The 72,089-nt window shown below is 37.6% G+C and overlaps 3 protein-coding genes, 1 long non-coding RNA gene and 1 pseudogene across 4 annotated transcripts in view; all 5 read left to right on the top strand.

Moving 5' to 3' along the window:
- Positions 1-1,026, top strand: part of LOC145156841 (WD40 repeat-containing protein HOS15-like) — a 3,258-nt gene extending 2,232 nt beyond the window's left edge. Inside the window, exons 8-12 of the mRNA XM_079076068.1 lie at positions 42-116; positions 214-267; positions 342-415; positions 490-564; positions 639-1,026. Coding sequence (XP_078932194.1) covers positions 42-116; positions 214-267; positions 342-415; positions 490-564; positions 639-858 — 498 coding nt within the window. The 3' untranslated portion in view covers positions 859-1,026. The remainder of the gene's footprint in view (positions 1-41; positions 117-213; positions 268-341; positions 416-489; positions 565-638) is intronic.
- Positions 1,027-9,215: 8,189 nt separating this feature from the next.
- Positions 9,216-9,731, top strand: LOC145156840 (uncharacterized). The gene is made up of 3 exons (XR_013736939.1): positions 9,216-9,276; positions 9,421-9,488; positions 9,651-9,731. It is a non-coding gene; the product is annotated as an uncharacterized LOC145156840 (long non-coding RNA).
- A 24,606-nt stretch (positions 9,732-34,337) lies between these two features.
- On the top strand, positions 34,338-35,924 carry LOC145160311 (xyloglucan galactosyltransferase XLT2 pseudogene; annotated as a pseudogene).
- Positions 35,925-36,635: 711 nt separating this feature from the next.
- On the top strand, positions 36,636-41,698 carry LOC145158254 (uncharacterized). The gene is made up of 4 exons (XM_079077177.1): positions 36,636-36,639; positions 36,723-37,924; positions 41,047-41,516; positions 41,593-41,698. The coding sequence occupies exons 1-4, from the start codon at positions 36,636-36,638 to the stop codon at positions 41,696-41,698; spliced, it is 1,782 nt and encodes a 593-aa protein (XP_078933303.1).
- A 20,065-nt stretch (positions 41,699-61,763) lies between these two features.
- Positions 61,764-65,740, top strand: LOC145160310 (uncharacterized). Its single transcript, XM_079079452.1, has 3 exons — positions 61,764-61,968; positions 62,057-62,178; positions 65,491-65,740. The coding sequence occupies exons 1-3, from the start codon at positions 61,793-61,795 to the stop codon at positions 65,496-65,498; spliced, it is 306 nt and encodes a 101-aa protein (XP_078935578.1). The 5' UTR covers positions 61,764-61,792; the 3' UTR covers positions 65,499-65,740.
- The last annotated feature ends 6,349 nt before the right edge of the window (positions 65,741-72,089 follow it).

Here is a 72,089-nt window from a genome sequence, read left to right as displayed (position 1 = left end):
AAGTATTTTTGATGTTTTGATCAACTTTTTTTCGGTTTTAGGGTGAAGTTAATTGTGTGAAGTGGGACCCAACAGGTTCACTATTGGCTTCGTGTTCTGATGACACCACTGCAAAGGTTATATATTTGTCGATTTACAACCATTATTCATCTTTTTCATATACTTTACTTGAATTCAAATAATAATAATAATAATAATTTTATTTTTGTTTAGATTTGGAGTATGAAGCAGGAGAAACACATTCATGATCTAAGATATCATACTAAGGTGATTCATTTTGAGTAATAATTTGTGGTTATTAATCTGAATTTGTTACTAATTAACTGAATGAACATGAACAGGAGATATACTCAGTGAGATGGAGTCCAACTGGGTCAGGCACCATTAATCCGAACAAAAAGCTATTGTTGGCAAGGTACGTATAACAATTAACAAATTATTAATTTACTTTAATTTACCATTTATCCTAAGTAAATTAATAATTTGCAGTGCATCATTTGACTCGACAATAAATCTATGGGATGTAGAATATGGAAGAATAGTGGTAAACATGAATGGGCACAGGTATTAATTAATTATAGAATTTATGGATATATTAATTAATGTGTTGATTGATTTAAAAATAAAAATTAAAACAGGGATTGTGTGCATACGTTGTCGTTTAGTCCAGATGGGGAGTATTTGGCGAGTGGGTCGATGGATAAGTTTTTGCACATATGGTCAGTAAAAGATGGGAAGATTGTAAAATCGTATAATAGCAACGGGAGTATATTTGAGGTGTGTTGGAACAAGGAAGGTGATAGGATTGCCGCGTGTACCAATAACAACAGTGTTTTTGTTTTGGATTTTAGAAAGTGATATATGATATCTGAACCTCATCATCCATGTAAATGGCGATAGATAGATGTTGTGTAAATGGTTAGTTGTGTGTACAGACTAACTACATACAGTGTAGATCAAAACAAACTTCAAACTTGTCAATGTTTTGTTGACTTGATCATATGAGGAACAAAGATATATGGTAAAGAAAGGTTTTTGCATGCATTTATCATTTTATTGTGTTTATGTTTTATGGATTCGTTTGTATATGTTTGTGCTTTTGTTTGTTAAGGCAGTGCATTGACATAATAGATTGTAATGTGTTTGGTCAGGAATCAAACAGATGGTTCTATGGGAGGAGTATATGTTGTTGAAATTAGAGTACTTTCGGTTGGTTTTTTATTCTCAGTAATAAACTTTCAAAATCAATGTCCCCGTTATATAAAAAATGAGTGAACGAAAGGTTATGTGCAAGAGAATTTGATTGAAAGTATCTCATGTTAGAAGCGGTGTATGAAAAGTTGAAAACATAAACAAAATCAATTAAGCAATGAAACAAGGATGTGATTATATCACTATCCATAAGGATAATTAGCTCCTTGTTACTTATTCAATTTCTATGAGTTAATTTTCAAGTTCAAACAACCCATTTTCAAAATAAAAAGTAGATGAATAAGAATCTTGAAAAAATCTTTCATTTGTCTATCGTTATAAACAATCTCATCTATATTATCTATGAAATTCAAACCTGAACTCTATTTGAATTGGGACCAAGACAAAAAAATCGAAAAGGCTTGTGCTTCCTTTGTTTTTTTTTTTTTTGAAAGAGACAAAAGTCTCAGGTAAACTTTATTAATAAAGAATAAAAGAATTACAACGAAAAAATAAAAACAACTTATAACCCACAGAAACCAAACCAAAGGCTAAACCCACTCCAACCTATCCAAATCCACATGCTTAGCCATTTCCTACTACTGCCAACATACCAAACTCTAGCCCAAAAAAAGGAACCCTTAGCCCAAACAAACTCCTCAACCATAAGACAAACCACTCTACCACCTATCTTGAGAACAAAGTTCCCAAACACCAAACTCATAAACCAAACAAAAAACAACTCAATAAGACAATCCCAAAAAAGACTCAATCTACGAGACCATAAAACAGAAGGCATAAACCAAATATAAAAAGACTTCCTCATACGGAACCAAATCCATAACCTTAAAAAACTGGAGTAGCACCACCAAACCAAATTATTTAACCACCAACAAAGCTCCAACAACCCTATCCAAAACTGCACAACACCTCTACCAAACAGATCACACATCATGAGAGATAACCATATTTTTTGGACTAATCCCATCACGAACCTGATTAGAACATTCCATTCCCTCACCCTCCAACTTCTTATTACTAACTTCAGAGGGTAACTTCTTCATTTTAGAATCTCCTTTGGAGTTAATAACATAATTAACCCCATGAGAATTAACATAACTCGGACCTGGATCAATATGAATTGAATTTTCCAGCCCACCAGAATCAGACTTAGAAGAATCAACTCGCTGGCTCATAAAATCATCCTCTAACCTGTCCACAATTTCATTAGTAATATCACTTAAAACAGCAAACCGATTCACTGTATTAACAAAATTGTTCTCCTTTTGGCTACCCTTCATACCCTTTCCCTTCTCCACTTTTTCCTCTTTTTTCCCAGAATCCACACTCTCTTTCCCATTATGCCCCTGCTTATCTACAATGAAAGGTTTATTATTAGCAGCAACAAACTCCTGGTTCTTTTGATGATTCCAATGGCTAACACTCCCCCTATTCCAATTCCCACTATGACTTCTGTTATTCCAGCCTTTATTACCCTTATTACAACTATTATAGCTTCCTATTTTGTTATTCGCACCATTCCAATTACTACCTTTGGTTCCAGAAACATTGGCCTAAACATCACCTGTACCGTACCCCTTCACAGCAGCAGTCCCTGCATTTCCAGCTTTTTTCGTGACCATAGTGTACCCCTCACCATCTTTATCAATCACATCCTGAATATCACTCTTGACAGCAACATTTTTCCCATTTATAACATTCAAACATATAGAATCATCATGCCCATATACTTTACAGGAGGAACAACGCGAAGGTCGCCACGCATATTCAACAACAAAATTTTGAATAACAGCTTTATCCAAATCAAAATCCCAAGTACCAACATCAATACTATCTTTCCACTTTTTATCAGCCGACATATCAACTAGGATCCTCGCATAAGCACTTCTCCCCTTATGCTCAATACACATATCTTCTGTGAAAGAATCAAAAGCCAAAGCAATACCAATCTTACTAGCAATGATGCAAAGATTCTCAGCACTCCACGCTTCCAATGGAAGATCAAAAATCTTGATCCAAACAGGAACACTTTTATGGGATTCCTTAGTGAGAGCCAACCCCGGTCGCCACCGCTGAATAAACAAGGAATATTTATTGAGAATAATCCAAGGGCTATTATCTAATATCTGCCTCATTCCTTGTTCTGAGTTGAATTTAAAGAATAAGAAACCTTTACTATTCATGAAAACATCTTCAAGACCCATATTCTTCCACATTTTCCTAACTTCTGCACTAATCACTGGAAACCCAATCTTCTTGTCAAGCAAATAACCATACAAGGTATTCATAAAAGGAATACTAGCCTTCTTCAGATTATCAATTGGCAAAACAACAGGCCCCTCATCAGATCCATCAGTCGGAGGAATAAACTTAACTTGCAACTTCCCTTTATGAGTTCTACCATTTAGAGCTCCAGCATATGATATCTTCTGACCAGAATCAACTTTATCCTTAACATCAATCAAAATTTTCTCTCCTTCATAATTAGAAGCATCCATATCCTGCCTTCCCTTACTAGCATCACCTAGAATAGAAGGCTCCAGGTTGATGCTATTAATAACCGTGGCAGTATTCTTCAAAGACAAATGCATATCAGAGCTTAAATTCTGTGGATTATTATCCTTGATCTCCCCTTCTTCTTTACTCAAATCAACATCAGAATCAACCACCAAATTACCACTATCATCTCATTTATTTGATTTATTCAGATAATCTAAATCATCATTATTCTCAACTGAATTCTCCCTTTCCATAGTCTCATCACTTAGAAATTTAAACCCAATACCAGGTATAAACTCATTCTCTGTATCATCCGTCCCTTTTTCCTCTTCATTCATCTCCTTACTCTTTATAGAAATACCAATAACCTCAACCTGAACACCATTCTTATTCATCTCAGGTGAAGAATCAATACTAACAGCAATAGGAGGACTAACATTAATCATATGACTCTTCACATGATTAACATCAGAATTAGGGCTAGAAAACACAACCGCATCCTTAGGAATTTCCCAATTCTTAGATAAATTTGCAGTGTTACCTGAAGGAATAGAATCCTCTAGAATGATCGGAGGCAAAACCTTGGTCACTTCATCCATAACATTGGAACTAGAACTCTTGATCGAAGCTTGACAAGCAACCCTAGAAGCACTAGAATCGGATTCCCACACACCATCAGATTCCGAAGCATCCTCCCTTTCTTCTTCTGTAACATCATCCACATAGTAATCCTCAGCATCCATGGGAGTTCTGAGAAGAGAATCGCCCCGATTAGGTTTCCTAGCTTTATGCAAACCCTCCAATTTCCACTCCGCTTTCCCAATACCCGACACAACAGCTCCAGTAGCACTTGGTTTTCGTCGAGTACGATAGATAGTAGCCGAAGACTGATCAACAACCCCAGGAGGAATAACATCGCTTAAATCAACCTCAGTTCGCACAAATCGACCCACCACACCTTTATCAGGAGGCTTAACCTTCACATCCTTCAATCGATCCTGCTTAGAAGAAGCTCCCATCGCAACAACGGAAATGATGAGAAAATACTTCAACAATGAGACGAAAAATCTCACCGGTGAAGCAACAACGACGAATCAAGCAAAAAACGCACCGCCGATCAGAGAGAATTGTAGAGAGAGAAAGCGTTTTTTGGTCGCAAATATGTCCATAGCTTGTGCTTCCTTTGTTGAAATAAGGACAAATGGTTTGCTTAGATATTTTCTAATAATCGATTTAGCTAAGTCGCCTATTTCTTATATCGGAAAAAAAAATTCATTGTTGGGTTGACTGACTAAGACCCTCTCAGAACCTCCTTGAATCTAGAAGTTGAATCTAGATGTAGGCAACAATCCTACAATCTTCTCTCATGAACATAACATCATGCATTTTTTGTGATGAAACAAAAATATAGAAAAGTGAAAATTAAGCCAAAGGACATATTTATATAGCACTTGCATTCTAATAGTTATGACTCTTCACACTACTAGAAAACAGCCCTTTAATGACGCGCAAACAACGACACGCGCTGACAGAGGACACGCATTTGTGTGTGCCCTGAAAAATAATGTCAGCTTTGCAAAATGTGAAGGATAGAAGACACGCATTTTTTGCGCGCCCTAAAATTAATGTCCAAAAAAAAAAAGGAAAACACGGAGGGCACCTACCATAAAAAGCGTATCGTGTAAAGATGTCGTTTTATATTTTTTTTAGGAAGGCGCGTTCTCGCTTTTTTTTCAATCGGCGATGGTGGGAAATGAAATCCCAAAAAATTAAACACCCGCCTAATGCTTCTTCTCCTTCTACAATCCTCTAACAAAGAACCCTAATTCTGGCCCTAAGCCGCCATCACCAGCATCACCAGCATCGAACCCCAAAAAATTAAACACCCGCCTAAGCCCGTCTTCCTGTACCTTGATCCGCACACTCTCTCCCTTCTCTTTGCAAGCCCTAAGCCGCCATCACCAGCATCGAACCCCATCAGCTCTAAGCGGCCATGGATTCTGTAAAGAGTGTTTGTCTTGTATGTTTTCATCAGCGCCATCAGACACTACTCTTCTCTATCCACGATGTCGCCAAGTCTCCGTATGTTTTCATCAGCGCCATTCGACGAAAAGAACTAGGGCTTTGAACCACATCTCAATAAATTGTTCAGAGAGATCCAGCGGCATCTCTCACTCAAAACACCTTCGATTGAAGGTTATGTGACTCCTTACTCTCCTCATTCTCTCCTCGTCGTTGTCGTATGTCGCCCTCCCTCGCTGTCTCCTTCTATCTCTGCCCTTCTACTTCTCCCCTGAACATTCTTAAAAGTAACAATAAAGGTATTTGGTTTATTGAAGCTGGATGTCCAATCTCAACGATAAAGTAGCGATGCGTCACATGGACGTATACATGGAACAAGAAGAGAAGTATACTGAAGCTGTTTTAGCAGAAACCGATCGCCTTCAATCCAAACTCCAATCAGAAATGGCATCCCGCATGTCTTCTCAGCTCTCCACTCCTCCATTTCGCTGGGGGCCCTGGTACCTTCAATTTCCATTTGCACTTCATCTGAAGCTTGTTGATTTCTTTTGGATCTGAATTCAAATTCTGTTTTCTTCTTTGGCAATTTGGAGGTGGAATTCAGGTTGTATTACAGGAGAGTAGAGGAAGGGAAACAATACCCAGTACTCTGTAGGAGATTAGCTAGCCTAAACGAAGAGTTCATTTAACATAAAAGTCCAACAGGTGGGTTCGATTTGATCTCCAGGAAGAGGATTGAACAAAAACTCATCGATTACAATCAAGAAGCAGAAAGATTTGGGGGTAATTCCAAATCCAGTATCATTTCAACATCTCTCATCGATCTCTAATTCTCTTCCACTTCATTTAATCTATTAACATGACTTGATTTAGGTTATGCATATGAAGAGGTATCAGAAGTCTCACCTGATCATCGATTCATTGCATACACCATGTATGATAAAGGCAACGATTTCTTCAAATTATGTGTTAGAGATTTGAATTTAGGTCCTCTCTGTAGTAAGCCACAAGCTGATTGGGTATGTAATGTGGCATGGGCTAAAGGGGGTCAAGCATTGCTATATGTTGTCACTGATCAAAAAAAGAAGCCCTACAGGTATCCTATATAATTATATACAACTTTTTCTAATTTCTATATCTCATATTTAATTTAAACTTTGTATATATCTTGTATGATTTTAGGATATATTGTAGCATGCTTGGATCAAAGGATGAAGATGTGATACTCTTAGAAGAACCTGAAGAAAATGTGCATGTTAACATCAGACATACAAAGGATTTTAAGATTGTGACTGTTTATGTGTTTTCAACCACATATTCAAAGGTATTATTATACTCTTTATGGGTTTCAATTCTTTTATTTCATTTATTTTTCTTTCAAGAATCATTCAAACTTCAAATTCTTTAGGTTTTTCTGATCAATGCAGCTGATCCTCTCTCTGGTTTAACATTCGTGTGGGAATGTGAAGCTTGTGCACATTGCATTATCGAGCATCATCACTCTTCAAGTCCAAGAAAGTGGGAGGTTAGACTTTCTTTTGAGATATGTTGTTTTTTCTTAATGAAAAAAAAAGACTTTCTTTTTACCTTTTTTTAAATGTTACGGAATGTATTTATTGATGACAATGACTTGGTGATTGAAGATGTTGACTTTTGTGACTCACATTTGTTGATTCTTTGAAGGTATAATGCCCTTATTCAGGCAACAATTAATGTGAAAAAAGAAAGAATTCACTTGTTGATGATGAAAACCATGTGGAACCTGTGGTTGATGAAGGTAATGCATACTATTTGGGGTTCATACTTTAGATCTTTTATCCATTAAGGCATATTTCTATTTTCATTTAGTAACATATAATGTCAATGACAGCTCTTCAATTATATTCGGTGCTAAGATACAACTGAGTGATTCTAAACATCTTTTTTTTTTTTGTTTTATGTTTGATTCTTGATCCTGCTCCCGCTTAAGTTTATTTCTCGACTTTCTTGGTGAACTATTTAGAACTAAGAAGATACATAACACAGGGAATCATAGTGATCTTTTGATTTTATTTGCAGGCTATTATAAAAGAGAAGACCTTACAACAGAAGTCCTAGTTGATGGCTGGTTCCATACAGGTATATAATTTACAATAAAAAAAAATCTTAACTTATATTATTTTATGGTTTAGGTGATATTGGTGAGTGGCAACCTGATGGAAGCATGAAAATTATTGATCGCAAGAAAAACATATTCAAGCTCTCACAAGGAGAATATGTCGCTGTTGAAAATCTTGAGAATGTATTTGGATTTTTTTCTGATCTTGATTTGGTACATTACTTAAAATACTCACAATTTCAACTTATTTACCTAAAAAGCCATTTAAGACGTTACTTAATTTATGGTTGGTATTTTAGATATGGATCTTTGGGAACAGCTTTGAGGCGTGTCTTGTTGCTGTTGTGAATCCAAATAAGCAAGCAATTGAACATTATGCTGAAGCACATAACATTTCTGGGGATTTTGAAGCTTTATGTGAAAATCCCAAAATTAAAGAATATGTATTGGGAGAGCTCCCTAAAGTCGGAAAAGAAAACAAGGTTCTTTTTCTGTTTTTCTTTTTTTCTTTTTAACTAATTAATGACTAACTATTTTATCCCTTATTTGCTTCCGTGAGTTAGTAATCTTTAATTTTAATTTTGTAGTTGAAAGGTTTTGAATTTGTGAAAGCGATCCACCTTGACCCCGTTACTTTCATAGTGATAATGAAAGCTGTTACGGGTTTTTCTGAGTTATTCCCTCATATGTTACAGGTGATTCTTGAAAACTTTATATTACATTTTTAAATTCTAGATTGGAACTACTAAGGGGCTTATAAAATTCCTACTTTTTGTTTTGAGTGTAGGAGCTTTAGATATGGTGAACTTTGGTGCTAAGAACACCATACCTATGAATTTTCAACAGAGGAAAATATATGAACACAATGAACAGGTATCTATCTATCTATCTATCTCAGTGGCATTTTTGTAAATAGTCAGCAGTTAATGTGAAAGCCTTGTTTTCTTGACTTTTCTTACTAAATCAAAAAGAAACAAGGATATAAAGTATGATCATTAGGTAGTGGAGTAGAAATGTAAAGCCTCTGATAAATTTCTTTATGACAAAAATACCCTCATTGTGTACATGTGTCATTGATGCGAACCATAGTGGAGGAATTACCATAAATAGGCATCTCTACTTTAGATGCCCCTGGAAAGCCTTTATATGATACAAATGCTACCGGTTATCTTATATAAGAATTAAATAGACTTATTGAGCCTACAGAAGATAGGAAGGTTAGTTTCGTAATTAATCAAACTATGTTACCATTTATGGAACTCTTAAAGCAAAGGTACTATTTATTCATTTACTTAGTAACGATTAGTAACGATTTTTACATCGGGTGCTTTAATTTAACTGGAGCCTTCACTTCTTTTGTCAGGTCATTTCTTCGTGAGATTTATGATAGCCAGGTGTTTATAAAGCTTAAGAAGGGTTATGATTTTCCTGCCATGGATCCATGGGTAACCTCTCTTCTGCATATCTTTCCTTTAGATGAAATGTTTATACATTTACATCTATATATGCAGCACCATTTGGTCACTTTTTAGGGATTATAAAATCTATGTTTTAAGTGTTCTCATGTGTTGCCCAGTTGCTGCTTTCAGGGAAAAAGTGATCCTTATGTGGTTTTGCAATTGGATAGTCAGATTGTGAAAAGCAATGTTAAATGGGGGTGAGTATATTCAATGTGGTCTCATTCTTCTTGTATCTGGCTTGTGTTTTCTGTGATGGAAGACAAATAAATGTACTTTCTAGTCTTAACTTGTCAAAGTATACTACATACATGTAACTTAAGTAGTGAATTAGTCTTTGCTTTAAATGTTTTTTTTGTCAGGACAAAGGAACCAACTTGGAATGAAGATCTCACATTATACATCAAACATTCGCCAACCATCGATCTTCAGGTTATCAATGCATTTTAAGTGGATAATTTTAGTATCCACTTTATGTCTTATTCCTAGTTACCACTAAACAACCTTTAATCTTCTTTCTTATTATGGCACTAAACATTGGATTGAGTAGGCATTTTGGTATTTCAAGTTTAAGATGGTATCATCTTTGTTAGTTTTGCTAATACTTGCATTAGAGATTTTGTTGTGTCATGAAACCATGCATAACTCATTTTGGATCCTCAAAATTTATGTTATGTACCAATTTAACTTCAGGTTGCAGCTTGGGATGCTAATCTTGTTACTCCCCATAAACTTATGGGCAATGGAATTGTCAGCTTGGAGTCCATATGTGATGGTGAGCTTTCTTCTTTTTCTTTTGGATGCTTTAAGTCTTTAGCTTCTTTGCACCTCAAACAAATTTAAAACAAAAACTCAACATTATGAAGTTAGCACAGGATATTATTCCAATACCCTTGATGTTATACTGTAACGTTTGAAGGATAGCTGCAGTTTATAAATGTATTAATGTCCAGATGCTATCTTATAAACTATAGAAAACAATCTCCACCATAATGTCTCTAAAGCATAGAACCATGTTTACCAGGAAATTCACATGAGGTGCTAGTTGAATTGGAGGGAATGGGAGGTGGTGGAAAGGTACAACTAGAGGTAAGTTTTTGTGATTAAAAACATTAAATACAATTGGTCATGGAAGCTCCATAAGTCAACAAACCACCTACTTATACCAAAAAATACTGACCTGACTGATCTAATTGTAAAAAGACATCATCGCCCTCACTAACTAGCTCTACTTAAGCCATGCATGAAAGGACTAGACTACTTGAAAGTGTAACAGGGACACTCCAGAAAGAAAGTTGCTTTTAGTTGAATTGGGATTTGAACCGGTTTAGTTGAAAGTTGCAGCCTCGTGTACATTTCCAATTTTAGTTGATTCTTCTATTTATTATATTAGCATATTAATTTTTAGATTTTTATTTGATCAGGTCACAAGAATTATCGGAGCAGGGGTTCATTAGTCTTAAAGAATTATGAAAGGCAAGATGCAACTCTACTTAGTTGGAATTTGATGTTTATCATCTTTGTGTAGCATTACTTTGCAGCAATATAGTATTAGGTATATAGTTAGGGAAAACCTCTTAGTAACAATGTACAATTAGATCCCATTAATATCAATGTATTACAATTTTTTGACATGATGTTATTGGATGAAATTGATTGTTTTAGTATATATTTGTTTACAAAATTTTGTATTATGCGTAAATGAGTATCGTAAAGACGCATCGTAAATGCATATCGTAAATGGTTACTGAAGTTTATGACACGCAAATGCGTGTCATCTTCATTTATGACAGGGGCTTCCTTGATACGCATTGCGTGTCATAAAGACACGCGTCGTAAGGTTACGACACGCAAATGTGTGTCGTCTTCCTTTATGAGAGGGCCTTCCTTGATACGCATTGCGTGTCATAATTGTGCGTCGTAAATGCGTGTCGTAAATGCACGTCGTCTATAGACGACGCGCAAAAGCGCATCGTCTCTCTTTATGACAGGGCCTTTCTTGACGCGCATTTGCGCGTCGTCTGAGCGTTTTACGACGCGCAATGAGCGTCGTAAAAGGCTGTTTTTCTAGTAGTGTCATGAAAAGTTATAATGGTTGGAAAATAATGGTCAAAAACTGTTTCCCTGCCAAAATTCATTAACCGGAAAAAACGATTAACGGAGATTTAACGGCCAATTAAAATTTAGACCAAAATTGAAAAACAAAATAGTGCAAATATATAGTGTTAGTCTTTGTTTAATAATATATAGTCGTTAAACGATATTAGATTGTAAAAAATCCCTAGACCTAGCCACTTTTTTGTTCCCTCCAAATTATTTTTCAAATATTCAAATGAGATTTGAACTAATAAACCTACCAAAGTTGTCTTCATCCACCAATGTGGGATATATAGTTAAAGCAAAAGCTACAACGACATATAACTATTTATGTAGTTTGTTTGTTTTTAAATGTTAGGAGTTGTGTTTCTTTTTATGACTTGACTAGCTTAATGACTTAATCATTTAATTTGGACGACTATATATAGTTGTCAAACACTTCTCCCATGACCGCTCATAAATTAGTCTCACAATCCTCTTTATGTGTCTATCTCGGTCCATCCTTAGATCATTAAGGGTACCAACGTCTTGACCTTATTACCCAAAAGATCATCACCTCGAGACATGTTGTCTTCAACGAAGACCACTTTACTTTCTCGAACTTCAACGCTCCTCTTACTACCTCTAACTATGACATTCTCTTCAATGGCATTCCTCGGTTCAACTTCATCCCATTTCTTTAACCCCACTTCTCATAATTCTTCTATAAATGCTCCTCCTCCATCTGCATGCCTCTAGCTCTTACCTCATGACTACGAGGTCTCAGACTGTCTCCCTTAATCCATGTTAAATCCTTAATATATTTTCTTCCTCTACGTTATATGTTATTCCTCGTCCAACCGATCAAGCTATGTTTAGCCCTCACACAAAAGTTGCTATGGACACTGAAATGTTGGTTCTCTCATCAAATCACACATGAGATCTAGTTCCCAAACTCACTCATGCCAACATTTTTTGATGTTATTGGATTTACCATCACAAGTTCGATAATGATGGGAATCTTGAGCTGTACAAGGTTGTTGTAACACCGTAAATTTTCAAACAAAATTTTCAATTTAAAATCACATAATTTTCATAACACATTTCACAAAATCCCATTTATTTAATTTACAAAACGCAACTCCATAATTATTTGATTAATAATCCAGGATCCTCAAAACATAACTCTTTCTCTGGTGTGTACAATCGAACCGACGCCCTCCCGCGATCCTGAGAAGAACCTGAACCACATATCACATAACACGGTAAGCACGAAGCTTAGTGAGTTCCCCAAAATACCACACACAGCTCATTAGCCACTCGAGGCTATAACTCAATAAGACCCTCCGGTCAATGTGTCTCAGTGGGACCCTCCGGTCCCACAACTCGGGTGGACCCTCCGGTTCTAACTCAGTAAGCTTAGAATAATACACAACATAATCACATAGACATAATGCAGGATATCACAATACTCAATATAAGCACATAAGACCCTCTGGTCACACAAGAATTACCACTCTAGGTAAAGTATAGTGAGAAGACTCACGTCGCAAGCAAGCAAGCAAATAACCTCGTACTCGAATCTCGAACTAGCCTCCGCTTAACACAAAGGATGAATATCTCTAATTAATACTCTTTTCACGACTCTAATAACCGAAGGCTATTCTTTCTTTCTCTAACTCTAGAAGTGGATAAAAGACCATTTTACCCCTCCATGGTCTCCATTACTCATGTTTGACCAAACCCTAAGTCAACAGAAGTCAAACTCGAGTCCACAGTCCATGTTTGACCCAACTTGCCGAGTGCACCTATGTGACTCGTCGAGTCCACTTGTTTCCTCAGAAGTCTCGTGCAGGTCCAGCTCAGCTCGTCGAGTTGACACCCAACTCGCAGAGTTATCGCATGATCAAGCTCATCGGAACAAACCCTCATCGAATCGTCGAGTCGGCTCATTGACTCGACGAGTCCATTCAAACTCATTTCTCATTCAGACGATTCAAAACAGATCTACCACTCCAAACACTAGATCTAGTCCCCCAAGGCTCGAATGTCACGTAAAGCTTCGATCTTTACGTCTATGTATGGTAGTTTTGCTCCAACATACCAAAACATGCTCTCACAAGGTGTTAAGCACAATAACCCTCATGTGGCTGAATAAAGTTGGGACCTTTAGACTCTAGGGACCTCACAAGGTCCAGATCTAAGGTCTAAACCCCATTATAACTCTATATGCTCGAAGTCCCAACAAAGGGTGGAAGAAACCCTAATCTTCCGTAATAATGAGATCTAGGCAAATAAATGAGAAAGGTGCAAGCTTTTACCTCCCACTGAAGCCCTTGCATGAAGATGCACTAGATCCAATCGATTCTCTTGCTTCCTTGTTGGGTAATCTCCTCTCCACCTCAAATGATGCACTAATTTACTCCAAGTTTAGCTTCTAAGATTCTCATAGCTCACTACACACGTTTAGGGTTTCTCACAGAAGGGTTAGGCAGCTAGTGAGGCAGAAATGGGGGCATAAGTTCCCTTATATAGGCCCCAACCGCGGGAAAATAGGGTTTCTCTGCCCAGCACCTACTCGGCGAGTCTGCTCTCTGACTCGTCGAGTCCATTCATTAATCCCACATGGACAACTCGAATCTACTCGACGAGTTGGACTCACAACTCGTCGAGTCACTCCATAAACCTCAAAATTAAACACACGATAATATACCTGAAAGTCTGGATGTTACAGTTGTCTGATTGCTCAAGGCTTCTCTTAGAATCATGGGCTAGGTTATGAAAATACCTTCAATCCTGTTTTCAAACCGGATACAATATGTACCGTTCTGAGTATTGATGTTTCTAGGGATTGTCAAATACATTAGCTTGATATCAAAAATGTCTTTCTTCATGAAGATCTTACCGAGAAGGTGTATATGAAACAACCTCATGTTTATATTGATTCTCACTTTTGTGATTAGGTATGTTGGCTATGTAAATCCATTTACGACGTAAACAGGCTCCTCACGCCCGATATCAACGATTTTACAGTCTATATCTCCTCCATTAGATTTAGAAGCAGTCATTCAGAAAACTATCTACTCACTAATTACTCTGGAGAATAGACCATTTATTTACGTCTCTATGTTGATATATCATTCGCACTACATAATCAAAATCTTTTATCACCATGGTCATCACTAGACTATCAACTTAGTTCTCCATGACTAATCTCGACCCGCTTTCTTTCTTCCTTGCAATCCCGTCACTTGGCATGGATAAGGAATTTTTCTATCCCAAACTACATTCACCAAAGAAATTCTCAAACGTGCTAACATAGACACGTGAAACCCATGCATCACACCTACGAAAACAAAACCTAAACCCAAACTTTCCTCTAAATGAAAACATGTTGAGGATCCTACCATTTTTAGGAGTCTTGAATGGGCCATGTACTATTTGTAACATCCCATATCAGTGATAAATTTTTTCATTTGAAAGACCAACAATTTCATTCATTACATGTTTCAAAAACCACCACCAAGTATAATATCAAAACATTAGAGTACAATTATTCAATATGCGGAAAATCATGAGGGGAGGATGTTGTGCCATCACGTCGAGCCGTTCCATTTCGAACCAGAAGTACCTGAAACCATAAACATAAACTGTAATAACAAAGCTTAGTGACTTCCCCAAAGTACCACATACCAATTATACAACTGGGCTTAACCATGGGGTGTGTTCCAACCTGATACGCATATATGGTCCCAACCCTAGGACCCCGCCCTGAGGTGTATTTCAACCCTGCTCAACACATGTGGGCCACGCCCTGGGTTATATTTCAACCCAATGATACTATAGTGGGGCCCGCCCTGGGGTTTATTTCAACCCGAACATGCAAACATATATAAGCCACATAACAACTATCATTCTACATAACACAATAATGGGCCAGCATTAGTGCATTCGACCCATAGATATAGTGAGAAAACTCACCTCACAGACGGATGAAAAAGCTGAACAATACGTTGCTCCGAAAACCAATTCTACCGGTCACCTTTACAAATAACAATGACCAAAACTCAAACTACAACTCACAATACCCAAAATACCCCTAGGTCAGACTTGGTCAAAATCCATGTCAAATTCAAAGTTAAACGAGTCAACCTGGTTAACTCAATGAGTATGTTGTGCGTACTCAACACGTACGCGGGGAGTACTACTCGTTGACCAAAAATTAAGGGGCTGACCACGTACGCACAACATACCCTTTGGTACGCCCAACGTACGCGTCTGTCAACTTTCCTTTCCATTAAAAGCTTAATCCCTTAAGCCCTTTTATCCAAAATCCAAATCTAGCCCTCACAAGATATCCTGAATCATAAAGTTTCCAACTTTATGATTTTGCATGGCTAATAAATGCTCAAATCTAAAAACCCTAACTTCCTAACTCATTAAGACAACCTAGATCATGCACAGAAGGAAACTAATGCCCAGGATCACATTTTTATGACTTATCACACCCTAAAACATTTGAAAGGACAACTCAAAGGTCCTGGTGTATTCCATACTCATAAGGATCAAGATTTAGGACAAAAAGGGCAAACATTTAAGCTAGAACAAGATCTAATGAAATACTCATCAAGGTTGGAGCTTTATACTTCCAGAAGATGCACAAGGGAGTGTGGTTGTTAGATCCAAAAGCTTGAGTGAAACACCAAAACTCCAAGAGTCTTCATTCACCACCAAAATCTCCAAAATGGCACCAAATGGCACTCCAAAGCTTCAAGACACACTCACACACTTTAGGGTTTCGAAATGGAGGCTAAGAGAGATAGAGGCTAGAGTTAAGAAAGGGAATAGGGATATAATGATTCTTAAATAGGGTCCAAACCCTAAAACTTAGGTATTGCACCCTGGCGACGTACGCCCAGCGTACGCGTGCATCGCTCAAAATTACAAAAATGCCACTCGGGACCAATTTTGCTAACAAAACTCAAACCAAGGGTCAAAATGGAATACCTAAAAATAAAGATGTTAAAACTCTCCCCCACTTAGACCAGACTTCGTCCTCGAAGTCTGTTGTCACAATTAAATCAGGGTAGTGCTCTCGCATCTCCGCCTCGGGCTCCCACGTCCATTCGGAACCCTTCCGATGTTGCCACTGGACCTTGACCAAAGACACCACTTTGTTGCGCAACGCCTTCTTCTTCCTACCCAAGATAGCCACCTGTAACATCCCAAAAATATGGTCCAAAATTTTCGTTTTTAATTATTAGTAAAACCATTGTTATCAAATCATCACATAAAAACCATAAGTCATTGTATCTCAAAACATAATAATTATCTGTCAAATATATCAGAGTAAAAACATCCCAGGCTAAAATCATGGTGTGTTCACTGCAGTCATCCCGAGCTCTTCCCCTTGCTACCGGAAGTACCTGAAACCAAAACTGAAAACTATAAGCACGAAGCTCAGTGAGTCTCCCCAAACTACCACATACCATACACATAATCACATAATCACATAATAACATATCATGGGCCTTGCCCGCTACATCGGGCCCTGCCCGGCATCGGACAATGTCCGACATCGGGTCCCGCCCGACATCGGACCGAGATCCGGCATCAGCCCCGCCCGACATCGAGCAAAGCTCGGTATACATATAAACATATCAACAATGCACATAAATAATCACATAACATAAACATATAAACATTCCTCGGGCCCCGCCCGACATCAGACTAAAATTCGAAAACATATAAACATTCCTCGGGATTTTCCCGGCATCGGACCGAAGTCCGGTAAAATACAAAACAGACACATGCAAGAATTACAAAGAGATCAAGCATACAAACATTCCTCGGGCACTGCCCGACATCGGATCGAAACCCGAAAACATATAAATCTACATCGAGTACTACCCAGCATCGGACCTTAGTCCGGAACATGCTAACATACATAAACGGGCTGACATTGGTGCCTTCGACCCGTTCCTACAGGAGGAAACTCACCTTGCAATGCTGAATGCAAAATCTCACGGTAAGGAATCTCTAACGGCTGCTGCAACGACTCCCCGACTATCATTATCACAATAACATTTAGTCAAAACCAATAATTCTTCTTAGGTTAAAATGACCATTTTACCCCTTAATCTAATTTGGACCATAACCTAGGCCCAATTCCATCTAACCTTTCCAAGCCCACTAATGGCCCAATTTTCTAAATTGGGCCTAACTCCCCAAATGGGCCTTCCTTTAAGCCCAAACATGACCTTAGCCCAATAACTGACTCCTGATGGCCCACTAAGGCCCAACAGCTAAGAAGTCCAAAGATTGGCCCAAAATGAGGCCCAAACGACGAAGAATCTGAATCCAGTGAGTACGCGGGGCGTACTCCTCTATACGCTAAGCGTACAGGCTGCATGGCTTGTATGCTACGCGTACAAGCTTGTACGCCCATCGTACTACCCTGTTAAGACATAAACTTCAAAAAGGCTTAATCCCTTAAGACCTTAAGCTCTAAACACAGATCTGAGTCCACTAGAGTGTCTTAATCCATAAAGTCGATTACTTGGTGGCTTGCAACCCACCAAATGGACCCAAATCTGAAATATGACAACTAACTTCCATGGAAATGGCTAGAACTCATGCATGGCCACAAAAGGACCTTCAAGATTGAAACTTTTCTGATATTGGGACTCATATAGCATTAAGGGTGGCAACCCTAAGCCTAGATACGAATTTGAACCATAAAAATCCATTCTTGGGACCTAAAGAGGTCCAAACCACCATTAACATAGATCTAAGCATTCATGAGGCAAGTTGAGAGCTTTTTACCTCAAATGAATGCTAAATGGTGATGTTATCTCAGATCCTTGAGCTCAAGCTACTCAAGTTCTTCTTCTTTAACTTCTTCTTTCTCCTTCCAAGCTTCAAATCACAACAATAAGCTTCACAAGGTGAAAATCTGTAACATCCCGAAATTCAGGTACAACTATTTAACCCTTCTTTTTTGTCAAGTTGTCAAGATTAGCCCTTGAGTGGAAATTGTAGCAAATAAGTATGATGGGCGTACTCAAGAGTACGCTGCGCGTACTCATGCGCTTATTTTGGACGTGGACTCGCCTAGGTACGCTGGGCGTACCCAGGGTTACGCTGGGCGTAGTTGGCCCAGGTGCAAAACCCTAATTGTGGCTTGAGGGCTATAAAAGGAATGAGATGGTCTTGTCCCCAGCCACCATCCCTCAGAGAGAAACACTAGAAGAGCAACTTTATCGTTCTAATGCTAGTGTGTGTGTTCTTGAGCAAGAAAGTGCCTTTGTGTGTTGGTAAAGAAGAAGAGGAGGTTCTTGTGGAGGGTAGAAGTTGGAGTACAAGCTTGGATCTGAGTTCTACAGTGGGAGGAGCTTCACTTGGAGGTATAAAGCTCAAAGCTTTCCTTGTTATTTTTGATTTGTGCTTTATGGACCATTTCTAGGGTTAAAGTCCCAAAGGTGGAGACTTTATGAGCATAAAGGACTCCATGGACCTAGATCTGTCCCATTTCAGTGATATTTGTGTTATAGATCCATAAAGTTCCCATCTTGGTCGTTGATATGAGGTCATGCTTGAATTATGAGCTTTCTAGAGTTGGGAAATGGAATGTTATGGGTGTTAGTGACTTGTCCAGCCATGCAAAGGCTTAAAGTCACCAACTTTATGGATTAAGAGGCTTAGATATGGTCAGATCTAAAAGTTGGACGTGGGTCTTAACTGTTTAAGACCTTAAGAGCTAAGGAGTCTGAAACTGGGAGTTACGATGGGCGTAATCCCAGTACGCGCGGCGTAGGGGGTCGCGTTCCCCGTTTCTGTGAGGTCGCCGGGTATGCCCAGCGTACAGGCTTGGTACGCGCAGCGTAACCCGGAGAGTTGACTTTTGTTGACTTTTAGGGTTTGGTCAACAATTGGACTTTTGGGACCATTGAGGGGTAAAATGGTCTTTTAACCTTCTGAGAGGACATAGGAAGGGATTAGTCTAGCCTTGAGAGCCGTTAATGATTTGAAATAATTACTTTATGTGATTAGGCAGGGCTAGGTCGTTGTTTTGAGATTCAGGGATATCGAGCACGTGAGTTACTAGACATCATACGAGGCGAGTCTTCTCACTCTACTGTACCTGGAAGGGTACTTATGTGTGACCGGAAGGTCTTGTATGCTATGATGTATGTGCTATATGCGGTTATGTGATATGTATGATTATGTATGATATGGACCGGAAGGTCAAGAGGTTACGGACCGGAAGGTCGATACGGGTAGGACCGGAAGGTCTACCGGGATTTGGGACGGGAGTCCCCTGAGACACATGGATCGGAAGATCCTACAGAGTTGTGGCCTGGAAAGGCATATGTGTGGCATGTGGTATTTTGGGGAACTCACTAAGCATTTATGCTTACAGTTGTTATGATATGTGTTTCAGGTACTAGCGAGGACCGTGGGAAGGCGCCGGCATGATCCGTACACACTTATGGAGTTTATGTTATTGAGATTCTGGGACATGTTTTTTGTTATGACACAGTGACACATTATGTTTTGTGATTATCATGTGAATGAAAGTATGATTTAAAAATGAAAAATTGTTTTGAAAATTTACGTTGTTACAAAATCACACAAAGATGAAGAGTGGTAGACGTTCTAGGGTTTCTAAGGTTGAGAGGCTGGTAAGGAGGCTAGGGTTTGGGAGTTAATGTTGTATTTATATGGCTTAAACCCTAAAAAATTAGGGTTTGGAGTCTGCCCGCGTACAGTGCGGGTACTCCTTGGTACGCTGCGTGTACGCGCATGAACCCTCGGCATCCAATGTTGTACTACGCCTCGCGTACGCCAAGCTTACGCCAACGTACGTCTTCGGGTAGCCCACTAACTATCGGCCCACTCACTTAAGGCCCAACTCAATAATCCAATCCTTAAACTCAAAGTCCAACAATTAATTATAAAGGAATTAAATAATTATTATTACCTCAAGTCACGGGTGTTACACCACGGGTATCTCCACATAATTTAGGAGATCGCCAACCTGAATATCATCCAAATTGATCACTTCCGACTCATCGGCTACACACTTCCGCAACTGAGAGACATGGAAGGTGTTGTAGATTTGACTGAGCTCGTTAGACAAATCCAGTCGATATACCACCTTGCCCACCCAGGCGGAAATCCTGAAGGGACCAATAAATCTGGGGCCCAACTTGCCCCACTTCCGAAATCGGGTGATATCTTCAGAAGCACCAAGTCCCCCACCTGAAACTCAAGGTCTAAACGTCGCCGACATGCATAACTCTTCTGCTGGCTTTGCGCGACTCGCAACCTATCGTGCACGTACTGAATCAACTCAGTGGTCTTGAGTACCACTTCAGTACTCCCCATGACCCGATGCCCGGCCTCCCCCCAACAAATTGGGGTCCTACACCTCCTCCCATACAACATCTCAAAAGTTGGTTGGTCAATGTTGGCATGATAACAATTGTTGTAGGAGAATTTGGCCAATGGAAGGTAGGTATCCCAACTCCCTCCAAAATCTAATACACATGCCCATAACATATCTTCAAGTGTCTGAATCGTCCGCTCGCTCTGAACGTCGGTCTGGGGGTGGTATGATGTACTAAAATGCAGCTGAGTACCCAACTTCTCATGAAACTTCCTCCAAAACCTGGAGGTGAAACGAACATCCTAGTCTGAAACCACTGAAACTAGCACCCCTTGAATGTAAATATCACCTAACTTCTCAACAGATATACTCTCGGCAATCGATATGAAATGTGAACTCTTGGTCAACCTATCGACAATGACCCAGATAAAATCAACTCCATGTGTTGTCCTTGGCAACTTTGTGATGAAATCCATGGTAATCTCTTCCCGTTTCCAAATGGGAATGAGTAATGGTTGCATCTTGCCGTGGGGTCTCTGATGTTCGACCTTGACTTTCCTGCAAGTCAAACACCGCTCTACAAACCATGTTATTTCCCTCTTCATATAGGGCCACCAATAACTCAACTTCAAATCCCGATTCATCTCCGTGGCCCCAGGATGAATCGAAAACTTTGACTTATAAGCCTCTTCTAGAATTGTCTGTCTCACCCTACTAGTAGTCGAGACCCAAACTCTACCACACTGGGTCGACAATCCCCGACTGTCTCTGACGAATAAAGGAATATGCCCCATGATTCGCTCAGCCTTCCAATTCTCCTTTTTCAATCCCTCCACCTGAGCCTTTTTTATCATATCTAGGAAAGGCTAAGTAATAAACATCCTTAAGGAAATATCCCTGATGGGAGTAATCACTGCCTTACGACTCAAAGAATCGGCCACCACATTGGCCTTCCCATGGTGGTACAGGATCTCGCAATCATAATCCTTTACCACATCCAACCATCTCCACTGTCGCATATTCAAATTCGGCTGGTCCATCAGGTACCTCAAACTCTTTTGGTCAGTGTAGATAATATACCTAACCCTATATAGATAGTGCCTCAAAATCTTGAGGGCAAAAACCACCGCCCCCAAATCCAAATCATGCGTAGGATAATTCACATCATGAGGCTTCAAGTGCCTCGAAGCGTAAGCAATCACGTGACCCATCTGCATTAGGACAACTCCCAAAACTGCTATAGATGCGTCGCAATAAACCACAAAATCATCCATACCCTCGGGAAGCACGAGGATCGGGGCCTCGCACAATCTCTGCCTCAGAGTGTTAAAAGCCAACTGTTGATCAGACCCCCACCAAAAAGTAACATTCTTCTTCGTCAAACAGGTCAGAGGCACTGCGATCTTAGAGAAATCCTAGATAAATCTATGATAATACCCTGCGAGACCTAAGAAGCTCTGAATCTCATATGGGGTCCTCGGGACCTCCCACCGCATCAAGACCTTGATCTTGGTCGAGTTGACTAATATACCCCTTTGGTTGATGATGTGCCCCAAAAATTGCACCTTGCGCAACCAGAACTCACATTTATAGAATTTGGCATACAACCTCTCCCTCCTTAGGGTCTCTAACACCTCTCGCAAGTGCTCCTCGTGCTGCTCCTTGGTCTTGGAGTAGACCAGAATATCATCTATGAATACAATCACTAACCGATCCAACATTGTCCTGCAAACCAGGTTCATAAGATCCATGAATGTTATCGGTGCATTGGTGAGCCTGAATGGCATCACCACAAACTTGTAATGACCATAGCGAGTCCTGAAGGCTGTCTTCTTCACATCATCATCCCTAACCCTCATCTGATGGTACCCTGATCACAAGTCAATCTTGGAAAACCAAGATGCACCCTAAAGCTGGTCAAATAAATCGTCGATTCTCGGGAGTAGGTAACGGTTCTTCACCATTAGCTTATTCAACTCCCGGTAGTCAATGCACATCCTGTGTGAACCATCCTTCTTCTTCACACATGATCGGTGCTCCCCAAGGTGAGCTACTCGGCCGAATAAATCCCTTGTCTAGCCTCTCCTGAAGCTGCGTACACAACTGCATCTCTGGTGGTGCCAAACGATATGGTGCCTTGGCTATGGGAGTCACTCCAGGAATCAAATCAATCCGGAACTCGACTTGCCTCTCGGGAGGCACTTCAGGTAACTCCTCAGGAAACACATCAGGGAAATCCCGAACAATGGGCACCTCATCTGCCACATAAGCCAGGAACCCAAAACAACCCTACTGAAGATATCTCCTGGCCCTAGCAGATGAATAAAGAGCTGACCTATGTGAAGTTCTCTCGCCATGAATAACCATTTCTCCCCCACTTAGGGTTCAAACTCTCACTAACCGGTGCTCCTAGTCAATAATGGCCCCATTGGGCCCCAACTTTCCTTTCCGTTAAGGGCTTAATCTCTTAACCCCTTTCGTCCAAAATCCAGATCTAGCCCTCACAAGATGTCCTTAATCATAAAGTTTCCAACTTTATGATTTTGCATGGCTAATAAGTGCTCAAATCTAAAAACGCTAACTTCCTAACTCATTAAGACAACCTAGATCATGCATGGAAAAAAACTAATGCCCAAGATCACGTTTTTATGACTTATCACACCCTAAAAAATCTGAAAGGACAACTCAAAGGTCCTGGAGTATTCCATACTCACAAGGATTAAGATTTGGGACAAAAAGGGCAAACTTTTAAGCTAGAATAAGATCTAATAAAATACTCATCAAGGTTGGAGCTTTATACCTCCAGAAGATGCACAAGGGAGTGTAGTTGTTGGATCCAAAAGCTTGAGTGAAACACCATAACTCCAAGAGTCTTCCTTCACCACCAAGATCACCAAAATGGCACCAAATGGCACTCCAAAGCTTCAAAACACACTCACACACTTTAGGGTTTCGAAATGGAGGCTAAGAGAGATGGATGATGGAGTTAAGAAATGGTATGGGGCTATAATGATGCTTAAATATGGTCCAAACCCTAAAACTTAGGGTTTGCACTCTGGCCACGTACGCCCAGCATACGCAATCTACACCCAACGTACGCGTTCATGGCTCAAAATTACAAAAATGCCACTTAGGACCAATTTTGCAAACAAAACTCAAACCAAGGGTCAAAATGGAATACATGAAAATCAAGATGTTACACTATTTGACTTTCACTCATCTCGACATATCTTATACGGGTTCAACAAATTTTCCTTCATATACACGATACTAATGAACTTCATTTCCTTATCCTAAAACGCATTCTGCATTATCTTCAGATAAGTTTAATGCACGACCTTCATCTTCCTCTGTTTACAATGATCTATTGGTTTCTTACTATACTATTTAATGGGTTGGGTATCCTCATAAATTTCAATCCACATCTACGTTATGCGTCTATTTAGGTGAAAACCTTGTGTCGTGGTCTTCTAAAAACAAACATGTTGTCTCCCTGTCCAATGCCAAATTTGGATACATGGGTAGCTAATATGGCTGTCGAAGCTGTCTAGATTTATAACCTTCTTCTAAAGCTATTGTGTAGTCTCTCTCGTAATATATTTTTTTGTGACCTGGTTCAACACCAAAGAACCAAACATGTGGATATAGATTTATAATCTGTTAGGAATGTGTTGTGATTGGTCATGTACGTGTCTTGCATGTTCCCTCGGCGCACCAGTTTATAGATATATATACAAAGGATCCACCAACTTAGTTATTTTTAGAATTAATAAAAAAGTTTGAGTATACATGAACCTTTCACTCAAATTGAGGAGTATATTAAATTATAGACATATGTTTTATTCTCTTTATATAATATAGAGACTCTTTTGTAACTTTGTATATTATATATGGCAAGCAATACAATGCAAACCCTATAAGGGGTTTTCCACTATCCAACAATTTTGAACCACGCGAGTATTTTAAAAAATTCAAAAAAAAGTTTTGGTTATTTTATAATTTCAGATCATTTGTATTCACCATTTTATGAACATACCTAAAATATATCTTGTGGTTTTTTAAAGTAATTTACTATTTTGGTCCTTATGGTTGGTACCTTTCTATAGTTTTTGTCCTATAACTCTGAAAATTTGATACAGATGGTCATTGTCGTTAACAAAAATTGCATTTTTGCTCCCGTAAATTACCATTTACCTAATTTTATCTGATTCTTAATTTTATTGATTTTTTATTTAATATTTTAATTTATTATGGACCCCACCTGGTCACTTATTGTAACACCAGTGTTCCAGGCATTTTCATTGTGAGCATGATTCATTAAAATTTTGCAAATTTGGTCCCTATGTTGGGCGTATGAGATAGGTACGCTGAGCATAGGTCACTAAAAGGATCGCGGGTTCTCTTCTCGTACGTTGGGCGTACGCATGTGTACGCAGGGCGTACTCATGCAGAGGGCAACCCCTAAATTTTAGGGTTTGGACCCTATTTAAAGGACTTTATGGCCTCAAACCCTTCCTTACCTCTAACCTCCATCCCTCTTAGCCCTCATCTCGAAACCCTAATTCTTTTTTGCAAGTTTTGAAGCTTTTTAGTGATATTTTATTGTTCTTGGTGGTGAATGATAATCTTTGAAGTTGTGGCGTTGCTATCAAGCTTTTGGATCCAAATTCTTCACATCTTTGTGCATCTTCAGGAGGTATAAAGTTCAAATCTTGATGCTTGCCTTGCTAGATCTTGTTAGGTTGCAAGTTATGGCCTTTTTGTCCCAAAAACCTTGGTATTATGAGAATGGTCTACTCCAGACCATTTGAGTTGTCCTTTCAAGCATTTCTTAGTGTTTGGTGACATAAAAATTTAAGCTTAGTCCTTTGTATTCTTCCATGCAAGAGTTATGGAGTTTTAGATGGTTTTATAAGTTAGGGTTTTAGTTTTAGTTCCTTGTATCCATGAAAGGGCATAAAGGTTGCAACTTTATGGCTTTAGATGTTTATTAGGTTTCGATCTGAAGTTTGGACAAAAGATCTTTATGCATTAAGACCTTAATTGAGAGTTTAATCTTTTAAAGGGTACGTTGGGCGTAACCCTGAGTACGCTGGGCGTACTGGGTTGCTGCCACGTAATCCTTCCAATCCAAAGTAGTACGCTGAGTGTAATTAGGAGTGCGCAGGGCGTACTCCCAGAAAACACTCTTGGTCCATTAGGGGTTTTGGGTTTTGTCTAATTGGGTCATGTATAGGAAGGGCAAAATGGTCTTTTGCCCTTAGTAAGTTAAAGGATGAATTGGACCTTCGATTATGGGGTTAAAATCCCGATTATTAGTTAGAGTTGATTTTGGGTTATGATCAGTGTGAGAAGTCGTAATAGCAGCAACCCGAGTGCGTGTTTCAGATATCTTCAGTTGAGGTGAGTCTTCTCACCACACTAGTGGGTCGAAGGCACCAATATCGGCCCACTGATTTGTACGTGTAGGATATACGTGATTATGTGACTATTACAAATATGATTATATGAATTATTCATGGAGCCAATTTGGGATCGAAGTCATTACGAACTCGGGGTCGATACGGACCTAGTGGTTGATACGAACCCGACACAACTACTTGCTGCTCTATGGGGTTGATACGGACTTGACATAGCCACATGATGTTATATTTATGTGTATGTTATGTGTGGTATTTTGGGTAACTCACTAAACTTTGTGCTTATGGTTTAAGTTTATATTTCAGGTACTTCCGGTTCGAAAGGGAAGGGCCCGGCCTGATCGCAGCATATCCACCTGCGTTCAATATTTTTATGATCTTTGAGACTGTACTCTGATAACTATTTTCACATTGACACACTTTTGTTGGATTGATATGAATAGTTGATGATTTTGATCAACTTAAAAATGAAAATTTTACTTATGAATTTTGGGACGTTACACTTATGCCCTTCTCTCACCTTACCACCATCACCAGTGCAATCTCTATCCAACTACAATGATTATCCATATCAAATTTACAAAACTAAGGGTGATTGGAGTCATTAACAAATGAAGGATGTAGGTTGGCGGTACCGCAAATGACATGACTTTGGATGAAAAATGGTCCTGCAGTTGAAGCATCTTGCGAGTTGTTGAACCCGTCCAAATTGCAAACTTTTTCTTTTCCCCACTTTTTGACCGTTGACTGGACAAAGATAATAATTTTTTTACCTATATATAAAAACCATCAAACCTCGATCCAATTCCATTACATTCTATTTTCTCTCACTTCCATTCCCACCTTCTTCAATTCCATTCATTTTTTCTAACCTTTCAACTAAATGAATTCAAACATATGGAAAATAGTAATGGAAAGTATTGCATACGATTCATCTTCATCCGACAATGAACCTAAACTAATTTGCTAGCTGCATTTTCTTATACAACACAAGTTATGTTTCAGAATACTTCCAGTTTAATCAACATTAATATAAGAAACACAATCCATAGAGATTGTATGGAGGTTTAACAAGTACTAATCCGACATTACTTTGCGAACGATCAATTTCGTAGAAGATTCATTACGAGTAAAAGTTTGTTTATATGACTTGTCAGTGACTTGGAAATGAATTATCCGCATTTTCAAAAAACATATGATACAAGTAATCAGAGTAGTTTCAGTGCTCTACAATAATGTGTCTCAACAGTACGTCAGATATCGTATGGAAGCCACCCGACCTCGTTAGATGAGTATCTGAATATTTCATGACAAACTTCATGTGAAAGTCTCCAAAACATCTGATAAAATGTTGTCCAACTGTATAAGATCGAATATTTATGTCGTCCAACATCCACTGACATTTAACTTTTGTATGAAGCACACGAATCCATACATGGATCCCTGGAATGCTTGGTAGCATTTCTATACACATTGGAAATGAAGGAATCGTCCAAAGGAATTGAGAGGCCAATACATGAGGGGTGATCATGAGTATCCAACAATGATACTAGAAGCGATGGCGTCATAAGATTTATGATTTTGGCATGTATCCTATAGTGTAGTCGGTTCAAATAATGATTTGAATGTTCTTCACCAATCACCAATGATCCGATCCACGATACCAGACAATTCTTCCTGCAATATCTGCGAAACCTCAATGGTAATAATTTCCGAAACTGATCAACAGTCAACCACATCTTTAGATCCCGAACCAGATCCCCTTGCAAACTTCATACTGAAAAGGAATCAAGAGCATCAGAATTGTCACAACAAATATTGCTACAACCACATGACGGGACTACCACTCGGGGTTTGCGATTTCCTTGCGACGCGTACGGGTCCTGTGCTTCCAGTAGTACGTGCCCATACTACCTTCCACACCTACCCGTATTTGTCTCAAGGATCATCATAACCACCCCAAAACCAATACAACAACTAGGATAAACATACATCATATCCTCATTCTCTCGAGAGTAACTAATCCTTCCAAACTGGCCTGCTACATCCATACTCACTCACTCATAATGATGCTCCCCTACACTTGCAAAAATACAACATGAGCACTACATACTCCCTAGGCTATCCTAGGACCCACATCTCACCTTGTCGTCAACCGCCAAATGACCCCCATTGGTGCCAGTTAACTACTGCATGAATTCAATCACATGCAGCATAACTTAAATAATCCTAGACTAAAAGATACAACCCTACAACGGTTGGACTCATACAAGAGCTGCGCAATATGATCAAACCCTTCACTCTAAGATTATTTAACCCATGCATCATGTGACTTAGTGTATTCAATTAATAGTTAATTCACACCCGAAAGAGTCATATAACAACGAGCAAGAAAGCTTTATAGGAAATAGGGCATCATACATCAGGAAATTCTATCATTCAATTCTTGAAAATCCCTATCCTACAACTAGCATGTTGTTCTACCATAAACATAATAACAGATAACAGTGTGGTAATTTAGGGTCTACTTACTGGCTCTGGCATATCATACACATCACATCCTTTCTTGATTATTATTTTTGAAAACAATTTTGAAAATCATTTTTAAAACCTTTGCAGTTCCTTAGTTTGAGCCTGGATTCACACGGATGTTCCTCCAATTCGCTCAAACCAAGGGTATGATACCAACTTGTAACCCCTCAAAAATCACAACGAATTTAAACTTTTTCAAAATATCCCATTTATTATTATAAGTGTTTACAAAACCATTGTTTCCAAAATATTATTTAAAATTAGAGTTTCCCAAGATCAACAGCATAAAATCAGGATGTGTATGGTCACGCCTTTGCCTTCCCACGATCCTCAAAAGTACCTGAAACCATAACCAAAAACTGTAAGCCAACGCTTAGTGAGTTTTCCCCAACGTACCACCACATAAACATAACAAACAACAACATGCATAAATGAGCCTTCAGCCTGACCGGACCGCCTCACAGGGCCTACAACCTATCTGGACCACTCCTGAGCCTTCGACATGACTGGACCGCCTCGCAGGGCCTACAGCTTATCCAGACCGCTCATCGGGCCTTCGGCCTGACTGGACCGCCTCATAGGGCCTATAGTCTATCTCGACCGCCCCGAGTATCTTGGCATTCAGCACAAATCAGGATCGCCTCAACCCAACCAACCATAACATGTCGACATATACATAACAGATAAACATATAACCAGTCCACAGACAATAGACAAATCAACATATTACTACCACATGCTAACATCCTATATACCGGGATACCAATCTAACAGATCTCTATAACATCATAACATACTATCATATAATAGGATATTCAATCCAATGGGCCGGCCTTGGTGCCTTTGACCCACAAGTACAGTGAGGAAGACTCACCTATCAATCTGAACAATAGCTAATGAGGTCCAGACTCCGAATCTCAACTCTAACCGTCACTTATCCATCCAAATGACCAATTCTCAAACACAATCCAAAATACCCAAAATACCCCTAGATTTACTTGGTCAAAGTCAAAGTCAAGGTTAAAGTCAACACCCATCCGAGTCAACCCAGTCGAGCCAACCTGACCGAGTCGACTCAGTCGAGTACACTGGGCGTACTCGGTGTTTGACCATCTTACGGGCCGCTGACCGCGTACGCTTGGTACGCCCAGCGTACGCGCCCTATTAATCCTTTTTCCATTAAGAGCTTAATACTCCACATCTTCACGCCCAAAGTCAGATCCAAAGCTAAAATACCATCATCAGTGATAAAGTTTCCAACTTTATGACTTTGCATGTCCATTAAGTGCTTAAAACACAAACCCTCAACATCTTAATGAATTAAGACCTTCTATAGCATGCTTGGAGTGAAACTAACCCTCAAGACTACATTTTTATGACTCAAGACCCCTCATAAGGTCTGAAAGGATGACTTATTGGGTCAAGAACATAGCATGTTCAAGAATCACCATTTTTGGGACAAAAAAGTGTCTTAAAGGAAGAAATGTCTAGATCTACAAAATGGAGTAATCAATATGTGAACTTTATACCTCCTGAAGGTTGCTAACAAGAAGGAAATCTCAGATCCAAGATGCTTCCAAGCTCCAAAATCTTCTCACCACCTTCCTCTTCTTAAAGAACACCTCCAAAACACTCCATTGGCTTCAAGATGCACTCTTCTCACTTAGGGTTTTCTTAGAAACGTTTTTCACAGAGGGAGGTTGTTGAAGAAATGAGACATGAGGCTATAATGAGGTTTAAATATGGACCAAACTCTAAAAATTAGGGTTTTCCATTTCTTCACGTACGCCCTGCGTACGAGGTGTACGCCCAACGTACTAGGGCTCACCCTAGTACGCCTAATGTACACAACGTACGCTCAACGTACTATACTTGGGTAAAATTACTATATTGCCACTATGGGCCATTTTGCAATCCTTTTCAAATCCCAAGGGCTAAAATACAATATTATTCAAACATAGGGTTGAAGTTGAAATTACCTTAACATCGGGATGTTACAATATATATATATATATATATATATATATATATATATATATATATATATATACATAATGTTTAAGAAATGTTAATTATTTTACTAGATTTGATTTCTGTTTTGTTACGAGACAAAATTGAAGCTATTTTAGTACTCTTACCTTTGTGTAGTTATTTTAGTATATTTCAATTGGGGACAATACCATTTATAGCATCGTACTTTCAATGGGTTTGAACCCGCAAAAACCAAAAAACCAAAAAACTATGAACCCATAAAACCCAGTTTCAAAATGAAAACCCATAAACCCAAACTGAAAAACAACCCATGTAGAAACCGAACCCATATGGGTTTTAAAACTGAAAATCGACCTATGTAGAAACCGATCCCATATGGGTTATAAAACTGAAAAACCAACTTTTTATGGTTTTGTTTGGTTTTAGCCAAAAGAAACCGCGTAGTTATTTTACTATATTTAAAATTGGGTATGATACCATTTATAGCAACGTACTTTCAGTTGATTTGAACCCGAAAAAACCAAAAAACCAGAAAACTATGAACCCATAAAACCACGGTTTCAAATCGAAAACCCATAAATTCAAACCGAAAAACCAACCCATATAGAAACCGAACCCATATGGGTTTTAAAACCGAAAAATCAAATTTTTATAGTTTGGTTTGGTTTTAATTAAAAGCCTACTCAAACTGATCCATGCTCATCCATATATTATATCATATTATATTACTTCGTTTTTATAGTTTGTTTTAGATTTTAATATGACTACCCTTTTTGTCTAAAAACGAATCTGACCTTTTCATTAATTTCAAAATTCACTTTTTGTGATCACAACAAAATTAATCTAAGGTTTGTAATGTTTATATAAAGACAAATTTTATAAAATTTTGAATGAAAAAAGCAAAGTATACTTACTAAATAATGTAAAAGTTTTATTAAAGAGAGGGTAAAAAGGATGTAGAAAGAAAGACCAAAGCAATGACAAATTGACAATAAAGTAATATACCACTTTTTTATGAATTTATAATTATATGAAGGACCCGGTGGTGGAAAAAAAATGAGCCTGTTTTATTATTATAAATTAATAATATTATTTTTAAACATTCATATTCGAATTACATTTCTAAAATAAGAATTGGAAGAATGTTTGTATGCAATTTGCCTGATTAAGTTAAACTAAAAGACGATGGAGTAACATACAAAGATTGACCAAGGTATGTGAAATATTATGGATCGCATTCCTAAAAAAAAACTTCTTTATACGCCATTCTAAAAAAAGACCCTAATATATTTTTTGTATTTTGTAAGTGCTTTTATCAATCAAGTATAAAGACCCTAATATGTTATTTAAAAGAACAACAATACCTAAGTGTCATTTGGATGGGTAAAAAAGAAAGTAAGATGTAGACAACTAAATCTCTTTTCAAAGATAGAGAGAATGGAACAAAAGAATTTGACAGTCTCCAAACTTCTAATTACAATGGTAGTTGCATCATTTTGACATGTCAAAACTACTGCTTATTTCCCTTATTTTTTGGTGATCGACGACACGTCCAACAAAAATCAGATTGTCTTACATTCAGTATCCCCCAACAATATACCAGCACAATGTTCTACATTATTTCATCATGTGTTAGTATCCTATCCAAGATATGTTCTACCATGTTCGTTGATAGCCATGTTCTAATGCCTAATTTATTTATGAATGATATAAATAAAAGAAGTATGTTATTATTTTAAGATCTAAAACAAAATATAAACATTTTATTTTGATATTGATTAGTAGCTAGCCACTCAAATTTAGACCCCACAATAATATAAATTTTTGGACATTATGTATTAAGTTGTGTCAACTTTGAACAAGATATTTATGGATTGACCCTCGTTACTAAGACTATGTTTGATGTACCACAACTAACCTTTTTTTATAGTTTTTTTAATTTTTTAAGGTTGTGTTTAGCAAACCAAAAAGAGACTTATAAGCTAGCTTCTTGTAATTTGTTGTTTGTTAAAACCATATAAATAACTTATTGTATCTTATAAACTAGTTTTTGATAAGATATTTTGAAATAGCTTTTGAGAAGTTGATAAAGTTTTTTTTTTTTTTAATATTTCAAATATGTCTTCAGTTATATTCAATGCTACTTTTTTTTGTTAATATATATAAATATTCATTTATGTCCTTTTGCATTTGCAATCAAGCTTATCAACTATTTTTTACCAAACACTATTAATTTACAAGCTAGCTTATCAGACAGTAGCTCATTTTTTAGCTAAAAACTAGCTTTTCAGTTAGGTCACGTTTGACATATTATCTGAAAAGCTAGCTAATAACTGATAAACTAGCTGGTAGCTGATAAGATAGCTTATAAATTAATAGTGTAACAAGTAGCTTATTAGCTAAATTGCAATGTAAAATGTCATAAATGTACATTTAGATATATAACTAAAAGAAAAATAAATAAATATAATTAACAATATTGTTGAAAAAAACTCCATAATTTTATCAAAAGCTATCTCAACACAGTTTATCAAAAATTTGGTTAAAATTTATAAGCTAGTTCATAAGTTAAATAAACTACTTTTATAGTTTACCAAAAAATAAATTACAATAAACTAGTTTATTATTACCAAATATGGCTTAAGAATAGTGTTTCAACGAACTTATTTGAATTCTACCAAATATACTATATACTTGATATAAAAAAACTTAGGCTGTATTTGGCACGCCACTACTAGACGATAAACTAGCTTATTTTTTTAAAGTTTTTTTTTTATGTTGTCGTGTTTGGCAAGCAAAAAAATAGCTTATAAACTATCTTATAAACTAACTTTTTACAAAGCTACTTGGACTAACATTTTAGGAGTTTTTTTAAAAATTTCAAAATATATCATTTAATTAATTATAAAAACACATTCTATTAAATGCTCTTTTATGTAAAATTATATCTTTCAACTAGTTTTACTAAATGTTATTTTTTATCAGCTAGTTTTTTATTTAACAACTAGATTTTTAGCTATCAGCCAACAATTTCTACGCCGAAAATAGCCTAAATCTTCTATATGTATTTTTGTGTCATTTACATATTCCAGTTAGCTTATCAAATTGTTTTATCAAATGTTATTTTTTATCAGTTAGTTTTTTAGTTTGTAACTAGTTTTTTAACTATCATTTAGTTTTTCAGCTAACAGTTACATTTTCAGCTAGTTCGTTAAATATATCGTAAATTTAAATCTTTATTTTAATTTTTTAATTTTATTTAATAAACACACACCTCCTATTTATTGTACTCTTTTAACACGTGGTTTTTGGCAAATCAAGAGATTATATAAAAAGTAAAAAATGATTAATAACATTCTACTTTATTTTTAGAATTCCACTCGTTAATTATTAGGATGAGACATCGATATAAATCATAATTTCATTTTCCATAAAATCATTTAACAATAATTTAAATGTTTTTTGTTTATCCGATCTACTCTAACAAAGCATCATAAAGTAAAAAATATGAATTATGGCATCCCTACTCTAAAAATTGAGAGAAAACTAATGATGACAAAAACAATCTGTAATAAAATAAGTAAAAATAAATGTCGGTATGTAAATTTTATGTGAAGGTCCTTCAAAAGCTATTAGCATAAACCATTAAACCCTACTCCCTCCTCTTCTAAATCCTCTCCCATTTCACCATGTTAACCTTCAAGAAATCCAGAACCCTCCAATTCATAACCAGTATTTTTCACTCAATCCACTCTCAAATCACTTCAAACCCACGAATTTCCCTTTTCATCTTCTCACTTTCCCTCGTACAACTCCTCATCTTCTGTTCTCCCTTCCCACCACCGCCGGCGCCGGTATCTCTCCCATCTCCGGCTCATGGCAAATGCGAAGAAGGTAAAGTTTACGTCTACAAACTCCCAACCATGTTCAACTCCGATTTAGTGGGTACCTGCGAAGATTTAGACCCCTGGCATTGGCAGTGCGGCGTCGCCACCAATGGCGGTTATGGAACAACTGCTACCGAGCTCGCCGGGATAATACCGGAGAACTTACTTCAGGCGTGGCATCGGACGAATCAGTTTTCATCGGAGATTATTTTTCATAACCGGATCCTGAAGCATAAATGCAGAACCATGGAGCCGGAATCTGCTACGGTTTTCTATATACCATTTTACGCTGGACTAGCCGTCGGAAAATATCTCTTCACCGACAGTTCTAACGACGAACGTGATTTCCATGCCGTGGAGTTAATAAAGTGGGTCCAGATGCAACGGTACTGGCGAAGATCCAACGGCTCTGATCATGTTATAGTTCTGGGTAGGATCACATGGGATTTCCGCCGGTTAACTGACCCGGAAAAACGATGGGGATCCACCTTCTTAAACATGCCGGAGATGCAAACTGTCACACGTTTCACCATCGAGAGAGCGCCGGGGGATTACCACGACGTTGGGATACCTTACCCCACCGGATTCCACCCCCGTTCAATCTCCGATATCCGAACATGGCAAAACTTCATACGAACGTACAACAGAACAAGCCTTTTCACTTTCGTCGGGGCGGCGCGTGAAGACGTCGGCGATGATATTAGAGGACTACTATTACAAACCTGCCGGAACGAGTCTGTTTCTGGTACTTGTCGGGTGGTGGATTGCGCAGTGACTCCCTGTGCTAACGGAAGCTCGGCGATAATGGAGTCGTTACTTGGATCGGAATTCTGTTTGCAGCCGAGAGGAGATAGTTTCACGAGACGATCGGTGTTTGATTGCATGATTGCCGGAGCGGTGCCGGTTTTGTTCTGGAACCGGACGATGTACGACCAGTATGAATGGTACTTGCCGGAGGAACCGGAAAGCTACTCGGTTTTCATAGATCACGATGATGTTTCAGTGGGAAGGAAATCTATAAAGGGGGTGTTGGAGAATTACAGTAAAGAAGTAGTGAAGAAGATGAGAGAAAGAGTTATTGAAATTATACCAAAGATCGTGTATAGTCATTATGAAGAGAGTAACAATGGCGGCATGAAGGACGCTTTTGATATTGCAGTTGACGGGGTCTTGAGGAGGTTCAAGGCGGAAAGAGATGAACGACGGCGAGAATCCGACGTAAATGTCCCTGTAAATTGATTTTTTTTTTTCGTATAAAATATGTATTTTTATTAGGAAATTTGTCACGGTTGAGTCATCCTATGATATATATATATATATATATATATGTATTTTCATTATAGTCATCCTATTATATATATATATATATATATATATATATATATATATATATATATATATATATATGGAAAACCATAGAAAAACCCTATGTATTTTACTCCAATGCCTAAATAAACCCTTATATTTATTTTATGTACAATTTAACCCTTATTAATATCCTTTTATCCCATATAATGTTTTAGGGAAAATGACTTATGAAGGTAACTAACTATTTCGATTGTCCACATATAGGTAATGTTCCTTTTTTTGTTCTTATTAATGAAACCAACTTGTTATTTATGTTCATATTTAGGTAATATGACCGGCTATTATCTGTTTTTGCCCGTTTTAACCGGCTGCATCGATTTTACTCAGTTAAAGCTAATTACGTGGATTCTTACGTGGCCATTACTCCCCTTTCTCATTTAATTAGGGTTCGATACGTTCAATTTCACCATAATCACCTCCCGATTTTAGATTCGATTCACCAAATTGAAGATTAGAGTTTGGAGTTGAAGTTACGTGTTGAAGTCGACTGTAAGATGGCGTCCCAATCATCTACAGGTAAGTATTTAACTGTAGATGTTCATTATAGTGGAGTATTTGCCCGAAATCCATTGAAATACTTAGACCTCGAAAAGATAACAGTGCATGATGTCGATTTTGGAGGATTTACGTACAAATAGTTTCTTTTGTGGCTTAGGAATTTAACCAATGGAAGTTCTGAAAATGTGTACTACTGTAGTAGAAAGGAAACCTTGGGTGAGGGTATAATAAGAATCGACAGTGATGCTGATTATTGGGAGTTTGTTGAAGCTACTTATACTCCTGAAGCTGAGTTGGATGTCTACATTGACCACCAAAATGATCCAATCCTTGATTGGGCTGAAAATGAGGTGTTATCAGATGGTAATTGGTATGACTTGGATGACAACGAAGAAGAGGATGACAATGAAGAAGAGGATCACAAGGAAGAAGAGGATGACAGTGATGAAGATGATAACTTGGATGATATTATGGCATATGAGCATGAAGTTGATGAAGAAGTCCATACCTTTAACAAAACTGTTGGTGACGATTTTTTAAACAAACTTTCAGGTAAGCTTAGTGATGATGATCAACCTAATGATGGAAAAGATGATAAGGTTGTATTCCCTGTCCATGATGAGAATCAAGAATGGGATAAGATGGTGCCAATTCTAGGTATGAAGTTTGCAAACCCAATGCAATTGAAGCTATGTCTAACCAATTATGCAGTGAAGAATGGGTATGATTTGTGGTATGAAAAAAGTGATCATAACAGGTTACTGGTGAAGTGTTGTAAAGGTAAGAAGAACAAGAAGAATAAAGGTTGTCCCTTTAGGTTGTGGGCAACCTGGATGAGAAATGAAAGGTCATTCCAGATTAAATCTTTAATTGATAACCACAATTGCTCAAGAGTCTTCAAATTTGGGTCCATTGTTACCTATAAATGGATAGGGAATCATTTCATGAATGAGATACTCCAGAAACCAAAGATGAGTGTGAGGAAATTGAAGGTTAAAGTTAGCAAGACATTTAATTTGATTGCAAGTGTGGGACAGTGCAGAAATGCAAGGAGGTATGCATTTAAGGAGATAGAGGGTACTTTAAAGGAACACTATGCTAAAACTTGGAGCTATGGAGAAGAGCTAAGAAGGACTAACCCTGGATCAACAGTGAAGATGGATGTAGATGCCATGCCTGATGGAGCCACTTACTTCTCAAAGTTCTATGTATGTTTAAAGGGTGTGAAGGATGGATGGATTAAAGGTTGTAGAAGGGTAATTGGACTAGATGGCTGCTTCTTAAAAGGTGTTTGTAGAGGTCAGTTGCTTGCTGCTGTAGGTAGGGATGCAAACAACCATATCTACCCTCTTGCTTGGGCTGTGGTTGCAGTTGAGAGTAAGGAAACATGGAAGTGGTTTGTTGACCTTCTCCTTGATGACATTGGAATGGGAAATGGACATGGGTTGACATTAATATCATACCAACACAAAGTAATGATTTTATATGCTCTCTTTATGTCACACCCCCGAAACCAGACGACGGAAACGTCCGGGGGCTCGCGTGACTTAAATTGAATACCATCACAATGAATATACATGAATCATAACATAAACATCACCATGCATCAATACATTACAACTGATATTGTTTACATCCCGTACATTGTTTCAAATATTACACATTCATAACACAAATTGTTTCAGAGTTTTCAAAACAAAACATTCTAACATACTTGGTATTACCCTTCCGCTTATCTGTTACCTGAGAATACAAGATATTTTGGAAAAACGTCAACATATGAAATGTTGGTGAGTTCATAAGCAAGGTTGTGAATAAAATGATTTGTATAGTTTGTAAAACCCAGAAAATCCGATATTTTCTGAAAAGACAATAGTTTATCAAAGTGTGAAGATCCATAAGTTGATGCATGAATGATTTCAAGACATATATATATATAAAAGGGTGTTTTGTATTATAGTATAGAAATTCCGAGCGAGTAGTATTGATTTCCCCGGAAAACCCGATGTTTTCCGATGTCGAAAGATATACGTGATTACAAATTGTTATACCGCCACAACGAATGGCTTTTGATTACTCGTCCTTGGATACTCGGATGGCGTCGGATAAACCAAGTGAGTCGTCGTAACGATGTCCGGTGAAGACATGTTATAACAGCCAACCACAAACGTCCTATAGAGGTGTCGTCCGTTGTTACTCACTTAATCCACACCACCTTGATTACTGTTGAATAACGTCCTAATTCCGTCTACTTTGATTACTCATGAGCCTTAGCGAACGAAGAGAAGAGGAGTACGAAGTCCTGCTACTTATCGTAAGTACCTTAGGCTGTCGTGGATGCGAAGGACAAGTGGGCCCAACTCGCATTTGATTACTCTGACTTTACTAGCCATACTAATGGACCACTAGGGCCCAATAGCACATAAAAGCCATTGAAAGTCCTTTTATATGGAATTGAGCCATAGGAGGCCCAATAACATATAAGCGTTGTCCCTTTGGGCCCAAAGATCATGTTGATGGACTTGCAAGGTCCAACAAGCATGATTTGAAACTCATAAGCCCAAAGTTTGTAAGTTTACTCATCGTAGGTATCGCGTATCATTTGGAGGTTTGATTTAGCGTTTGTTATATTGTATCGATTCGCGATCGATTTCGTGTATCACGATATTTGGAGTTAAATGTGTATTCGTCTTTTGATTTGTCGGTAGTCGTAGTTTTGTATTTTGACTTAATGAAATAGTTTGTCTAAGTATGGGTTTGACCTTGTTACTACCTTTCTTTTTATAAAAATAACAATTTTTGTCCTTTATATAAAAGAATTTCATTTTTAGTCCTTAAAACATTTTCTTGACACTTTTGCATCATAAATTTGTTGAAATGATAGTTTAACCCAAAATTTTAATTTGTTAACAGATTCAGCCCTTCTAGAATGGTATTTCTCGGTTAAAACCCTCTTTTTCGCAATTTTTACAGTTTTGGCCCAAAATCCAAAAACTTTACATTTTTGATCCTTTTTGGAAATGAAAAGCATTTTTGACTCTTGAAATAGTTTTGTTACACTTTTTATCCCCTGTTTTGAAGAAAGTTTCAGTTCAGCCCCTTTAATTATCATTTTTCGCAATATTGGGCTTATTGGGCCAAAAAGCCCAAAATTAGCCCATTAAGCTAAAAATTTACATTTCAAGTCCTTTGAAAAATTTATTATTCAGAAAAACAATTATGGAAACTGTTTTGACTCTTTTGGACCTTAAGAAACCGTGACTTGACCATTTTTAACCCAAGTTTTGTATTTTTGACAATTTAAGCCCAAAAATGGGTTTTATGTTGTAAATATGTTCATCATAATCTTATAAGTTATTATTCTTGACTTGTTTAGTGTAAAATAACTTATATCATGTTTGTTTCCTTTCTCATGTCATAGATCTCGAGTATCACCCTTTTTTAGTTACATGTTCATCATAAAAACACATAAAAACACACATACATGCATAAAATCACACATAGCATACACATACACATAGATCTACACATTTTTCTTGTATTCTCCCCCATAAAACATATAAAAACCAAAAAGAGAGGGGTATGAAGCTCACCTTGAGTTGTGGTTTCGGTTTTGAAGAGAGGAATGAAGAAAATTTCGATCCTAGTGAGTCTTCTTGGAAGATTTCGAACTTAGATGTTTCTAAGGTGCAAGATCATGAGTTTTGTATGAGATAAGGGAGATTATTGGTAAAATGAAGAGGATATGTTATGAATCAAAGAAATAACTTACCAAAGATGTGAACTACTTGATGAAAATCCTTAGAGTTCAAGCCAAAATTTCGAGATCTTCAAAGGAGAAGAAGATGATCTTGAGAGTGGTTTAGAGAGAATTTTTGTGAGGTGTGGGTGTGTTTGTGTTGTGTTCGGCCGAGAGCAAAAGAGAGAGGAGAGAAGAGAGATCTTTGAGTTGACTTGCATGAAAACATGAGATGGATGCATGGAAAACCTATGGATAAATGTGAGGTGGCATAGGAAAAGTCAACTCTCTTTCTTTTGTGGGTTGGGCCGAAATGGAGAGGGGAAAAGAGAAAATTGGGCCTTGTATGCTTAAGCCCATTTTATGGTTAAGTTAGATGATTTTTGCCCAACAAAAATCAAAGAATGATTTTTATGACCCATTAGGGCTAAATTAAATTGGTTGTGATCCAATAAGACCCATTAAAGTTAACCTAGTCTATTTTAGGCTCATAAGGCCCAAAAATATTAAGTTTCATGTATATAGGTCCAATTTGGGCCCATTTTAGAGTTCTATGTTCAAGGTAGTTAAATTGGAAGCTCATTGGTCCATTAGGTCCAATAAGGAAATCTAGTCCAAAATGGACTTAAACCGGGATTTCAAAGGTTTCCAATTCTTTGTTGACTATTTGTAGTGCTTGAATAAAGTGTTTGATGAAGTTTTGTTGTCATTGAATAAGCATCATACATGCTTTCACATTGTTGGTTCATAAATGACATAATTGTTGTAGTTACAAGGCACCAAAATTCCTAGTTGTGACACTTTATTTAATACTTAATTTATATGAAGTTTATGTTTTGTTTGTAATGCTGACAGGGATTACTTGAGGCTGTCAAGGAAAGGGTACCTGCAGCAGAGCATAGACAATGTGCCAGACACATATGTGCTAACTTCATGAAAAAATTCAAGGGTCAACAGTTCAGTACACTTTTCTGGTATGCTGCTGCTTCTACTACCCAGGCTAAATTTGAGCAGCATATGAATGAAATCAAGAAGATAGAACCACTTGCCTATGATCATCTAATGGAGAGGGACCCTAAAACTTGGAGTAAAGCATTCTTTCAGACTGATAGGGCATGCGATGCATATGAGAATGGTGTTTCTGAGAGTTTTAACTCAATCATTGGAGCTGCCAGGAAGAGACCTCTAATCACTATGTTAGAGGAAATTAGAATTTATGTGATGGAGAGACTTTGTAGACAAAAAAATAAGGGAAGTTCTTGGGGAGACTTAAACATATGTCCTGCCATTAGACTGAAATTGTCCAAGATTAAGCAACTTCAAAGGTTAGTGGTTGAATACCTTTTATATATATGTCTGACATTCAATTGTGTATACTTACATTTAAGTGTGTGTGGACAGATTTTGGAGAGTTGTACCATCTGGTTATCAAAAATTTGAAGTGAGACTTTTACAAGATGAATATGTTGTAGACCTTGGTAAGAAAACATGTGGATGTAGAGGCTGACAATTAACTGGTTACCCTTGTGTACATGCATATGCTGCAATTTCAAACCTCAATAGGGATCCAGAGGACTATGTATCACCATGGCTGACCACAACAATGTTTTGTAATGCCTACATGTACACCATTAAGCCACTAAATGGTAGTTATATGTGGCCTGATGTGGATTACATCAAGCCATTGCCTCTCAAAAAGAGAAGGATGCCAGGAAGACCATCAACAAAAAGGAAAAGGGATCAAATTGAGAGTGAACTAAAGGGCAATAAGCATACAGTCTCAAAAAGGGGAATTGTTATGAGATGCAGCATATGCAGAGAATCAGGGCATAATAAAGCAAAATGTCCTCAAAAACCAAGTGGGGAATCATCTAATCCAAAGCCAAAGTCAAAAAATTAAAAAGCCAACAAAAAAAGTATTTCTCCTCCTTTACCTTTTGATTACAATATAACAGCTTCTAATTCTAACATTTGAATTATTTCATAACAGGTAAAGTGAAGGTTGAATTGAATCAAGAAGTTGATGTGGAAAGTGATAGTGACAGTGAAGTTCAAAGGGAGCCTGACAGTGAGGTGGAGTCTTATGAAGTTGATTTTGAAGAGGGTAATCATACATATGAAGATGTAGACCAACCTGAGGTTGAAGCTGAAGTACAGGTTGAAATTGGAGGGGTTGAAGAACAGGTTGAAGCACTTGTTGAAGTTGAAGTTGAAGAAGGTGAATACGAGGCTGCAGTTGTAGATCAAGTAGAAGTTGAAGCTGAAGGACAGGGTGATGGTCAAGAAGGTGAAGAACTTGAACTTGAAGTTCAAGATCCAGTTGGACAAGATGACCAAGGACAGGCTGCAGTTCAAGATCCAGTGGAAGAGGAGCATTTGATGGAAGTACCAGCATTTCAAGTTCTACAGGGAAAGAGAAGAAGGAAACCTTCAGAAAGAATCACAAAAATTCAAATAAGAAAAAAGTGGGAGGGGAAACAGGGGAGTAGTGGTGAAAATCCAATGGAATTGGAATATAAATTGACAATTGGTTATTTTTTGGCATCATTGACTGGGAATCTTTTGTCTAGTAATATGTGTAACTTTTGGACTTGTGTCTAGTCATATGTGTTACTTTTGGAATCGTGTGTGTACCTTTTGGCAGTAATGCATGTGTAACTGTGTTAAATTCCAATGTTTTGTAAACAATGTTTCCTGGGAACCCAATGTTACATTCCCATATTAGATTATATTATATCCCAATGTTTCAATGTATACGATTCCAATGTTTAATTATTTTTCATTCTAAAAATGTAACAAAAACATAAGAAGCAAAAACATGTAACAAAAGTTCCATCCATTCATTACATACATAAGATTACACAATAACAGGTGGACTACATCCATTCATTACCAATCAAGTTTCAATCATGAACTACATCATTCAACCCTAATACATCATGAACTACAATCAAATCAACATTTTCACATACAATACAAATAACAAAATCAGTGCCAATTTGTGAGTAAACAACTTCCACTTGACTTTGTCCAATTCCTGTCTATTAACCAAATTGATGTTGTTTTCTTGTTCGATCTTCATCCTACATATGCTGATTTCATTCTCCAAAGTGCAAATTTTCAAGATTAAATTACAGCTTTCTTCTGGTTTCCTCCAGTAAGGCTTTCTTCCATCTGTCCTCCCTTCATCCTCATCCAGCCATTGCCAGAATTTATAGCTTGAACTTTTTCCATTCTTGAAGAAAAATTAAAAAATGTTAAATTAAAGGATGAAGAAGAAGAAAGGGTATTCAACAAGATGAAGAAGAAGAAAGTTGCAACGTATTCAACAATACTGATTACCATCGAGTTTTGACAAACTCTAAATTTTCTTCCAGGGTTGTCAGGGGTTCTTGAAGTCTTCACACGAGATGGTAAGTTGCAATCACATGGATGATCAGCTTGAAATTCATCTTGTCGTTTTGAAGAATAAGATGAGGAAGAAGAAGCCATCGTCGATCTAGGGTTCAAAATCAGGGGTGTAATTGAATGACTACTTATACTGTAAACGAAGAGAATATATGCACAATGCCACGTAGGTGCAACGTATTCAAGTCACGTGCCAGATGGCTGCCATATAAGCAAAAACAGGTAATAGCCGGTCATATTACCTAAATATGAACATATATAACAAGTTGGTTTCATTAATGAGAACAAAAAGAACATTACCTATATGTAGACAATCGAAATAGTTGGTTACCTTCATAAGTCATTTTCCCAATGTTTTATAACCGGTTTCACTTTTGGCAATCGGTAACATACCCCAATGCTGCAAATAAATAAATAAATAAATAAAAATGATGCTGACAATTTTACCCTTGCTGCTGATTTGGGTTTTTAGCAAACCAAACAACCACCATAAATTGAATAATTACATGTTTTTGTCAAATCAAAACACATCTAAACTAAAAAAAACATAAATGGAACCAAATAAAAGAAACATACTGAAATCAAACAAAGACATTACAGGTTGAATTTTTGACCCAAAATATGACAAAAATTTATGTTTTTTTTTGTGCATTCTTGAATTGAGATTGCGTACTGAAATCCAAAACTATAGGGTGCTTTCTACCATTTACCAAAAACAAAATCAAGAAACCAAGTGCAAACACCAGAATCCAAAAACTCCCCTTATCCAAGCATCGAGTTCTTGAGTTCAAGTGGGTTTTGGACCTCACAGATGATGGTTTCTGGGTGAAAAACGACAGGAAATTCGACTATAATTCCACACACTCACTCACAAATAATCGCTCTAGTAAAATCCCAAAGTTAAGGCGAGTATGACGGCATTCAAGTTGCCGACTTTCTCATCCTGTGTTCCACCAATGCCTGCACATTCTTCAATTTCATTTTCGTTAAAAAAATTATTTCTACCGATGAAGCTTTCTTCCGTTCATGGTGAGAAGGATTCGAGGGTTTTATATGAACTCCACCGGTGAACGGAGAACTCTTGTGATTTTTGTACCCCGGATGAATCAGGAGTTCGTTGACAGTAGAATCATCAAGATACCCATCTTCGTTGTCGTCTTCTTGATCAGACCAGTTGTTCGTGTATGAGGAATTGTGATTTAAAAACATGGAATCATAATCAGGAGTATGGTTGGTTGAACTAGGTGCTAACGTTACCTGATTCTGAACAGAAAAAGGTTTAAATCGAATTCCACGGCTCAGATTCAAGCTCTGATGATCCGAAACAGGGGTTGCGTTGTTGATTTCCAGATTGGTCAAATTATTGTTACCCGGTTCGGAACTGGGTCCATTTTCCATGGCCTCCATGGCTTCAAAATAGAACCACAACAAGAAGAACCGACCATCGGGGAACGAGGACGTGCGCTGCTTCTCGGCGCGGTGTTGCTGGCGGAGCTTCTCCATCTTGTGGCGGCACTCATACGTTCGACGTACAGATTAAACAAAATAGATTTAGCGATTACCTTTATTTCGTGAAGTTGTGAAGTTTCCCCTGATCCACGAAACTTTCGCTCCTGCCTGGTTTTTTTCTTCTTTTCAGTATGTTCGATGACAATCTACAATGACGAAGGGTATTCCCTTGTACTAACGTGTCTTAGGGTTTACCGGATAAAATAGAAATGATAGACGGTTTAGATATTAATAATGGTTAAATTGTACATAAAATAAATATAAGGGTTTCTTTAGACATTGGGGTAAAATACATAGGGTTTTACTATGGTTTTCCCATATATATATATATATATATATATATATATATATATATATATATATATATATATATATATATATATATATAGAGAGAGAGAGAGAGAGAGAGAGAGAGCTAGGTTCATTTGTTTAAACTAATTATTGTGTTATTGTATGCATAAATGTGGGTCAATCAAAATTAAATAAATAATTAAATAATTAAATAAATAAATAAGGGTAACTAGGTAATTTGAGAAATAACTTCCACAAATACTCCCTGTGATTTTGCTAGTTACGTTTGATTTTAACCCAATTCCCCCCTTTTAATGGCGGAGACGGAATCCTACCCCCGATCGACCCAACAAACTTTGATCTCATCGTCGTCGGCACCGGTTTGCCTGAATCCATCATCGCCGCCTCAGCTTCTGCAGCCGGAATAACTGTTCTCCATCTTGATTATAACCCCTTATACGGCTCCCACTACTCTTCCCTTACTCTCTAAGACCTCACATCCTTCCTCCGCTCTCAATCTGAAATCCCTAAAACCAATCCCCCCCAATCGGATGACACAACTACTCTCGAGTTATCGGATCTGGTACTAATCTCGATTCATATCGATTCAGGTTCCTCATTCCCGATTCAGATCTCAATGCTCAAGATGTGCAAGTTCCTCATTCCCGATTCAGGTTCCTCGTCGATGGCGGCAGCGCTGACCACCAGAGAGGAAAACGGCGGTCACCTTCATCTTGCCCTCGTGCCAGATTCTCCACGTGATTCAGTTCAATTTATTGAATGGTCACCTTCATCTTGCCCTCGTGCCTTGCTAATTGCTAACTTTCATGGGAGGATAACTATCTGGACTCAGCCTTCCCATGTAAGCTTTGCCTGCTTTACTTCTAGTTTCTGCTTTCACTGTTTGTGTACATCTTACCTCCTGCTTACCTCATTCTTTTGGAAGTTGGGTATTGTTGTATGCAAGTAAGGCTATTAGTTTTAATGTTTGTTGTTCTTTACTGGAAAAAAGTATTTGTAGAAAAGATTAACCATTCTTTCTGTTTGGGATAAGTTATCTTGCCAAGTTTTTTAGGTTGACACACTGACACTGACATTGATATGATACTGATACACACATTGACATGTTTAATGATAATACAGGGATCAACTAGTTTGGTTAAAGATGCTAGTTGTTGACAATGTGAACATGAGTGGAGACAGGATATTGCAGTCATAACAAAGTGGCTATCTGGGGTGTCTCCTGTATGATACTTATACCCTCTGGTTATCTATATTCAAACTATGAATCATCCTTGACATTTCTTTCTTTTTCTGAAAACTAGTATAGGTGGTTTTCCTCAAGATCTGGTAGCTCTACAAAATCACCATTTGAAGAAAAATTTCTCTCACAACAACCTCAAGCTCCAGCTGGATGGCCAAATTTTCTGTGTGTATGTTATGTTCTCTCATCTGGATCTATTCAGCTCCACTGGTCTGAATGGCCACTGAATCAAAGTGGCACATCTAAATGGTGAAAGCAAACTCCTCAACATGGGAACGCGCCATTGCAGAAAGGTATTATAATTTCATTTCTACAGAACTCGTGTTGACATGGCATCTTCTTTTTCCTAAATACTTGGCCTTGCAAATTTTGGTGGAGTCTTATGGTTGGAGTTGATTGGTGGCATGTTGTTGGCTGTACACAAAGTGCTGCTGAGGATGGAATTGGTAATAATATGAATGAGTAACGTTTATATTGATCCGAAAAAACTTTAGGCCTAAATTAGCTAGTGAAGGGTAGTTTTGTCATTTTGTGTTGATGTTGTGTTGTTACTCAGTTTCACTGCTACAGATGGTGGCAAATTCTGATTATGTGGGAATTAAATCTCGATATTTCCTTTGTGATTTGTGTATTTTCTACGATTGCAGTTCTATCGGGATAGAATCACGAATTCCAATTCTACTGGAATGGAATCTTGAATTCTGATTCTGTCAGAATAGTATCTTGAAGATTAACATTGTATGGAATGAAGATGAACAATGACCACCGATCTTCCAAAAAGAATGGATTATTCTACAAGAATGATTTATATATTGTGTTTTTTTTTTGTTATTAATAAGTGTAACATTCTCATAGAATAGTATATATATATTTTTTCTTTTCTAAGAATGTAATGGAATTTTTTTAATTTGTATCCAAAATTTTGTATTTCTTCAAGAAGTTCATTAAATCAAAATATATATTATGTCAGAATGTGTATTCTTGTATGATTTAATCATATTTGTTATTTTTCAATATATTGATAAAAATATTCCGTCAGAATTTTCGAATTAGGAGAATTATCATACATACAATCAGATTTTTAAAAGTAATAGAATCTATTTTCCTTAAAATATGCAATTTTCCTTTTTTAAATTTATGTTAATTGACTAAAATACCCTTAGAATGAAATTAGATGATATTTTTTTATTATATTTAATTTAATAATATGTATTATTCACTTTTCAAAATTAAGTAAAATGATTGACCCACAATTATGCATACAATAACACAATACTTAGTTTGAATAGAATAACCTAAGCCTATATATATATATATATATATATATATATATATATATATATATATATATATATATATATATATATATATAGGCATTGATTTCATTATAGTCATCATATGATATATATGCATTTTGCGTATACTTAGCCTGTTATTTTTGTTCCAACTCTATTTCCTTCGTGCTTAAATCATTCGAGATGATAATGATTAATGAACTAGAACTTTTGAATTCATGAATATGTTCGTTTATGATAAAGATTAATGAACTAGAACTTTTGAATTCATGAATATGTTCGTTTATGATAAAGATTTTTTTAACACACACCCTATTAATTTTTTTGATGTAAATGGTCCTTGTGGTTTGAAAAACTTGCACGGATGACCATTTTTACTAACGCCGTTAGTATTCAGCGTTAGAACTGAATTCGTAAGGGCATTTTCGTGACACTTGGTAAACCATAGGGACCATTTTTGTAATTCGTCTAAAAATAATTTAAATGAGTGGATAAGGATTCGAACCTGGGACCTCCTCCCTTAATCCCAAATCAACCTAAGCCTTATACCACTAAGCTACATCTAAACTTGGTTTATAGCTCCGAAAAATAAATTATATTACGTAAAATCGCAAAAAAAGATAAATAACAAAATAAATTACAATTTTTTTTCCATAATTTTTTTAATAAAACAAATTGTACTTTTACGTATCGAAGAAAAAATGAATTTTTACAATTAGTTTATATGTTTTTTTACGTATTTATTTTACGTAAAATAATTTTTTTTATGTATTTAAAAAATACGTTTTTGCACAATACGTTATTATGTTGTTATAATTTTACGTTATGTTAACGTCTTTAATTGGTTTAAAGCAAAACTACAAGTATTTTTTTTTACGTAAAAACATTAAGAACATGAAAACATAACGTAAAAAAAATACTTTAATATTCGCTTTAAATCAACTAAAGATGTCAAGATAACGTAAAAATATATTTTAGGATTTTAACAACGTAATAACGTATTATATGAAAATGTATTTTTTAAATACATAAAAAACATACTTCACATAAAATAAATATATACAAAAAAATTACGCATTTTTTAGGATTATGTTTTTGTATAATATGTTATTACGTTAAAAGTATGTTTTAGGATCATAGAAATGTAATAACATATTATGCGCAAACGTATTTTTTTATATAAATTAAAATTATATTTTACGTAAAACAAATACTTAAAAAAATTGGTCTAAAAAATAGTATTTTTTTACAATACACTAAAAATATATTTTGTTTTTTTTGTTTTGTAAAAATATGTTCTTTTTATTTCTTATTGTTAATGTAATTACGATTTTACGTAATATAAGTTAGTTTTCGGAACTATGAACCAAGTTAGGATGTAGCTTAGTGGCATAAGGCTTAGGTTGATTTGGGTCAAAGGATGTAGGCCTCAAGTTCGAGTTCTCCTGTCGTCATTTCCTACCATTTTCATTATTTTATCGATTTTATTATTATATATACGATTTTTAGAAGGTAAAAACCAAGTTGGCTTTTTAGTTCAATTGGTTAAGTTGCTGGGCAATATGGAAATGTGGAGGTTACAAGTTCGAGCCTCCCCCTTACAATTGAATTGTTTTTTTCTAAGAAATTTCAAAAATAGTCCTTGTAGTTTACCAAATATCACGAATTCAGTCCCTTTATACTTGAAAAGACGAAAATGCCCTTACAGATTCAGTCATTAACGGCTAAATAGTAACTCCGTTAGTAAAAAGGGCCATCGGTGCAAGTTTTGCAAACCACAAGGACCATTTGCATCAAAAAAATTAATAGGGACTGACTTTGTGACTTTTGGAAAACCACATGGACCATTTTTGTAATTTTGTCTTCTGTTTACATGTTCCCTAGACTTTGGGTTAGAAGTCCTGGTCAAAATTAGTTGATTCAATAAGTTATAATATTGGATTAAATAAATAAGTATTTGCATATTGAATTGTAGTACTTTTATAAGTGAATTCATTTTGTCGGATTTATCATGATATGTCTTAATTGCAAATAAAAATTGAAACATTATCTTTATGTACCAAAAGTTTGCCGCACACTGTCTATTATAGAGCTGTTTAAGATTTAATTTTAAAAAAATAGCATTTTTTGGTAATGTATTTATTATTATATACGTAGGAAAATGGGTTTTCTAAAAAAATGTTTGGATTGTTTATGTAATGGCAAAGCATAATTCATTAATATGATGTACTATACATATTGCAAATATGCAGTTTATAACTTTCTAAGTTTTGCTTGTTGAGATGGTTTTTGTGTTTGAATCTTAGGTTATACGGAATGCATCTCCAATTTACCTTGAGTAACAACACGCCACATCACCCAAATACTCTTTCACTACATACTTACTTCTGTTGAGAAATGGTGTTTGCCAATAGGAAGAGAGGAAAGAAGAGACAGATAGAGAGGGATAGGAAGAGAGAGATTGTGAGGAGGCGTAAGTGGAATTACGCTGCCTTCCAGTTACTGAAATGAGGGGTGGTGTTTTAGAAAAAGGGACGTGTGACTTTTAATGCCATATGGGATGACGCGTGAGTTTTATGTCCCATTCCATATAACATTATCTACTAGTAAATGAGGGTATATGATAATATGTGTTTTTTTGCTAGAAACTTATCATTATTAACATCTTTTTGGTTCGAACTTTAGGACTTGGAGGAGTGAGTGCCGAGCATGCCAAGTTGCACCACCTTCATCTTCTTCTTCTCTTTTCGACATTCCATTTTCAAGCGTCGATGCCAAACGTGTGCCAACAACACCCAACTCTATCCAACCCTACCTTACCACTACATCTTCCACCTCAACCTCTTCCTTTCCATCACACCCTTGTTAGGGCCTCTTTGTCGTCCACTCCCTCAAGTCTAACTATATCATGTCATAATATTTGTAGTCTTTATAATATAGTTTGCGATTTTGACTTGAAACTGTACTGTAAACACTCATAGTGTTTTTTTTAACAGAGCTAGATATTTGGTATGGAATTGATTGATGACTAAAATTGGCTTATGAAACACCCTCAAGCATCATGCCAATTTAAAACTTTTCAAAACATTTAAAACCATTAGATTATTACAATTTGTTTTCAAAATAGTATCATGTTAGAGTATCCCCATAATCAAATCATAAAAACATAAGGAGGTGCACGATCACGCCTTCGCCTTCCCACGATCATCAGAAGTACATGAAACATAATCAACAACTGTAAGCCTGAAACTTAGTGAGTTCCCCCAAAATACCAACGCCATACAAATATAACCATATCATATACACAACAACATGCATAATGAGCCATCATCCTGACTGGACCGCCTCGTAGGCCATCAGTCTATCTGGACCACTCTCCGAGCCATCGGCACGTCTGGACCGCCTCGCAGGCCTTCAGCCTATCCTGACCGCTCGTCGGGCTTTCGTCCTGACTAGTACGCCCTAATCGGGTATCCAGTCTATCTGATCCACCCTGGGTATGTTGGCACAAGCACAAAGCATGACCGCCTCAACCCAACCCCCAATCAAACAAACATGTGCACATAAATATCATACGGAAGCTAACATGTACAGATAGTCATACAGATCTAACAGATCACTAATATAGCAACCATCCTATAACCAGGATACCGATCTAACAGATTACTAACATAGCAACCATCCTATAACCAGGATACCGATCTAACAAATCACTAACATAACAACCATCCTATAACCATGTAACACCCCGTTTATTAAATAAATAAATGAACAAATTAATAGATGAATACTAGCCCTAAAATCAATAATTATATAGCAAAGTGTTGGTCTCGAGGAGTTAATTACTACAATTATAGAAGTTGGGGGTTAAAAGTGTAAGTTCCGGAGTGGTTTGTAAATATTTATGAAGGCAGAGACTGCTTGTAAATTATTGGGGCTTAATTTGAATAGATTTTTGGGAAACAAGGGCTAACTGGTAAATTCCGGATTCAATTTGTAAAGATGTCTGAGGGCACGGGGCTATTTGGTAAGTTTTAGACCTAAAATGAAAGAAATTTGTGGAATCAGGGGCTAAAGGGTAATTTATGGACTTAAAGTGGAAAATATTTATGGAGGAGGGACCAAAAGTGTCATATGTATATATATAAGTTTGGGAGTGGAGACGGGGTTTAAACCTATCAACCCCTCCTACCCTCCTCGTGGCATGCTTATGGGAAGAAACCCTAACCCTAGGGTATTCTACAGCCGCCTCCACCTTATTTCCCCACCCCAACGCCGCCGTTCCTTTCGTTGAGCCACCACTGCCACTACTCTTCTTCCGGCGACGACCAGCGCTGCAAGGGAAGTCTCCGAGGGCGGAACATCGGCGAGCAATCACTGTCATCATCCCTTCGCCACCTTTCTTCTCCTTCTCTCTTTCTGTCGGTGTTGCTGTTCGCAAGTCGCTGCTTCTCCTTCTCCGTTCTTCGGTGCAACGTTCCAGCCGCCGCCGTTAACCGCTAGTACTGTTACATCGCCACCATCGTTGCATCTGCTGCTGGCAAGAACTAAGTCCGATGGGAAGAAGCGATGACACTGTGGGAGAAGCCGGAAGAGCTGAATGTTGCTGCTGTCATCGGAAACCGTCGTTGCTGCTGCCGTAAGCACCGTTGTTGCCGCCGTTTTGTGTTGCTGTTGCCGCCGTGTGCCACCAGGTGGGTGGCTGGGGTCGTTTTGTGAACAGATAGAGAGTGTGTGTGTTTATTTTAGTAAAGTGGTGTTGGCTTGTTTGGCCGTAATTCCCAAGAAAAGCCACCACCACCACGGTGAGGTGGTCGCTGCCACCATCTACCACCACCGGCCACCACAAGGTGGTTGTGTGTGTGTTTTTAGCTTAGTGGGTGTGTGTGTTATTGGTATTTTGCTTTGTATGTTGTAATCTGTAACGGAATAATCAAGGAATACTCGAAACCACCACCAGGGTGGTGGCTGCCGCCTTCTGCCGCCACCGGCCGCCGTGTCGGGTGACGGTGTGCTTAGTTTGTGATTGGATTGCTTTTGGAGTGTTTGGACTCGATTGGACTAGAACCCTAACCACCACCGTGAGGTGGTGGCCGCCGCCGTGAGCCGCCGTTGACCACCACTACCCGAGGTGGTAGTGGGTGGTGCCCAACTTGTGAAACCCTAGTGGGCCTAATGAAACCCTAATGGGCCTAAAGATTTAGTTTTGGGCCTATTGGGCTATGATTGGGTGGGAAAACCTAATTAGGGCTAAGAAAACCCTAATTTTCGATATATGGGTCTTGAACTTATTGGGACCCACATTTGGGCCATTGGAATGGAATTGTGAATTACACCCAATCACACCATATGACTTATCTAGTAGAGTGAGGGACTTAATGGATTAATTCCTTAATGGATTAAGTGAGAAACACTTAATCTTAATTGTCATTTTATGTGAAACCCTAATTTCACCTAGGCCTTAACTTGGGCCTTTCTATTGGCTTTTAGTAATTGGGCCAATAATGGTCCATCCAAGAATGATCATATGGACTAGAATATTTAGATGGGCTTTAGGGTAAGGCCTATATGAGGGTTTGGGCCCAATTTGGAAATTTGGGCCATAGATGGGCCATAGTTTGGGCCTTGATGGTTATATGATATTGGGCCATCAGAATGTCAAGTGTTGGACCAAGAATAAATGGTTGGGCCTTAAGGCAAGACCATGTAGAGGTTGGGCCCAATTTGGAAAATTGGGCGATAGTTGGGCCTTGGTTCATTATTAGACTTTTGGGCCTTGGGCTTGAGTCAAGCTAAGTTAGGGGTAAAGTAGTCTTTTACCCCAACCATGTATTTATGGATATGTGTTGGAACCCAATCATTAATTGGGTGTTATTTTGATGTTGACAGATTCGTGAATCTGTCATCCACCAACTAGGGTTTTATCAGCGGGACTTCAGCAATGTGAGGTGAGTTCTCTTCCAGTAGGAACGGGTCTAAGGCCACAATGCCGGCCCGTTTAGTTGTTAGTATTTCCGGACTACGGTCCGATGCCGGGGCGGTCCCGAGAAGAGTATATGTATGCTTGATGTCTTTGTGATTCATGCATGTTATGTGTTATGTGTTCCGGGGCAAGCCCGATGTATGTTAGTGTATCTGTTATATGTTATGTGTTCCGAGGTAAGCCCGATGTCGGGGCAAGCCCGATGTGTGTTAGTGTATCTGTTATATGTTATGTATTCTGGGGTAAGCCCGATGTCGGGGCAAGCCCGATGTATGTTAGCTTATATGTTATGTGTTATGTGTTCCGGGGTAAGCCCGATGCCGGGGTAAACCCGATGTATGTTATATGCTTATGTTATATGTTTATGATATATGTTATGATGTGTATGTCGGGGTAAGCCCAATGTCGAGGTGAGCCCGATGCCAGACGTGGTCTGATGCCGGGGTGAGCCCGATGCTGGGCAGGACTCCGATGTCGGGTAAGCCGATGCCGGGTTCGTCCCGATAAAGTTGGGCAGTGTCCCAAAGTTATGTTTATGTTATGTGTTTATGTTATATGCATTGTTGATATGTTTATATGTGTACCAGATTACGGTCCGATGCCGGGTGGGCCCGATGCAGTGGGCTAGGCCCGAGTTATGTGATTATGTGTATGGTATGTGGTAGATTGGGGAGACTCACTAAGCTTCGTGCTTACTGTTTTCAGTTTTGGTTTCAGGTATTTCAGTTTTCAAAAGAGGAGCTCAGGAAGATTGCAGTGCACACACCATTTGTTTAGCCTGGGATATTTATACTCTGATATATTTTGACATGTGACTTTGATACATGACTTATGACTTTTATATGATGAGGATGTTTATGGTTTTATTATTGCATTATAAACGAAATTTTTAGGCAGTATTTTTTGGATGTTTCAAACCAGGATACCAATCTAACAGATCACTAACATAACAATCATCCTATAACCAGGATACAACCATAAAAGGGTCGGCCTTGGTGCCGTAGACCCTGTTGATATACTGAGAAGAACTCACCTCACGATGTCGAACTGTAGTGATAAGGTCAAACTCCCGAATCACAGCCACGAACTCAACCACCTTCAAGATGCTGCTAAGATGAAATAGAAATCAGATCCACAAGCTTCTCCTTGCTCCAAGCTCCTTAGACTTCAAGCTCTATTCACAAAATCCACCTTCCAAGGTTCTTAACACACAAAAATGGAGAGTAGGCACGATTAGAGTTTTCTGAGCTCAAGGGGGACGGTAAGGGAGGCAGAGGGAGGTTAATGATCCTTTAAATAGGGTGTAAAACCCTAGAAATTAGGGTTTTCTCATTCAGCTCCTACTCGTCGAGTTGGGGTACTCCGACTCGTCGAGTAGACCTCATAAATCACGCGGGCTGACTAATCTCTACACGACAAGTTGGGGCCTTCAACTTGTCGAGTAGGCTTCTTTAATTGCATGAAATTCCTAAAATCTCATTCCCGAAAATCAGGATGTTACAACTCTCCTCCACTTGAACTAGGCTTCATTCTCGAAGCCTACTGCAGTGGACAAATCCGGACAATGCTTTTGCATTCCAGTCTCCGGCTTCCAAACCTACTCGGATCCCCTCCGATCTTTCCACTTGTACCTTTACCAAAGGTATCTCCTTGCTATGCAAAGTCTTCACCTTTCGTCCCAAGAAAGCTACCGGCCTCTCGACGTAATTTAAACGCTCATCGACCTGAATATCACCCAATGATGCCATGACATCCCCGTCCGACGCGCCCCCTTGCAACTGCGAGACATGGAGGGTGCTATGAATCTTATTGGGCTCCTCTGGAAGATTCAGTATAAACGTCACCTTGCCAACCCTGGCAATAACCCGAGATGGACCAATCTGTCGGGGACCATCTTCCCTTCTTCCTGAAGCGGATCATAACCGGAAAATCTGAAGTTCTTGTCAGAACCAAAATCATAGATCATACGTTGCTACCTATAATTCTTTTCTTGACAAAAGATTACGTACTCCTTCAAGAGAAAGCTCGTTCTGATGACCCAACTCCCAGGGATATAATGAATAACAGGAGACAACTGGGGAATGAACCTTCTGTGCCGACCGGCAATGCTTCCCTTAACTCCCGAACCAATTTCCACATCACTGCTAGCTCATAACCTCAAACATCCATGACTGGCCCGATCAGCCTCGGGCTGGAATATCAACATGTCGAATCCGATCAACCATCGGGTTGAAATTCTCAGGGTTTGTTGGCCTACCGCCTCAACCCTACCGCTCCCCTGGAGCCTCCGTGCCTATGACTTACAGTCGGTCCGCACCTGGTATCTTGGCCTACTGCATAAAGAAGGACCGCCTCACACGGATACACCTGCGATACCCAACGCAAGTTTCCACTATAAGCCATCCCGAAATGGCAGTCCATGAATCCACCCCAAGTTTCTAACTGAAACTACCACAAATCATACAGAGAAGACCCTCAAACAGGTCGATAGCGAACCTTTCACAATCTGACTCCATATGATACACCAAAACCTTAGTAAAACCTTTGACTCTTTACCATGCCGCTACCAAACTCCGGAGCGACGAAAGAAGATGATCAACCAAGAACTTCCGCATTACATCCGATCCCTAACAACAACTTGCGAACATGCAGGAATACGGGGCAAACATTCCCCGGATTCATGTTGATACTTGGCTGATACTCCCCTCAGTCCTTACTGCTTCCTTTATCCAACCAACAGACTTACGACTTTCCAGGCCCACAACCTATGACTGGAATGCTCCCGATAACCTACCGACACTATCGTCTTCTCGTCAGTGGCCCAATCCTTCGGGCCTGAAGGTACCCGCCTTCCTCCGCTGCCCAAAAGGCCTAATCAACGTTCCTCACGTCACCAAACAAGCCTCGCAATACTGAAACTCCACCACGCATGATTCCCTCTTGAAACAAGTTGCAACTCATGAGTTTCTAGGCTCTCGTACATGACCACCGACGGTCCCTAAGGGCACTCTATAAGTGATAACCCGCAAGTACGGAACGTACAATTCCACAGGTTATTATCACAAAGTAGCATCCTCAATACTAGAACGTAGATCTAACAAAATACATACAGAGTCTTCAGCATGACTGGACCACCTCACCTGGCCTTTAGCCTATATGGACCACTCTCAGAACCTTCAGCATGTCTGGACCGCCCCTCCGGGCCTTCAACCTGTCTGGACCGTTCTTCGGGCCTTCAGCCTGACAGGTACACCCCGTTGGCCTTCAGTCTATCTGGGCCGCCCTAGGTCCGTTGAGCAAAACCTTGAACTCATCCTGGCGCCCTGTCCATAAATGACCAGCTCTCTTCCACTCGGGGTTCGAACTCTTGATCCAATCCGCAGACTATAATCCCGACCTAACCCTATACGTAAGTCGAACCCAACCTCAATTCTCCCCCACTTGGAGCACTAACCACTACCTACTGTGGCGAAACCAAAACACGGCTTAACCGTCCCTACCAGGTATTACCATACTTAACCATGGAATGATTAGCCCTGGAATGAATAACCTATGCAGAACAACCCTCCGGCATGGAGCAACCGAACTTCAAGAGAAACTTGAATCCCAGTTGAATACTTCTAAATCTCCAGATTACAACTACTGAACCTGGAATGGTGATTCTCTATCCTAACTTCTCATCCTGAAATGCATCCCTGGATCCTAACCATCTACAACCCTTCGATACTAAAATTCCCAGACCTTCCCATGTCCTAACGTCTTATGCAGAGGGCAAATGAAAGTTCACAATATAATCATGAATAGTAAGATAAGAGGTAGAAACATACCGGCAACCGCATCAGGTGCTGTTCTGGCCTCATCGGCTGTAAGCTGGAAGGCGCGTCCCCGAGCCTTCGGAGGCTCTGCTCTACCCTGACCCCTGTTAGTAACCCTCAGTGTGGCCGACGCTAGAGCCTGCGCCGGCCTTGCAACGAGCTGTGGATAGTTGGTCTTCACGTGACCAACCTGATGGCAGTGGTAGCATATCCTCATATCCTGAACCGAGGCTAGCTGGCGGCAATCCCTCGCAAAGTTCCCCTCCTTGCCGCATTTGCGACATGCACTACCATATCTACAAACTCCTGAGTGACCCTTCCCGCACTTTCCATAAGTGCGGTCCTGCTGGCCTCCCGACCCAGAATCAACGGTCTTAGACCGCTTTGGCGCCGACTGTGACTGCGCGGGGGCCTGCCTCTGCTCCCGTAACTGTAACTCGATCTCCAGCTCACGCCGCCTAGCAGCCTCCTGTAACTCTAGCAGTGTATCACAACGTTGGGTAGCAGCAAACTGACGGATGTCAGTCTTGAGCATGCTCAGATAATGTGTCATCTGAGCCTGCTCGGAAGCAAACTCCGGGTAAAACATCACCCTCTCATTGAACATACGGGTGATCTCCGTCACCGTCTCAGCATCCTGTCTCAACTCCAAGAACTCTTGGGCTAACCGCTCCCCCTCGACCGTGGAATGTAGCGAGCGCGAAACATATCCCCGAACTGCTCCCAAGTAACCGCATCTCTCTGATCATCTATATACGACCCCGTCATCAACCTCCACCAGTTCTTTGCCCCGGACCTCAGCAGGTTCAGGGCACATCTGACCTTCTGGTCAGCAGGACATGAGCACGTGAAGAAACACCCCTCCATGTCCGACAACCACCTCATGGCTACAATAGGGTCCTGTACTCCATCAAAAGTTGGGGGCTTCGTGTTATCGAAGTCCCGGTATTGAAAAGCCCGACTGGCTCCTCCTCCTGCCACCGTTACAGCTGTTGTAGTTGTTGCGGCAGCCGTCTCAGTGAGGGATGCATAACGCTCATCGAAATAATCCATCATGGCAGTCTTGATAGACCCAAACATCTCCGATAACTGAGCCCGGAACATCGCAGCAACCTCATCATGCAGGATCTCCCGAATCCTGGCGTCCATCTCGTCTGGCCCCATATGGCCGACAATCTCGGGCACTGCTGGTGCTTCCTGTCTGCCATCTCCTGATCCTGACCCGGATCCAGTCACAAATCGTCTACTAATGACCATGTTGAATATACCAGGAAGATATCAGATATTCCATATAATAATCCGGGAACCAACTCCCAACAAAACCCTAGGGGTTGTGACTTCCTTGCTTCGTGTATGGGTCCTGTGCTTTCAGTAGTACGGGCCCATACTACCTTCTACACCTACCCATATTTGTCTCAAGTATCATCACAATGCCCTAACACTATACGTAAGCATGGCATGAGCTCAATCCTCACTCCTAGAGGAAGGCTAAATATCTCATAACTGGCGGACTGATCCCAGACAACTCATCCATGAAACTTCCACTAACCCTGCAACACTAGTGTATACTTGCCATACATAACACTGGACCCTATAGACGAATACATGATCCTACCCTAAGCCATTAATCATACAAGAACAGGAAATAAGGTCAAACCAAACATTCTCAGGCTATAAGATCTTAATTATGTACAACCGTGATGTATACACTAAGCAACTTCAATAATGATGTCAATTTCATACGAGGAAAACCCTAGGCTATCAGGCATCATATAATTAGGCAATTCAATCATGCAATTCCTGAAGATCCCAAGCCTAGTACTAGCATGTTGTTCTAACATATCACATAAATCAAATAATCCGTAAGGTATTTTGGGGTCTACTTACTGGCTCCTGCTGATCGTACACTTGCATCCTCCTTTAGTATTTTGAAACCATTTGAAAATCATTTTAAAAATCTTGTCCTCGGTTTGAGATTGGATACACACGAGTGTTTCCTCTAATTCACTCAAACCAAGGCTCTGATACCAACTTGAAACACCCTCAAACATCATGCAAATTTAAAACTTTTTAAAACATTTAAAACCATTATATTATTACAATTTGTTTTCAAAATAGTATCATATCAGAGTATCCCCAGAATCAAATCATAAAAACATAAGGAGGTGCACGATCACGCTTTCGCCTTCCCGCGATCATCAGAAGTACCTGAAACATAATCAACAACTGTAAGCCCGAAGCTTAGTGAGTTCCCCCAAAATATCGACGCCATACAAATATAACCATATCATATACAAAACAACATGAATAATGAGCCATCAGCCTGACTGGACCGCCTCGCAGGCTATCAGTCTATCTGGACCGCTCTCCCAGCCATCAGTACGTCTGGACCGCCTCGCGGGCCTTCAGCCTATCCGGACCGCTTGTCGGGCCTTCGTCCTGATTAGTACGCCCTAACCGGGTCTGCAGTCTATCTGGTCTGCCCTGGGTATGTTGGCACAAGCACAAAGCATGACCGCCTCAACCCAACCCCCAATCAAACAAACATGTGCACATAAATATCATACGGAAGCTAACATGTACAGATAGTCATACAGATCTAACAGATCACTAATATAGCAACCATCCTATAACCAGGATACCGATCTAACAGATTACTAACATAGCAACCATCCTATAACCAGGATACCGATCTAACAGATCACTAACATAACAATCATCTTATAAACAGGATACTGATCTAATAGATCACTAACATAGAAACTATCCTATAACCAGGATACAACCGTAAAGGGCCGGCCTTGGTACCGTAGACCCTGTTGATATAGTGAGAAGAACTCACCTCACGATATCGAACTGTAGTGATAAGGTCAAACTCCCGAATCACAGCCACGAACTCAACCACCTTCAAGATGCTGCTAAGATGAAGTAGAAATCAGATCCACAAGCTTCTCCTTGCTCCAAGCTCCTTAGACTTCAAGCTCTCTTCACAAAATCCACCTTCCAAGGTTCTTAACACACAAAAATGGAGAGTAGGCGCGATTAGAGTTTTCTGAGCTCAAGGGGGACGGTAAGGGAGGCAGAGGGAGGCTAATGATCCTTTAAATAGGGTGTAAAACCCTGAAAATTAGGGTTTTCTCATTCAACTCCTACTTGTCGAGTTGGGGGTCCTCCGACTCGTCGAGTAGACCTGTTAAATCACGCGGACTGACTAATCTCAACACGACGAGTTGGAGCCTTCAACTTGTTGAGTAGGCTTCTTTAATTGCATGAAATTCCTAAAATCTCATTCCCGAAAATTAGAAGGTTACAACTTAGTCATTTAATCAATTTAAGCTGACAAACAAAAAGTCTTAAAAACACACAAGACTTGGTTTCAAAACTAAAAGATGTATAATATCCTCCAAAACTGATTATTGAGTGTGTTTTGGAGCATGTTTACATGTTACTTATTTTTTTAAAATAATTTTGACTGAACTTTATTTTTGTTAGAAATTTGTCCCTATTTTTTTTAATAATTTAGTTTTAATGTCTTTTATTACAAATTCGCTAATATTTTTTTTAAGTATTATCTTTTATACAACTTTTTAGAAATTCATTTTTATCGAAAATATAAGTGCATTTTTTTTAAATATTTTTACTTTTTACAAAATTTGTAAATTTCTTACAACTTTAAATAAAGATGAAAAAACGGACTTATCAAAACGAATAGGTAAAAATGAATTTTTGTAACCTTTATATTCATCAAATTAAGTATTAAAAAAAAAAACTTAGAAATGGATTTTGTAAATAAGTTAGTTTGTAAAAGTGAAATCTTAAAAAAAAACACACATAAAAAAAATATATGTAGAAAATTTAGAAAACAATTTCTAAAATTGAATTGGTTAAAAGAAAATCAAGCAAGGAGTAGATCCTAGATCGGCCCGATCCATTTCTCTGATCTTTAAGAATTTTAGCCCAAATAGACTGCGGCTTAAAGCCTTCAACCCTTCAAGCCTTAAATTGTTTTCAGCATTTCAATTTTCACACAAAAACAATGGCTTGGCGCTGCGGATCCCTACCGAGGTCGCTGATCTCTACCGCAAGATCTTCAACAATCCGTCGTTCCACCACCACTCCTCTCCCTCGTCTCCGTCCTCCTCCGCAACCAAGCCCTCACACTCACAGCCACCGCCTCCGTCCCGGCCCCACATCTTCCATCCCTGGTTTCGGGTAACATAAGTACCAATACGCATCACCATTTAGCTCTCAATTAACATGATCATTTAATTTCATTATTGCCTGTGATATATTTAAAAAGGACTATTGGAGGAGTAATTGGCTGCACTCAATCGCTGCTGCCGTTGCACAGTGTGGTTGCTGCTGCTCGCTTAACGTCTCACGTCGCCGTAGAGGCGCGCGCTTGTTGCGAGCTTTCTCAGGGTAATGCCTTTGTTCTTTTACAATTAATGCTTTGTTTGCAACTTATTCTGGAAATTAACAAGGATGCATATTATGTGATCAACCATGATAGAGTGGCCATATATGATATTGGGTCAAGCAATTCTCATCATACTTACTTCTAGACTCCTTAGAACACCTAAGATACTTACAACACTTTACTGAACAGCAAAATGGAAGAAAAATCTTCTCAGGGTGGACATATTTGTCTTGTGGAATTATTATAGAAGCTCATCAGTAAAGCACAAATTAGAACGGGTTTGCCATAAACTAATCTCAAATGGTGGTATATGTGAATATTGATGCCAAGAACAGAGATGCCATAAACTAATCACTCTCTTAATATACAAATCATGACTCAAGATTGTATAACCATAGCAAACAAACCATGGAGAGCGGTTTAAGTTATCTAAAACAACATTGTCTCATTAACCGACAAAAGATATCATGATTCAGTTATAGAACATTTACCCAACCAATGTTTAATAATATTGATGATCCACATTCCACAATACTAAACCAATGAGTCGTTCCTTAGGTTTTTGTTCTAAATAATTACTAACATTAAGCCGTAATCCATCCTATACGTTGTCAATTCTTTGAACATGAAAAACTGTTGTACCTTATATATGGATTAGATATGCAGAGAAAGGGAAGTCAAATGGTCAAGGTTATATAAATAAAGTAAAAAAAAAGGTCATGACTTGGGTTAAGAGTCTTTAGGTCATTTCCCTGTTAGGTTGGTTTAGTGGAGTATAACTAGGGGTCTAGTGTTGTTATTAGGCAACTTTTGAGTTCAAGTTAAAACTCGGTTCTATTGGAGAGTCTGTCCTCTAAAATGACAATTAGTTTGGTAATCATTACATTACAATCATTCAATACTAGTGAGTTTTTTCTGCACTAAACACTAGAGTATAACAATTGTTATCAGAGCAAGTTCAAGTTTGATCTGACAATGGCGTAAAAGATTGATGATATAGAAAACAGTTTCAGTGATTGGATGGACGTTTTCAAAATAGAAAACCAGTTTTTTGAAGCAATTGATGGATCAATTGACGTAGAAACAATTTTATCACCAATTGAAAAGCTAAATCAAAAAGTTCAAGACATTGATGACACCAATTCAAATTACGATCAACAATCTGAATGATAATAATCATTTATCTGCAATTAAGAGCAGGAAACTCGAATTACTTATATTTGTATTTGAAGGAAGAAATCCACCCGGTTGGATCTTAAGAGCTGAAAGTTACCTTCACTTAAACTGATTAACATATAAAAACAAATAGAAGTCGCTGTTATTTCATTTGAAGGTGATGCTTTGCGATAGTATTAGTTTGAAGTTTGAACACAGATGTTAACCGTTCATGCGATGGTAGGACATGAAAGTGGTGCTATTAAAAACTTTCGTTCTTGTTGAACTCGATACAAAAACAAGCGATTTTAGACGCTAAAACACAATTGTTCGATGGAAGAGAGCCACCGTGTATTAAATCAATATAAGGACATCAATATAAGTCCTTGGGAGGATGGAATGATAAATGGATTGATTCAATACATAGTGTCTTTCTTCAATCTATCCTGCTTTAGCGTCGAAAATCGCTTGTATATGGATTGAGTTGAACAGGAATGAAATTATTTTAATAACATCACTGTCATGTCCTCACATCGCGTGAATGGTTGGCGTATGTGTTGTGTTCATACTGATACCGTATCATAACACATCATCTTTAAATGAAATAATGAGTTGTACTTGTTCTTCAAATGTTAATTGGTTTAACTAAAAGTATCTTTCAACTCTTAAGATCCATCCGTCTGGATTTCTTCATTTAAATACATGTATTTCGGGTTTTTTGCTCTTAATTACAAAGAAACGACTATTATTATTCAGACTTTTCATTTTGATCGATCGTAATTTGATATGACGTCAATATTGTCTTGAATTGTTTGATTTAGCTGTTTTATCGGTGATTCCATCTTTTTCTTCATCATCATCTGCTTCAAGGAACAAGATCTGTTAGGAAAACGCCCCTTAAATCTCTTAAACTTTTTTCTATACCATCGACCCTATACGCCATTGCTGGATTGAACTTGCTCTTGCTTTGATGGCAATTGTTATATTCAATGATTTAATTGCAGAAAAAAATCACTATTATTGAATGATTGTAACATAAAGATTACAAAACTTGTTGCCATTCTTCAGGATAGACTTTCCCATAGACCTAAGTTCTAACTTAAATCCTAAATCCAAAAGCTGACTAGTACAACACAAGAACCATGCTTATACTCCATTTAACCTACCTAACAAGGGAAATAACCAAAATACCCTTAATCCAAGCCCGGACCCTTTTGACCTTATTTATTTAACCTTGACCATTTAACTAACCCTTTCTTTACATATGTAATCTGTGTATAAATTACAACAAAAACAACACATTCTGAGTTTATTTTCCTTTGGCATCATCATGCCAACCACATAAAGAAACCATTCTCTCATTTTTTTAAACAGATACATAGTCTCACAAATGTATTCTACGAATAACACCAAATTTGTCATTTAACATGTAATATTGATTCCATTATTACACAATTTTTAGGTTAAAACTTAAAACTCGTATTCCATCCCAAAACCCAACAACAATCTGTTTATGGATTGCAATTTGGTGTACTAACTCACTTTAATAAGTTTACTTGATTTCCTTAAAATATTAAGCATACATTCTTAACTCCTATATACTTTTACTTGTTCTATACTTGAATCCAAATGCTCCTTATAACAATCAAAGCCAAATCTTGTGAATTAACACACTAGTATCTTTAACACACTAGTATCAATAAAAGAATAAGTAAATTATAGTGCATTATAATCTAAAATAAATAACCATTAGTCATTCTAATCTAAAAACATGATAAATAACACCATTACTTCACAAAGTTAAAAATAAAGTGACATTTAGAATCAAATTGATACCCAGGAAACATATAATTAGATACCAAACTTAAAAAATCATATGTTTAATAACAAGCTTTTGGTCAAGGTGTTGATAGAAAAAAGTAAATAATATCATTTTCTGTTACTTCAAATGATCATTATCGTGTTCATTTTTTTTGCTAATATCATTATGCTTACACATAAACATTTATAATTTCGATATAAAATTTCAAATAGAATAATGGTTTTTTGTGGTTTATGACGTACCGGATTAAAACTCAGATATTCCAATTTTACAGAATATTATTTATAATGTTAAATATTTTTGGTAATGTAATTATACTAATAACTATTTGGTGTAGGTACTTAATAATGCTTCTGGAACCATGTTGCAAAGCATTGCACTAACAAGCACTGTGTAAACCAACGGACAAAATATTCATGTGGAACTTCCCTTTAGGTAAAAAAGGGGTTCTATGGATTCTGAGCCCATAGGTTTTTTTTTTAGAATTTATTATTATTATATATTGAAAAAAAACATTGTATAACTACTTTCTTATGCATTTTTTGGGTTTATTCATCATTGCTTGCTCCTTGCTTTTGCAAGTTAAATGCAGTGCATGTGGTCTTGTTTTTGTGCTTTTTCTTTGCTTTGTTTGGTACAGATGATTTGTTCCCCATGATCATCTGACTTAGATTCGTTACATTTTATTCCTATTTCACGCTAAGCTATTATTCGTAAATATCCTTAGAAACTAGTTTTCTTTTAGACCTAATAAAATTTGTATTTAAGAAGTGATTTAAAGTTTGAACTGTCTAAGCAAATTGGGCTATTAAGTTCCCAGTGCATTATACATACACATTATACATACGAATGTAGTGACTTAGGTGTTGTTTATTTTTTAAGAGGTAAAATGTCTGTGGTATGCGAAACATATCTATAGAAAAAAAAGGTGGATCAAATGTTTGTAATATATAAAGAGACTGTTTTTAACGTTTGCAAACAGTTAAAATAAATTGAAATATAAATAAACTGATTTTTTAAACTTAAAAATAGTTTTTCAATATTGAAATTTAAATAATTTTAGTTTTACAATATTGAAATATAATCAATACGGCTACATTAACAACATTTTAAAATTTGTTCATTCAATATTTTGCATTATATATATATATATATATATATATATATATATATATATAGTAGTTTATAAACCGTGGGAACCACGGTTATAAAATTAAATAAACTTTTATAATAAAAATTTATAATTATTAATTAATTATTTTAAATAAATAATTTTAAATAAATTATTAATTAAGAGATATATAAAATTTTAAAGTTATTATAACTTCAAATTTAACATATAATTAAAAAATGTAAATTTGAATTTTGAAATGAGTTGTCTAATATATATCTACTTCACATGACATAATATTAATGAGGAGTTGTATTAGAACGACACTTGACAAAAGAAGATTAAAACTATTCATTTATTACAATAGGGATAGGGATATATATATATATATATATATATATATATATATATATATATATATATATATATATATATATATATATATCAAAAATCAACGTTTAGGCTTAGAGTAAATTAGCTGGTTATTTAAATGATTTAGAAAATATAAAAACCTAGGTTTTATGACAAAATAAATCAAGTTATTTATTTTTTAATATATTAAATTAAAAAAAAGGGGGGGTGGGGGTGGGGGGGCATGTATGTGTTTGTGGAAAAGGACACACAAAAGAACGAAAGAAAATACCTATGTATGTGTTTATGTCTTAGACCAACTTCCACTCCAACCACACTAAATTTTACATTATAACTAATATATGAAATAATATGATAATTATAATAGTGTTAAGAGTAATAAATATAATAAAATAATGAAGTTATATTGAAAAAAATACATTTTCGTGTTGGGAGATAGACACACCAACCAGGAAGCTTCACAAAAATATGATTATTTTGAAGGTCCATTAGAGATTTAGAGTGGCTTTTAGAGGCTTTGCATCATAGGTCATTGGAGTTGCTCTTAATTATTATTATTATTATTATTATTATTATTATTATTATTATTATTATTTTGCCTAAAAGATGTCTGCGTAGTGACTTTTTTGTTTTTGTTATATAAATTTTGACTAACATATTTTAATTGATAAAACTTATACTTAATACCCTATTTAAAGATATCAACCTTACAAAAAAATTTACATTTTTGGCACACAATATTTATTAAGTTAAAAAATTTAATAGATATGTCATAGAAATGTTAGAAGAAACACACTACTGATGAAACAATGCCAGTATTCCACCAGGCAACATCACAACAAAGAGAGAAAAAGCATGCATAAAGAAGGCATATAATTGTCTCTGCAACTCAGCCTTGTGTTTTGATTTGAGATGTCTTGAAGACAGATACTTGTTTTTTACAACCTTAAAAGACCTCTACTATTTCCAGCAGCAATGCACAGAGAGAATATTAAGTCAGACATTATTACAACCATAATTTTGTTCAATAACCAACCATATCTGATATCACTTCACGCTTTTAAAGATACTAATACTACAACCATTTGTTCAATGGATATTACTCGTACATCCCTTTAAGCAAAATGCGGCTAACTGGCGTACGACAATCATTATATCCTTCACAAAGCTAGAGGCACCTAATTTCACAGTAGTCCATCATCAGTCTCTATTGCATAACTAACAGAACTAAGCAACAACCATTTCAAATACAACACATGGCAATAATAATAATAATAATAATAATAATAATAATAATAATATACAACAAACTGTATTTAATATAAAATACGCATAAATAATATAAAATCCATAATATATGTTCACTACTAGAAAAAAGAAGGATTTCCTACCAATATTTATGAGGAAAAGGAATTTCTCGGTATTACCAACGAATTACCGAGGAAAGTCTTAGGAATAACCATAAACGCGCTTTCCTAGGAAATCCCTCGGAAGTTCCTACACTTTTCCTAAGATATTTATAAATACCTAACTTTCTTCGGTATTTCCTTAGTAATATTTTTTTTAACAATTTTTTTCTTGTAACAAAAAAGAATCATATCGAGTTTATGTAGAGAATACATTCGTTGTTCCTACACTTTTCCTATGAAGGTTGTACTAACTACACTTTCCTCGGTATTTCCTACACTTTTCCTAGGATCTTTATAAATACCCAACTTTCCCCAGTATTTCCTTAGTAATATTTTTTTTAACAATTTTTTTTTCTTATAACAAAATAAATCATATCGAGTTTGAGTAGACAATACAGTCATTGTTCCTACACTTTTCCTATGAATGTTGTACTTACCACACTTTCCTCGGTATTCCCTCAGTATCTCCGAGGAATGTCCTAGGAACTAGCTTATAAATGATCAATTTATATAGACACTTGTGTTACTTAAACGAATTAAACCATGGCTGTTACTACACTTCACTACTAGAAAGGAGGTTTCCTCACTTTCCAAGGGATTTCCTAGGAACAAAATCCATTTTTTTTAATTCGAGGTTGAAACATCTATTTTTTCGTTCAATATTTTTGTACAACTTCATTATACATGAATTATTTTTAGTTTACCAAGTTATGGATGATATATACATACGTATGTATGCACACCACCATAACACATTACTCAAAGCATTTGTTTATCATTATATATTCTATATATTGTATGTGTATATATGTATGTTTATGTATGTGTATAATACATATTTTGGTAAGATAAAAGTATTTCATGTATAACAAAGTTGCACAAAATATGGAACAAAAAAAATAATGTTTGAACCTATAGAATGAAAAAACGAGTTTGATTTCTAAAAAATCCCTTGGAACTTCATATGCATTTCCTAGAAATTTGTGACGAATAATGTATTTCCTCCGAAATCCATTGGAAGTTCCCACATATTTCCTCGAAAATCCATCGAAAGTTCCCACATATTACATCGACATTATCATTGTCACCTCCTTCGTTCCCCTCCTTGTCATTTTGGGTATTTTGGTCGACAAAAATCGAACTGTGACATTCCCAAAATCACGGCCAGAAAAGACCGGTTTCATTTATGCTTTTAAATAAAATCAGAGTAATCCTTTGATTAAAAGAGTTGCGGAATTTGTTCCCAAAACGAAATATGATAAAAATTTATCAAAGTATTTCATAAAGAAATGTATTTTCATTATATAACAAAATCTCGGGATGTCATGTTCCGATACAGACCAAAAGCATAAACAATACAAAATAGAACTTACAACAGTTATACATAACTGCAGGTCTATAATCCAAAAATATCTTGACAAAGTCATCCAACTTATGCCCTTGCGCCACTACCTGTAATACAAAGAAACTGAGTGGGTCAGGCTTGGGAGCCTGGTGAGCATATAGGGTTTTCAACCCACAATAAATAATTATATTTAATTTCACCAACCAACAATAACCCGATTACCCATTCTCGTTATCCTCACTTTATGTCCCTAAAACAACAACTATTACAAGGGACCTAATCTAGGATTTTCATCGGGACAGACATTACTGCAAAGGGGTTTCCTTAACAATAGATGTCCTAAAGGCAACCATGAGGGGGATAGAGTACACCGGTGAACACATCGTTCACAACACCTACAGGTTATGAGCCTGCTAGTGTTCCACTGGATCGTCTAGAAAGAGTCCGTGGTCGTCATCCATACTCCGCTAGATGACTAGATCAACAACAACATCGAGGCCTCTCATCATTTTATTTCATCACACACCAACTGGCTACCCATGTTCTACCCAACATATTAGCAGATAAAATATATACGTTTATATACAGCTTAAAACCTGTATAAAACATTCATTCAACAACTAGTTCAAATAAACAAATAATATACAAACATATAGCACGTATTTTACAAGAATACTTCATATCTATGTGTTAGAAGAAAACGAATATACATTCACTTGATAAGACGATGATCGGACAGCACCTCGTCTCTTAAAATAATATTTTCCGATAAAACCGGGATAGTTTTTCTTGAAAACCGGGCTTCTCGCGGGCAGAGTTTCGGCTCGGAAACTTTACTTCTCGGGATCTTCGGGGCTTTGGAACTTGCTTCGGGGCTCGGGAATGATACCGGGGCTTCGGGATATCTCTTGCACGAAAAACGATGCAAAACGGGAGAGAGAGAAGAGAAAATGAACAAAGGAATCAGCTGCCCTCGCATTCTATTTATAGGGGCTGAGTCCTCGCATTACGCTGGGCGTAATGCTTCGGTACGCGGGGCGTAATGCTTTGGAAACATCATCGCTTACGTCATCGGAGCACTCGAGTCCGAGGCGGTTCATGCACCGGAGTACGCTGGGAGTACTCAAAGGTTACGCGGGGCGTACCCTTCGGATAAGCTTTGGTATGCGTGCCACAAACTTCAAAAATTCATAACTTTCGCATACGAGGTCCGTTTTCGACGTTCTTTATATCCACGCGTAGGTGAGATTATGCTATACAACTTTCATTTAGACTCCGTCGGCAAATTTTGACTTTTATTTTTATTATATTATTTTTAGTAGGCCGGGACAGGAAAACTCCGATATAAAATCATAACTTCTTCATCCGACGTCCGTCCTCGTCTGTCTTTTTACCGTTGGGCTACTAACGATGAGATCTTCAATTCTCATTTAGAAAGTTTCGGCTAGAAACCACTCGATCTCAAATTCGAGTATTCGGACTGCATACTGCTAAGCTGAAACTTAGAAAAATCATAACTTCCTCATACGAAGTCAGATTTGGGCAATCTTTTTATGCATGCTCTTGGTTTAACGTATTCTACGACTTTCGTTTAGATTACTAAGGCTACATATCGCTCTATCTTAAATTCGTATTTTACGTCCTTCAGCGTCGTGCCGGTTCCGTCGCGAAACTTCGACAGGTCATAACTTCTTCGTTATAATTCGGATTTCGGCATTCTTTATATATTCGGAAACCTTGCCACGACCACTACAACTTCCTTCATAGATATCGAGCTTATCTAATATTTTATTTTTACGCTTATTTTTATTCTTAATTTAATTAAGCCACATAATTAAGCATAAAACACATAATACTCAAATAACACATTCTTATTATTTCAAAATGAGTTACAAGGGTTAACCTAGACTTTTACAACAATATTAATGCCTAGCCCAGAAACATGGGCGTTACAACTCTCCCCACCTTAGAATGATTCCGTCCCTGGAATCACACATCAACAAACAAATGCGGATAACGACTCATCATGTCACTCTCCGTCTCCCAGGTGAGATTTGGCCCATTCGCATGTTTCCAACGGACAAGCACTAATTCGACCATCTTACGTCGTAACTTGTTAGTCTTTCGGTCAATGATTGTCTCCGGTTCTTCAATTAACCTTTTATTCTCATCAATTCTCAACTCCGAAAGTGGAATCATGTCGGGAACTTCTCCCGTGAACTTCCTCAAATAACACACATGAAAAGTGTTATGAATTCCACTCAGTTCTTCTGGTAGTTCGAGCTTGTAAGCTTGGTTCCCAATCCTCTGAAGAACTTTAAACGGTCCAATAAACCTTGGACTTAACTTTCCCCTTTTTTGCAAACCTTATAAGTCCCTTCCACGGTGAGACTTTAAGCAAAACCGAATCTCCAACTTCAAAATCATCGGTCTTCTTTTCTTGTCAGCATAGCTCTTTTGACGATCCTGAGCTGTTAACATTCTCTCCTTAATTATTTTCAACTTTTCAGCAGTTTGATGGACTATCTCCGGTCCCATAAACTGCTTTTCCTCAGCCTCAAGCCAACAAGACGGCGTGCGACACTTCTGTCCGTACAAAGCTTGATAAGGTGCCATCTTTATGCTCGAGTGGAAACTATTATTGTAGGAAAATTCTACCAAAGGTAAATGTTCATCCCAGTTACCTTGGAATTCCAGGG

The sequence above is a fragment of the Lactuca virosa genome, chromosome 2, assembly GCF_052849685.1.
Source record: "Lactuca virosa cultivar CGN04683 chromosome 2, Lactuca_virosa_CGN04683_v6, whole genome shotgun sequence".
NCBI classification, from domain to species: Eukaryota; Viridiplantae; Streptophyta; class Magnoliopsida; order Asterales; family Asteraceae; genus Lactuca; species Lactuca virosa.
The sequence above is the reverse complement of the archived record's forward strand: the minus strand, read 5'-3'. Positions and strand labels throughout refer to the sequence as shown.

Coding starts and splice junctions, on each gene's coding strand:
- LOC145158254 (XM_079077177.1), top strand. Junction 37,925..41,046: donor TAATATCATACCAACACAAA/GTAATGATTTTA, acceptor TAATGCTGACAG/GGATTACTTGAGGCTGTCAA. Junction 41,517..41,592: donor AAGATTAAGCAACTTCAAAG/GTTAGTGGTTGA, acceptor GTGTGTGGACAG/ATTTTGGAGAGTTGTACCAT.
- LOC145160310 (XM_079079452.1), top strand. CDS start 61,793: ATGGCTTGGCGCTGCGGATCCCTACCGAGGTCGCTGATCTCTACCGCA. Junction 61,969..62,056: donor TCTTCCATCCCTGGTTTCGG/GTAACATAAGTA, acceptor ATATTTAAAAAG/GACTATTGGAGGAGTAATTG.